Genomic DNA, 72,089 nt, shown 5'->3' on the forward strand with positions numbered 1-72,089 from the left:
CACAAAAGCAGCAGCTCTTGCCGAGCAAGGGGAACAACTACTTCAAGGTCTCAGAGCGAGTGACGTCACTGATTGAAACGCTATTAGCGCACACCCTGCTAACTAGCTAGCCATTTCACACCGGTTACACCCGACTTGAAAAAAACTAAATATACACAGTGAGATATTTGGCGCAATAGACCGGCATGCCTCTACATAGGAAAACAATGGGGAGAGCTCAGCATTCCAAAGGCAAAAAAGTATTTTAGGGCTAGCATTTGATGACAACCGAGCTAGCTGCCCAGGTGTACATAATAAGAAAGAGGAGATTCTTATGATTAAAATGGCGTCCGACTTGAAAAAAATCTAAATATACACATTGCGAGATATTTGGCCAAATAGACAGACATGTCTATATTTCTCCCATAGGAAACAATGGGAAAACCGCAGAGTTCCAATATTATTTTGTTGTTTACATTTTAACTATAAAACAACATGAGCAGGTCTCATTGTCAACAATAGCGAAGCAGGCATTGTGACATCGAACAATAAGCTGGGAATGGAACGGCGAGTTAGAAGACGAGTTGGTGCCACGATGCTCAATAGAACTAATAGGAGCTAGCAGGGTGTAAAATGCACTAAAATAAGGCATGTTTTTTCGCAAATACTTCAAAACAACGGCAAGCAGCTGGGAAATATGGTCATATTGTGAAACTGGGCTCCATGGCGGATGCAATGAAATAGTTTTTATCAGAAAAGAGCATTGTTAAAAATGTCATGTGTCCAGCTTACTATCTACACGGATTTCAGAGCACTCTCTGAGTGTACCAGAGCACAGAATAATTACTTTACGAGTGCTCAACACCTGTTGAATATGGCCGGTGTCAGTAAACGTCGAAAAAAAGCGTAGTAAATTTGTTTTCAGCAGCACATTTACAGTCACCAATGCTCTGGTTAACACGAAAACTGCCTTACCAGCTCTGCTAGGGCGAGTAAATTGGTCAGTGGTCTCATTTGTGTTTGGAAGTAGCTAGCCAACGTTAGCTTGGGTGCTTGACTGCCGCTCAAATCAACCTTACTCCTCGGCCAGAATGTCTAGTGTGCGCTCCAAGAGCGAAACGGTCTGAATTTACAAACTGAAAATCTGACAATGCTCTGAATTTATGAGCGTCACGTTGTCCAGCGCCATATTTTCTGTTCCATCCTAACGGAAACCCAGAAGGTTTTTCATTTTTCATGGAGTAGAAACAAAAGAGAGAGATGTCACTCTTGATAAATATGAGCAAAAAAGACTGTATAAAATAACTAATACTGAGCTATATTACAGTTGAAGTCAGAAGTTTACATACGCTTAGGTTGGAGTCATGAAAACTAGTTTTTCAACCACTCCACAAATGTCTTGTTAACAAACTATAATTTTGGCAAGTCAGTTAGGACATCTACTTAGTGCATGACACAAGTAATTGTTCCAACAATTGTTTACAGACAGATTATTTCACTTATAATTCACTGTATCACAATTCCAGTGGGTCAGAAGTTTACATCAGCATTTGCATAAATTGACTGTGCCTTTAAACAGCTTGGAAAATTCCAGAAAATTATGTCATGGCTTTAGAAGCTTCTGACAGGCTAATTGACATCATTTGACATCATCAAATTAATTAAGCATGTACCAGTCAAAGGTTTGGACACACCTACTCATTTCATTAATAAAATTAAGATAAAAAGTGTCTTTCAAAATGCAAATGTTGATTTAGTTATGGATCCATAACAAATTACTATGGGAATAAATATCACAGATTTACAGAAATATTGGAACAAACGTCTAATGAAGGCAAACAATTTAAAATCCTTAAATCCCGTAGCCTACTCCCGACAATCACATTGTACAGCGCCATATTTTCCATACCATCCTAACGGAAACCCTTAGGGTTTTGCTTTTCCTTGAATGGAAACACCATAATATGAATCAAATTAATTAAGCCAAATTTCTTAAAATCAATCACACATACTATGTTATTACAAAAAAGGTTTTGAATTCTCTGGTAATGCCAGTAGGTATGGGGTTATTTTCTGCATTTGCATCTTTCTTTCAAAGCAAAACCCACAACTGGGGTGTGTGCCCAAAGAGCTCTATTGTCATGTCATCTGACCATAGCATCGGTTCCAATAGTGTCAATGTCGTTTAGTAAACTCCAGGCATTTACATTTGTTGGAGCGCAGATGAAGGATATGTACAAAAATGTATGCACTCACTACTGTAAGTCACTCTAGAGAAGTGTGTCTGCTAAATTACATAAAATTAAGACAAAACAAATTGATATCAAGATCTGGAAAGATTACGTATGGAGGAATGGTCAAGATCCCTTCCAATGTGTTCTCCAATCTCATAAAACATTTCGGAAAATACTTGGCTCAGTTGGTAGAGCATTTGCAATGCCAGCATGGTGTGTGCAACGCTAGGGTTGTGGGTTCGATTCACACGGGGGCCAGTACAAAAAAAAAAATGCATGAGATGAAATGTATGCATTCACTACTGTAAGTCGCTCTGGATAAGAGCGTCTGCTAAATGACAAAAAAAATGTACATGTAAATGTATTGAATGGTAATGAAACAAGGTTGGCAATACTTAAAAAAAAAAAAACACATTACTTGCTAAACAAAATCTCTTTCACTGAGCAATTGTATTAGTATAAAATAATAATAAAAACATTAGCATACAATGTAGCTCAGTATTTGTAATACTAATTTATAAAATCATCTTCTTTGAGCACAGTCTTGCACAGTCATGAACGTATTTAATTATTGCCGCTGATATAACAATAGCACACGATTCATTTTAAAAGTTGGATATCATCTATACTGAACAAAAATAATAATGCAACATGTAAAGTGTTGGTCACATGTTTCATGAGCTGAAATAAAATACATTTTCCATATGCACAAAAATCTTATTTCTCTCAGGTTTTGTGCACAAAATTGTTTACATCCCTGTTATGAGGATTTCTCTTTTGCCAAGATAATTCATCCACCTGACAGGTGTGGCATTTTAAGAAGCTGATTAAACTGCATGACAACTACACAGGTGCACCTTGTGCTGGGGACAACAAAAGGCAACTCTAAAATGTGAAGTTTGGTGATACAACACAATGCCACAGATGTCTCAAGTTTGAGGGAGCGTGCGATTTGTATGCTGACTACAAGAATGTCCACCAGAACTGTTGCCTCATAATTTAATGTACATTTCTCGACCATAAGCTGCCTCCAACATCGTTTTAGAGAATTTGGCAGTATGTTCAACCAGCATCACAACCGCAGACCACGTGTAACCACGACCAGACCAGGATCTCCACGTCCGGCTTCTTCACCTGCGTTATCGTCTGAGACCAGCCATTCAGACAGCTAATGAAACTATCAAAGGATTTCTGCACAAACTGTCAGAAACAGTCTCAGGGAAGCTCATCTGCTTGCTCATCGTCCTTACCAGGGTCTTTACCTAACTGCAGTTTGGCATCGTAACTGACTTCAGTGGGCAAATGCTAACCTTCGATGGGCACTGGAACGCTGGTGATGTCTGCTCTTCACGGTTTAATCAACTGTACCGGGCAGATGGCAGACAGCATATATAGCGTTGTGTGGGTGAGCGGTTTGCTGATGTCAACATTGTGAGCAAAGTGCCCCATGGTGGCGGTATGGTTATATGGGCAGGCATAAGCCATGGACAATGAACACAATTGCATTTTATCGATGGCAATTTGAGTGCACAGAGATACAGTACCGTGATGAGATCCTGAGGCCCATTGTTGTGCCATTTATCCGCCGCCATCATCTCATGTTTCAGCATGATAATGCACGGCCTCATGTCGCAAGGATTTGTACACAATTCCTAGAAGATAAAAATTATTCCATGGCCTGCATACTCACCAGACATGTCACCCATTGAGCATGTTTGGGATGCTCTTGATCGAAGTGTACGACAGCGTGTTCCATTCACGCCAATATCCAGCAACTTCGCACAGCCATTGAAACGGATTGGAACAACATTCCACAGGCCACAATTAACAGCCTGATCAGCTCTATGCAAAAGATTGTGTCACGCTCTGAGGCAAATGGTGGTCACACCAGATACTGGCTGGTTTTCTGATCCACGCCCCTAACTTTTTTAAATGAATCTGTGACCTATAAACTATCAAAATAAAGAAAACCGCACACTCCATGTATAAACTCCCAGCATTTTAATGGGTATTTACCAATGTTTCGGCATCAATGTGCCTGGCACAGTGATGCCGAAGCGTTGGTAAATACCCATTAAATTTATTTTGATAGTTTATAGTTTATTCACCATTAGTCAGCACCTCCACACAAACAATTTTTTTCTGGGTGTGCCAGCTCATGTTTTTTAAGTTATCTGTGACAATTCTCCATACAGAATGTGGTTATGGACTGCCCTCTTCAATTCAAATAACACATTTTAAATTGGGTTATTTCGACTGATTTCCTTATATGAACTGTAACTGTAAATTGTTGCATGTTGCGTTCATATTTTTGTTCAGTGCAAAAGTCAACCATCCACACCAGTAAGTTCACTCACACACAAACACGAGTTGTTTCAAATGCTGCCTGCTTGCCTACATTTTGTCTTTATTCCAGCCTCTGAAGGATTTGTCCAAACATAGATAAAGGAGAAAACAAACGATGGTTGTTGGACAGAATGTGTCTGTTCCCTATAGTTGGGCACCATCATACAACACTTTGCCCTTGCTTCTCTCTGCACCGGATGTGTGCCCTGCAGCTTGAAACACCATTACAATGAAAAGGAGAAAGAGGTGAAGGACAGAATGAAAGAAGGTTGTGTACAGTCATGATGACTGCTATACAGAGTAGTGGAGGATCCTCAGAGGAGGAAGGGGAGGACCAAACTCCTCAGTGAATTAAAAAAAATACAAATAGTGAAACACTATAAAAGTGATCCTTTTTCGATAAAACTATGCTAAATATAATCACCTCACCAAATAATTGATTAAAACACACTGTTTTGAAATTAAGGTCTAGAGTAGCCTCAACAGCACTCTATAGGGTAGCAGCTAGTTTCCATCCTCTTCTGGATACATTGACTTCAATACAAAACCTAGGAGGCTCATCGTTCTCACCCCCTGCCATAAACTTACACAGTAAATACTCCAACCTATCAGAGCTCTTGTAGCATGAACTGACATGTTGTCCACCCAATCAAGGGATCAGAGAATTAATCTAGTACTAAAAGCATAGACTATTTTTGTCACTTTTACTTACTTAGCTAGTGAATGCAGCTAGCTAGTTTAGCTTACTGAAACACCTGACTCAAACAGAGAGGGATGCTGTGTTAGCTAGCTGGCTATGGCTATCCAACACCTGAACTCTTCCAAGTCACCGGGGCATGCCGGTGCAACTGCTAAACTGCTTGCTGACTGTACACTGTACTGCATGATTGTAGCGGGCAGAATAATGTGTTAGTTCTAGTAACTATGTTGACTATGACGTTAGCAAATATGATGACAATGATCTGGCTGTGTGTAGCGGTTAGCGGTTGTGATATGAAGGTTTGGCTTGGAAAGGTTTTTTCGGCTAGTCACAGACAGCTAATGTGTTGTGCACTGAACTCCACAAGCGAGAGGAGGAGATTGTGTAGTTGCAAGAAGGAATTATACAATGAGCAAAGTGATCATGCTTTGTATGTGGCTGCTATGAAAGTGAATTGCTTTCGCATGTGATCATGGGTGTATTAATTCCGCCGACTCTGTTGAAAAAAAATATTAGACTTAAAAACAAATGAAACGGGGATAAACATACCTGCATCTGTCCAATAGAAACTCTTGTTTGCAACTTTTGGACTAATGAGTACACTCTAGATTAGCTAGATGCAGGCAAGAGTGTGCACGGCAGTATTGAATGTGTTAGCCTCTGTCACCTTGATTACTCAAATTCTTCTCTCGACCTGTGCATCTACGTTGTAAACTTTCATTCATAGGCTAGCTTGTAGCAACCTATTGATGGTATAGGGAACATTTGAGTATCATGTAGTTGCCTAAACATATCGATGTTACATTGTACTGGGTGAATGGAATATGAATGACGTAATACAAATAAGGCCATGCTCATGCTCATAAATCAAATAATTGTCCTCCCTTATCTTAAACACGACTGACTGCTAATGATATAGAGAGATTATTAGCTGAAACACTGAGGTTTCATAGGAACATTGTACTTCTGCTTGTACTTCTCAAGGGGAAAGAGGAATGTCATGTTCCTTTTCCTTACTTTCTCAGCTTTCTGGGTTGTCTTTATTTCAGAGTAGTGAATATACACTCATACTTTCAACCTTAAACGTTCAGATTTTGAACGTGATTAAATAAGATAGGTGGAAATGACAGATGCCAGGGTGCTTTAAGATTTTAAAAACAATTTAAACTTTTGCAGTAACCTAAATTATCCTGAACATCGTTCATAGTCTTTTCCTGCAAATACACCAGCTGTACCATTGGGTTCTCACAATGCATATTAAATATCAAGTCTCTTTCTCTACGTTTCTCATCTGTGCCTCACTCTTTGGCTCAGGTGTGACACAGCACTTAAAGGGAGAAAAAAGGCATTAAAGACCACCCAAAGGCCAAGGTGAAACAAGATAACTTTGGTCCAGACAGTGTGTCACAAAAGAGGTTGAGAGGGAGTGTACAATCAAATAAAACTTTATTTGTCACATGCGCCGAATACAACAAGTGTAGACCTTACCGTGAAATGCTTACTTACAAGCCCTTAACCAACAGTGCAGTTCAAGAAGAGGTGAATTAAATTGTTCAGCAGTATTATGGCTTGGGGGTAGAAGCTGTTAAGGAGCCTTTTGGTCATAGACTCTGGTACCGCTTTCTGTGCGGTAGCAGAGAAAACCGTCTATGACTTGGCTGACTGGAGTCGCTGACAATTTTTTGAGCTTTCATCTGACATCGCCTATTATTTAGGTCCAGGATGGCAGGAAGCTTGGCCCCAGTGAAATACTGGGCCGTACGCACTACCCTCTGTGGCGCCTTACGGTCGGATGGCGAGCAGTTGCCATACCAGGCGGTTATGCAACTGGTCAGGATGCTCTCGATGGTGCAGCTATAACTTTTTGAGGATCTGGGGACCCATGCCAAATCTTTTCAGTCTCCTGAGGGGGAAAAGGTGTTGTCGTGCCCTCTTCACGACTGTCTTGGTGTGTTTGGACCATGATAGTTCGATGGTGATGTGGACACCAAGGAACTTGAAAATCTCGACCCGCTCCACTACAGCCCCGTCGATGTTAATGGGGGTCTGTTCAGCTCGCCTTTTCCTGTAGTCCACGATCAGCTCCTTTGTCTTGGTCATATTGAGGGAGAGGTTGTTGTCCTGGCACCACACTGCCAGGTATCTGACCTCCTCCCTATAGGCTGTCTGATCGTTGTCGATACTCTGATCTCCGCTGTGGAGCTTTGCAGCTCCTTCAGGGTTATCTTTGGTCTCCTTGCCTGGTCCATGGGTTTTGGTGAGCGGCCTTCTCTTGGCAGGTTTGTTGTGGTGCCACATTCGTGAACCGTGGCACGTTCAAAGTTTCAGATATTTTTTATAACCCAACCCTGATCTGTACTTCTCCACCATTTTGTTTGGAGAGCTCCTTGATCTTCTTGGTGGTGCCCCTTGCTTAGTGGTGTTGCAGACTCTGGGGCCTTTCAGAACAAGAGTATATGTACTGAGATCATGTGACACTTAAATAAAGTCCACCTGTATGAAATCTAACTAATTATGTGACTTCTGAAGGTAATTGGTTGCACCAGATCTTATTTAGGGGCTTCATAGCAAAGGGTGTGAATACATATGCACGCACCACTTTTCTGTTTTACATTTTTTAGAATTTTTTGAAATAAGTACTTTTTTTCATTTCACTTCACCAATTTGAACTATTTTGTGTATGTCCATTATATGAAATCAAAATAAATAAAATAAATAATAAATAAAAATCTATTTAAATTACAGGTTGTAATGAAACAAAAAACTGTATTACAGACTCGGTAAGGGAGAGGATTAAACACAGGGAGAGGAAGACACTTGCCAGTTGGTCTGTGCATGCTTTAATTACACATCCTGGTTATCCGTCTTTCCCCGTGGCTTTGTGAATGTTGACTTGTTTAAAGGTCTTGCTCACATCGGCTACCGAGAACGTTAACACTCAGTCGTCCAGAACAGCTGGTGCCACGTCGAACGAGCGTCAGAGCCGGTGTAGTATGATTCAATCTGAATCCTGTATTGACGCTTTACTTGTTTGATGGTTCATCTGAGGGCACAGCAGGATTTCTTCTAAGTGTCCAGATTAGTGTCATGCTCCTTGAAAGCGGCAGATCTAACCTTTAGCTCAATGTGGATGTTGCCTGTAATCCATGGCTTCTGGTTGGAATATGTATGTATGGTCACTGTGGGGACGATGTCGTTGATGCACTTATCGATGAAGCCGATGACTGAGGTGGTACACTCCTCAATGGCATTGGATGAATCCCAGAATATATTCCAGTCTGTGCTAGCAAAACAGTCCTGTAGCGTAGCATCCACGTCTTCTGGCCACTTCCGTGGCGAGTCACTGGTACTTCCTGCTTTAGTTTTTGCTTGTAAGCAGGAATCATTTTAATGAGGGAAATAAGTATTTGACCCCCTCTCAATCAGAAAGAGATGCTCAGACAGAAACATTCACACCTCTATTAATTTACAAAGGGATAGTCTAATATCTCGGCTAGGTGTGAAATATCCCACAATTTGTGCCACTGTTTAGACTACAGATAGATGATGCGGTCAGTCAGAGTTGTCCTATTGTGAAGTGTAACCAGCATCCTGGAGTCGCCTCTTCACTGTTGACGTTGAGACTGGTGTTTTGCGGGTACTATTTAATAAAGCTGCCAGTTGAGGACTTGTGAGGCGTCTGTTTCTCAAACTAGACACTCTAATGTACTTGTCCTCTTGCTCAGTTGTGCACTGGGGCCTCCCACTCCTCTTTCTATTCTGGTTAGAGCCAGTTTGCGCTGTTCTGTGAAGGGAGTGGTACACAGCGTTGTACGAGATCTTCAGTTTCTTGGCAATTTCTCGCATGGATAGCCTTCATTTCTCAGAACAAGAATAGACTAACGAGTTTCAGAAGAAAGGTCTTTGTTTCTGGCCATTTTGAGCTTGTAATTGAACCCACAAATGCTGATGCTCTAGATACTCAACTAGTCTAAGAAGGACAGTTTTATTGCTTCTTTAATCAGGACAACAGTTTTCAGCTGTGCTAACATAATTGCAAAAGTGTTTTCTAATGATCAATTAGCCTTTTAAAATGACAAACTTGGATTAGCTAACACAACGTGCCATTGGAACACAGGAGTGATGGTTGCTGATAATGGGCCTCTGTACACCTATGTAGAAATTCCATAAAAAATCTGCCGTTTCCAGCTACAATAGTCATTTACAACATTAACAATGTCTACACTGTATTTCTGATCAATTTTATGATATTTTAATGGACAAAAAATTTGCTTTTCTTTCATAAACAAGGAAATGTCTAAGTGACATTACATTTGTACGTCTTAAATGTTGTTTGGCAAGTAAAAGTCAGGCAAGTTTGCTGTTCGTTATATGTCAGTGACATAACTACTAGTTTGCCTGCCCCATAGCAAGCTGCTAGTTTAATACACACTGATTGGTGGAGTAATTTAATGAGCTAAATGTAAAAATTCTAGTTTACACAGGATAAAAAAGGAACAGAAATGAACGATATAAACTGGTACGTTTTTTTCTGCTCTCAAACCATTTTGTGGTCTTCAGAACAAAACATTAGTTACTAATCAGGGTTCCAACCCCTGATTAGTAGATCCTACTTTCGACAGATTTTCGAGTGCTAAGCATCAACCACATTTCAGAGCCAAATTACTGCCTAATTCGACATTATTTATTTATGCCCATGTACAGTCCTTTAGCCATGTCTCATTTCCCAAAGTAGATGATTTGTGTGGGCACGAGGGGTGTAGGAGGGTGTGAAGGGGGCTGATCGAAGTGAGAACAGATCTTAGTGGAAAAAGTATGATTTAATCTTGATTATGAGTTAATGCACCATATGCTCCTTGCAATTAAGCTGTCCATGGATAACCCTCTTCTAATTTGTTAAGAGTTCAATGTAGCATAAAATCTGGGGCAGGTCAGTCCCCTGTGTTTAATCTGATCTTCAGTAAAAAAAAAGAGGCTAGCCACGCAGGCTAATTAGCCAGCCGGATCATAGATGAGAGAGTGCATTCCATAGCACCTTCAACTTTCCAACCTGCTCCCTCCACATGCAGCAGCTTTTCAATAGACCAGCCGAGAACAAGGGAGAGGTGAGCCGTGTTAAGGAAAGAGTGAATTAAAGAGGGCAGAGGGTGAAAGAAAAATACGGAGAGAGTATGGTGGAGAGAGGTGTAAAATATTGACTCGTGGTAATGGGTAATGGTCCAAAGTAAAGTCACGGTCCACTTGTTAAGAGTTAAAAACTGCAACTAAGAGATAATAGAGGATTGCACTGCATGATATCAATCTGCATGTTGTATTTACTTGATATCAATATGCATGTTGTATATACTTTATATCCTTCCTTTTCTTTAAAAGCACTATTTTGAATTTAGATTACTGGGTACTGTCGGTTAGCACCACCTTCCTAGAAAACCATAACAGCAATCTTACCCAACACTCATAGGCTTTCTCCTCTCCTTGTTTGCTCCCGTGTTTAATTGCCTGCCAAATGTAATACATTTACTTCTATCAGCTCTATCTACCAGTGTGTGCTTGAAAGTCTATGCACTGTAGTTAGCTACTCTGTCATTTGAACCGACAGCATTGTAACAACCACATTTGAGTGTGAAAGTGTGGTACACATTGGCAGAAGTTTCTCTCACCTTTATAAAAAATCTGACTGTGATTTGGCATAAAATATTGAGCTCTCAGATAATATGTGGCTATAACAGGCTTTTTAAAGTGTCCAATGAGTTTGACATGAGGGGCTGAGTTCTCCTTAATCAAGGTTATGAGTAACATTTCGTAGAGTTTGAGGATCAAGCACCTCTCTCCACCACCGCTGCAACTTCTGCCTTGATTAAAATGACAGAATGGGGGAAATGTTGGATCTCAAAATCTATTTCCATTAAGATTCTATTTTGCACCTACAAGGCTTTGATTTGGGGAATGTTATGCCCTCCCCAACTATGACCTCACACTGACACAGATTAATCTAACACAGATGTATTTGTAGTATTTGTCTTCCCAATTAAATTCTCCAAAGATGTCATACGGTATAATCATCCATGAAACCAATTTCCCAATGAGTTAAAGACCCTGTCACAAAAAATATCCACCTGTATGATATGAACATTAACCTGTTGTTGGTGTGTACTCCCCACCATCATCAGTCTTCCTAAACTGGGAAAGGGTTAGCTATTGGGAATGAAAGTCATGTGAGACAAATAAATGGTGAAAGATGAAGGAGAGCTAGCTTAGGCCACACACCACTGGCCCATAAACTAAATCAAGAACCTACACTTAAAGCTGAAATATGTAACTTTTTGGGTGACCTGACCACATTCACGTAAAAATGTGAGGTCTGTCATTCTCATTGAAAGTAAGTCTCAGAAGCAATAGATCTGTTCTATGTGCGCTATTTCTATGCTTCCCATTCTTAAGTTTAGTTTTTGCGTCTTTTACTTTCGGTTTTGTAAACCATCTTCAAACAGCTAAAAGTGCAATATTTTTGGTTATTGTAAATATATTTCACAACCGGTTAGACGGTACTATGACTCTCTACACTATCCTATGCGTTGCTTGTTTTGTCAAATAAACTGAAATTAGTTGAATTATTATAATTTTAGCAACCAGGAAATTGCATAGAGATTTCTGCATATTGCACCTTTAACCTCTTATAGCGTACACCTCCAGGGGGAAATATCTGTTTTAGAGCAGACTCAATGATTTATCAATCCGGGAATTATATTACACCATAGCCGAAATTGTCACGGGTAGGGTGACCACATTTAAAATATCAAAATGCAGGACAAAGGGATGATTTTGAGGGACATTCGCGAGACAGTGAATACATTTATTTGGCAGCACCCCTCTCCCTATACTCTTTTTCCTTGAGCAAACTTACTCTCAATCTGTCGGTCTAAGAGTAAGTAGACCAATATGTGTGACTGTTTTACGATAATCTGGGAATACTTGGCCAAGGAAACATTTCTGGTTGGTCTCAGGGAATGTAAAACAATTAGGAAGGGAGAATTTGGAAACCCAATTGAGTAAAGTAGCAGCAAATGTGTTAAATTAGCATCTAATGAGCATGTAGAGCCTCACAAGTTTCTGTCTAATACGACTATTTACTTACTTTTGTAGCTCCATAGACAAACATTAGCAGTAGAATGGCCTGTGCTGAAGAGCTCAGTGACTTTCAATGTGGCACCGTCATAGGATGCCACCTTTCCAACAAGTCAGCTGTTCAAATTTCTGCCCTGCTAGAGCTGCCCCAGTCAACTGTAAGTGCTGTTATTGTGAAGGGAAACGTCTAGGAGCAACAGCGGCTCAGCCGCAAAGTGGTAGGCCACACAAGCTCACAGAACGGGACCGCCGAGTGCTGAAGCCTGTAAAAATTATCTGTCCTTGGTTGCAACATTCACTACAGAGTTCCAAACTGCTGCTGGAAGCAACGGCAGCACAAGAACTGTTCGTCGGGAGCTTCATGAAATGGGTTTCCATGGCCGAGCAGCCACACACAAGCCTAAGATCACCATGCACAGTGCCAAGCGTTGGCTGGAGTGGTGCAAAGCTCGCCGCCATTGGACTCTGGAGTAGTGGAAATGCGTTCTTTGGAGTGATGAATCACTCTTCACCATCTGGAAGTCTGACGGATGAATCTGGGTTTAGCGGATGCCAGGAGAACGCTACCTGCCCCAATGCATAGTTACAACTGTAAAGTTTGGTGGAAAAGGAATAATGGTCTGGGGCTATTTTTTATGGTTTGGGCTAGGCCCCTTAGTTCCAGTGAAGGGAAATTGTTAGTCTACAGAATATAATTCTGTGCTTCCAACTATGTGGCAACAGTTTGGGAAGGCCCTTTCTTGTTTCAGCATGACAATGCCCCCGTGCACAAAGCTAGGTCCATACAGAAATAATTTGTCGAGATCAGTGTGGAAGAATTTGACTGGCCTGTACAGAGCCCTGACCTAAACCTCATCGAACACCTTTGGGATGAATTGGAACACCGACTGCGAGCCAGGCCTAATTGCCTAACATCAGTGCACTTATGCTCTTGTGGCTGAATGGAAGCAAGTCCCCTTCCAACATCTAGTGGAAAGCCTTCCCAGAAGAGTGGAAGCTGTTATTGCAGCAAAGGGGGACCAACTCCATATTAATGTCCATGATTTTGAAATGAGATGTTCGACGAACAGGTGTCCACGTTCTTTTGGCCATGTAGTGTCTCTTCGGCCATGTAGTATATCTTCTTAAAATGAGCAACGTGGATGCAAACAGAGATCTGTATATGACGAGATACTCATGTCTTCACACTAACTATGGTAGCGAAGTTTGGCGACAAGTTTAGGTCCAAAATAATATTTTGGACAGATTTTGGCCAGAGTGAAACCTCTGGTTTCACCTCTTCCTCTCTGCTGCAAAAGGTACAGGTTGCAAAGACTGACTGAAATACGGGACAAATCAACCTTTGTTGAAGATTAGTGGTGATTGAATTTGTTGATAAAATGCGGGACATGATTGTATAGTCCCCCCCAATAATTTCTTTAAAATCAATAAAACATTTAATTTGGACGCACTGCACCTACTTTGCTCAGCCGTGCAGTCAACAGCCACCAGTGGTGGAAAAAGTACCCAATTGTCATACTTGAGTAAAAGTAAAGATACTGTACTAGAAAATTACTCAAGTAAAAGTGAAAGTCACCCAGTAAAACACTACTTGAGTCTAAATGTATTTTGTTTGAAATATACTTAAGTATCAAAAGTAAAAGTATTAATTATTTCAAATTCTTTATATTAAGCAAACCAGACAGCACAATTTAAAAAAATGTTTTATTTATTGATAGCCAGGGGCACACTCCAACCAGAGCCGGTCCTGACCTCCCTGGGTCCCCTTAGGCTAAGGGGCCTTTATACCTGACCCATGAGCCATGTAAACCATTTGCCATTGCCACACAGTCACACCTGACACCCCAGTGCTCCCACTACAATCCTCCCTTCTTTAAAACAGTTTGCTCCATCTGTCGGTCTAAGAGTAAGTAGACTAATACAGAACAGAATGAGGTATAAACAAATAATACTTATTGAATAGAATATTTTCTATAGAATCTTAAGATAAGTGAATATTAACGCTAACATAAATAAGAAATTGTATAAAATATAAAGTGTAGAAAATAATAAAATATAACACTGAGCTTTGGCTCTGCTGCCTGGTAATTTGTCCAGTCCTCACAATATTATACAATTAGCTTTGTCTATACAATGTAAACATAAGCCTATAGACTATGGCTACAGATATATGTCTCAAAATAGTAAAATAAAACCTATACAGCTGTGTGATTAACTTTGGTTCCCTCTACAGCCTGGGCCTTTTCAGCATCAGGATGGGCACCAGTCTATCTGGACTGTCTGTAAGAAATTGAGAAAGTATGTCAAATAGTTAAGCAGTCATTTACACAAATGCACTTCTGCCATTCAATCTTAAATGTTATTAAGTGTGTAAACATTTGAATGTTTGAATTAAAATCTTACCATCAAAATATTCCTTCTCTGCACTTTCTTGAGGCAAAATCATCAATGATGTCATCATTAGACATGTGTTTCCCCACGTCATGATTTATGCTCATGATGGCCAGACCACTCAAATGTTCCTGTGACATGGAAAACCTCAGGTAGCTTTTGATGAGCTTTCATTTTGAAAAGCTCCTCTCTGACGATGCTACTATTACTGGTAGGGTGACTGCAATTCTTAGGGCTATCCAAAGGTTAGGATAGAGTTCCTCCAAGTTTTTCTTACAGAGAAAGGAAAGCAGCTCAAAGGCAGTCATCTTATCTGATGGCAGATCAGGTCAATTCTGAATCCCGTGTGCTAGATCCATTCCACTGATGTCACAGTCAACTCTGAAGTTTAGAGTGTTTTCAACTTCCATGCAGTGAGCCTTTAAAGCCTTCACTAGACATCTGAGAGGCAGTGCCAAAGTTCAGCAGCACTCCATATTTGGTTTTCACCTGGTTGAATGTTTCAAATCTCTGATCCATGGATGTCACAGCAGAGTCGACCGCAATGTTGAAGTACTTCAAGGTTTTTCAGTGCATCCGTCACTGGTTCATCAGGAGCCTCACAGTTGAAATGCGTCTTGCTGTTTCTCAGTCTCTACACTTTCAGAACAACCTCCACATGAATTTCTTCACAAATGCTTTTGGCTGTTGTCTGGGCCTCAGAGAATCCAGTTTCCAGGTATGTAGGGAGGGAGGCCATTGCATTTGAGATTAAATTCACTGTGATATCCATCTGCATTAATGCAGATTGGAGGATCTTGTTCACCTTGTTTGTCATTGTCAGTATCTCACACCATAGGACACAGCAAATCAAGAAGCGGTAGGACCCAACTTCCTCTGCAAGTGCTTGTGCCTCCACTTTGGGCACAGGATCGTTGAGCGTCTGTCTGGCTTCCAGTAATGCCTCCCAAACCTCAGAAGCCTGATACCTGATTGCATTAACACTTTGGAGCCTACTCTCCCATTTTGTGTCACTCCATGACTTCACAGTTATCCTGTTAGGGATAGGGGGCAGTATTTGCACGGCCGGATAAAAAACGTACCCGATTTAATCTGGTTACTACTCCTGCCCAGTAACTAGAATATGCATATAATTATTGGCTTTGGATAGAAAACTGTTTGAATGGTGTCTGTGAGTATAACAGAACTCATATAGCAGGCAAAAACCTGAGAAGATTCCTTACAGGAAGTGGCCTGTCTGACAAGTTCTTGTTCTTCTTGGCTCTGTTTATTGAAAACTGAGGATCTTTGCTGTAACGTGACACTTCCTACGGCTCCCATAGGCTCTCAGAACCCGGGAAAAAGCTGAATGATGTAATTCCAGCCTCTGGCTGAAAAACATTAGCGCGTTTGGATAGTGGCCGGTCAGAGTACCATCAGACTGAGGCTCGTGCACAAGGGGATCCCATGTTTTTATTTTCTCTCTCTTTGTACGTAAACACGCTTTCCCGGTCGGAATATTATCGCTTTTATACGAGAAAAATTGCATAAAAATTGATTTTAAACAGCGGTTGACATGCTTCGAAGTATGGTAATGGAATATTTAGAATTTTTTTGTCACGAAATGCGTCGTGCGCGTCACCCTTCTTTACCATTCGGATAGTGTCTTGAACGCACGAACAAAACAGAGGATATTTGAACATAACTATGGATTATTTTGAACCAAACCAACATTTGTTATTGAAGTAGAAGTCCTGGGAGTGCATTCTGACGAAGAACAGCAAACGTAATAACATTTTTCTTATAGTAAATCTGACTTTGGTCAGAGCTAAACTTGGTGGGTGTCTAAATAGCTAGCCCTGTGATGCCGGGCTATCTACTCAGAATATTGCAAAATGTGCTTTCACCGAAAAGCTATTTTAAAATCGGACATAGCGAGTGCATAGAGGAGTTCTGTATCTATAATTCTTAAAATAATTGTTGTGTTTTTTGTGAACGTTTATCGTGAGTAATTTAGTAAATTCACCGGAAGTTTGCGGGGGGTATGCTAGTTCTGAACGTCACATGCTAATGTAAAAAGCTGGTTTTTGATATAAATATGAACTTGATTGAACAAAACATGCATGTATTGTATAACATAATGTCCTAGGGTTGTCATATGATGAAGATCATCAAAGGTTAGTGCTGCATTTAGCTGTGGTTTGGGTTTATGTGACATTATATGCTAGCTTGAAAAATGGGTGTCTGATTATTTCTGGCTGGGTACTCTGCTGACATAATCTAATGTTTTGCTTTTGTTGTAAAGCCTTTTTGAAATTGGACAGTGTGGTTAGATTAACGAGAGTCTTGTCTTTAAAATGGTGTAAAATAGTCATATGTTTGAGAAATTGAAGTAATAGCATTTCTAAGGTATTTGAATAACGCGCCACGGGATTCAACTGGCTGTTGAGTAGGTGGGACGATTTCGTCCCGCCGACCCTAGAGAGGTTATGGTCACGTGCTTTTTCAAAACACTCCATCTTTGTGTGCCAGCTGAAAAGAAGGTGAAGAGCTTTTGCACATGCCAAAAAAACTAAACTGCATCTTTTGAAGATTTGGCAGCATCTGCAATGACAAGGTTTAGAGTATGTGCTCCACATGGGACTAACACAGCTCTGTGATTTTTTTTTAACAGTCTGGCTTGTACTCCTTGGTGCTTGCCCTTCATGTTGGCCCCATTATCATAAGCTTGCCCTCTGCAATCTTCAATTGGAATCTTCAGCTCGTTCAGCTTATCTAAGATGACAGTGGACAGTTTCAAGCCTGTTGTAACCTCAACACTCACAAAGCCGAGGAAGTGCTCCTTGATCTCTGGCTTTCCCTTTAAAGACACGCTTCTCAGAATAATGGACATTTGCTCCTCGGGACTAATGTCAGGCATACAGTCCAAGATAATGGAGAAGTACTTTGTCTCTTACTTGAGTCACTATTGCTTCCAGAATCTTGTCACTCACAATCCTTATCAGCTCATTCTGTGTGCACTTCCCAAGGTAATGAACATGTGTCTCTCCATCTTTTACTTTGCTGAGATGATAACGGAGTCATGACGGAGTCAAATTTTGCCATTAATTCAACCTTTTTTAGGAAGTTTCCATTATCTGGTTGGAAGAGTTTGTCTGATGAACCCCTGAATGTTAGGTTTCTTTCAGCCAGAGACTGGGTGATACTTTTTAAACGTGTAAGGACATACTGCCATCTCTTTCTTTCAGCCTCCAAAATTGTAATTTGAATCTCGTCAAGAGGCTGTCCCTGACTTAGACGCAGATCAAGTTCTCTCCACTTAATCATGCTATTTGTTTGATCTGGACAACTATAAGGTGTTTCAGAATGGCGTTGATGTTTGACCAGTCATTCACGCCTTCCTTTATTATTTTGTAGTCTTTTATAGAAAAGAACTTACAACAAAAACAATACACAGCGTTGTTTTTGATTGAGTATGAAAGCCAGCTCCTGGTAATATTTTCCCCATTTTACAACTGTCTCTGTCATAAGGCTGAATGGAAACCTCTTCTGGACTTATCGTTAGGGTAAGAAAAATCCAGTCCTGGTTTGAATGGACCAACTCAGTCCTCATAAAGTCTGTTAAGACTGGGGGCCAATCTGCTGGGTCATTTGGTGGAGCAGCAACTGTTCTATTAGGGTCTGAGCTGCTTGTATCTGATTCTGGCTGTACACCTCTGGTTGTGCTAGTATTGACTGAGGCTGCCTGTACTTCACCTGGGTCTGTGTTAGTACTTGATGAAGCTGCCGGTACTGGGTCTGTGTTAGTATTTGCTGAAGCCGGCTGTACTGGGTCTGTGTTAGTACTGGCTGATGATCCAGCATCTCTTCCACTGAGAAACTTAAGCAGAGCACCTGTAAATTATAGATAACAATACTCTTATTAATTTTATCAGCTGTGTCGGGCCCATTCAAATTGGCTCCACCAGATTTCCTTTATACATTTTCAAATATAAAATATTATTTATACTTTGGCTTGGCTGAATACTTGATGGTTATTATTTACTGAGAGATGTGCATCCATATTGCCCAGTATGCCCAGCTAATCAACATTTGAAATTCAATATATAAATCAATAGTCAATGTCAATCCATTGCTTTCCATCTTGCATTAGTCCAGAGTTGTAACCAAACCATGACTGAGAGATAATAATTGTCTTGTTTTAAAATGATGTGCGCCTATGAGGAGTGCCCTCACACCCATATATTGTCTGGACTGGTCCTCACCGAGGTTGCTGCTGAAAAGCGCGAGTTTAATTTCGTGCACACGCATATGAACGCATGTTCACGCATGACGCGTTTATCTTTTCCGAGCTGCAGTTTACAAACACCGTTGCCCGTTGGCGTTTATCAAACGTAATAAATTGTTGTATTTCACTCTCACTTTTGTCAGGCACAATGTCACAGAACACAGCCCTGGAAGTGGCTGGCAAGCAAGCAAGACACAGACAGACCAAGAGAGGCACTGCCCAGCTAGGTTAGCAAGACAGACAGACTAGAGAGAGATGCACTGCAAGCTAGCACATCAACTTAAAGTTACTGTTATTTGCTGACATCAAACTTGGAGAGGAGAGAACACAAGTTTACCTGATTGCTGTTCCCGCAAGTCCCTCTCATTGTGTTTTTTCTCTCTTTTTGTGATCAGAAGTATAGTTCCGCTTCTTCCTCTCTCTCAAGTTGTAAACATTGACACCCGCTTTGACATGAGGGGGAGGTGGGGCCCTTGCGAAATTTGCAGGGCCCTACGCAACTTGCGTTGTGAGCATATAGGGCCGCCCGGCTCTGAACAACACTCAGACATAATTTATAAACGAAGCATGTGTGTTTATTGAGTCTGCGAGATCAAAGGCAGTAGGGTTGACCAGGGATCTTCTCTTGATAAGTGGATGAATTGGACAATTTTCTTGTCCTGCTAAGAATTTAAAATGTAACGAGTACTTTTGGGTGTCAAAGGAACATGTATGGAGTAAAAAGTACGTTATTTTCTTTCGGAATGTTGTGAGTACAAGTAAAAGTTGTCAAAAATAAAACTAGTAAAGTAAACTACAGATACCCCACAAAAAACTTTCAAGTGTTAAGTATTACTTTAAAGTATTTTTTCTTATGTACTTTACACCACTGACATCCATACTGTCTATTCGCACCCCTCCTCCACTAATGTCAGTGTACCGATCAGCCTCAGCCAAGCCAGCACTTGCTCGCAGTCAGGGCAGCCTCATTCAATTTCAGATACACATGTATCTCTGGAATAGAATGCACCCCTCTGGTGTTGTGCCCCTCCCTCTCCCCTCCTTGAAAGAAAAGCTTTTGCAAACAAGCCTTCCACCTGTTCTCACAACTTGACTCCAGCGAGCAACAAGCATAAACACAAAGTTCTGAATCAGAAGGTAAGATTAGGTTAAGATAGATAATCGATGTATGATTTATTGTTGCAAAAAAATTTAACTTTCTCTTATTGCATTAATCTGGCCCCCAAAAAACAAGCTAGTTAAAGTAGATTATAACTGATATATTTTGCAGAATTTCTCAATGATGTGTATATGTGACTTTTTTTCGGAAACTAGGCCTATGTCTCAAGTCACAACTTCACAGGAGAACCATTTGAGCGAAAGAAAAAAAATGCCTTCTGGAACATGTGAACTTTCATGTGCATTAATAACAAACTTGTATGCCATCTGTAAATAAGAATACAGTTGTTAAATTATGAGCCTTGTTGGTTAACCCACAGAGAAAGGGAGCAATGAGTGGGATGGACATGCTGAGAGAGGAGTTTGGATTGGTCTTCCATATAGAAGACTTCTTGTCTATTTGAGCTGGTCAGTCTGTGTTGGTAATCCTGTCGAACGTGTTTAAAAAAAATATTGTGGCGCTGCATAAGTGTTGCTCTCCACTTTCTGGAAGATTGATTTTTGAAATCAGTGGAATTAGAGTAAGATAGCTAAAGAGATGGAAAAAACACTTGTCTCCGGATTACATCATCAAACTAAGGGCAACCGTGGCATGGCATCCGTGACAGGGAGATGCGTCCATCATGCATAATGATGTATACGGATAAGATAGTCTAGCTAGCTACATTTTCAGATATTACACATTTCTAATTTTGACAGAAAGTGGTTTAATTTCAAGCTAAAGTGTACTGTTAGCTAGCTAGCTAACGTTAATTGACTGTCTCCCTAACTAACGTTACATGTATGACATTATTATTTGTATCCCAGAACCGGTTGCTTTGCAAGTTAGAGCTTAACGTTAGCTTGCTAACATTGAACCTGGTTGTTTAGCACCCAGCAGATTCATGCAGGGTAGTAACAACATGATTTGGCACTATCGTCATTGTTGTTTAGCTGGCTGGCTCATTAGCTAAAGTTACGTGACTTGTGTGATCTTACTCGTGTGATCTTAAAGTGTACTGTTAGTTAGCTAGCTAAAGTTAGCTGGCTGGCTCCCTAACTAACGTAACGTGTATGACGTTATTATTCATATCCCAGAGCCGTTTGCTTTGCTAGTTAGAGCCTAATGTTAGCTAGCTAACATTGAACCTGGTTGGTTAGCTCCCCGCATATTCATGTAGGGTAGTAACGACATGATTTGGCACTATGCTCATTGTTGTTTAACTAGCTAACGTTAGCTGGCTGGCTCGTTAGCTAACGTTACGTGACGTGCATGATCTTACACATTGTTTACCTAGCTAGGTTCATTGTTTACCTAGATTGGAGATTATATTGTTTTCAAATAACTGAAAGTGAGCGGTTGTAATCAGAACAAATGGGAAAAGTCTATTGTCCTGCCCATCCTAGAAACATTGTTTGCAGAATTCACAGCCTGCTACATTTGTTTTCGTAACCTTTTTTTAGAGGGGCCAATTGTGCATCTCCTCATGGGTCTCCCGGTCGCGGCCGGCACAGGTATTGAGCCATTATCTGTAGCAACGCAGTTTGTACTGAGATGCAGTGTCTTAGACCACTGCGCCACTCAGGAGGCCCATCCACAATGTTTTTAGAATGCTGATCAATTGCCTTGCACGAAGTATGAAAATAATAAAATACTACTTAAACAGGACTCTTAAAGAATTTCAGGTTGCGAGTGCATACAAATTCCAACAGTTGGATATCCTAACTCTGGCTGTATTCCAAAAGGAATTACAAATCACTTTGCAAACTAACATAATGTGTTGCTCACTGTTGCCCCTATTGTCCAGTTTCCACGTCATCTTCTGACTTCCTCAGACATGGATGGACGTCGAATACTGACTTGTATCACGGGTGACCTGGCTGCCCCTAAATATTTTGTATTTCCTATTCACCCTCTGAATGGCACACATACACAATCAATGTCTCAATTGTCTCAAGGCCTTCTATAACCTGTCTCCTACCATTCGTCTACACTGACTGAAGTAGATTTAACATCTATGGGCTAGGTCGGACGCTTGCGTCCCACCTACGTAACAGCCACTGGCAGCCTGTGGCGCGATTTTCAAAACCTTAAAAATCCTATTACTTCAATTTCTCAAACATATGACTATTTTACAGCTATTTAAAGACAAGACTCTCGTTAATCTAACCACACTGTCCGATTTCAAAAAGGCTTTACAACGAAAGCAAAACATTAGATTATGTCAGCAGAGTACCAAGCCAGAAATAATCAGACACCCATTTTTCAAGCCAGCATATAATGTCACCAAAACCCAGAAGACAGCTAAATGCAGCACTCACCTTTGATGATCTTCATCAGATGACAACCCTAGGACATTATGTTATACAATACATGCATGTTTTGTTCAATCAAGTTCATATTTATATCAAAAACCAGCTTTTTACATTAGCATGTGACGTTCAGAACTAGCATACCCCCCGCAAACTTCCGGGGAATTCGCTAACATTTTACTAAATTACTCACGATAAACGTTCACAAAAAGCATAACAATTATTTTAAGAATTATAGATACAGACCTCCTCTATGCACTCGATATGTCCGATTTTAAAATAGCTTTTTGGTGAAAGCACATTTTGCAATATTCTAAGTACATAGCCCAGGCATCACGGGCTCGCTATTTAGACACCCGGCAAGTTTAGCACTCACCATAATCATATTTACTATTATAAAAGTTTGATTACCTTTTGTTGTCTTTGTCAGAATGCACACCCAGGACTGCTACTTCAATAACAAATGTTGGTTTGGTCCAAAATAATCCATCGTTATATCCGAATAGCGGCATTTTGTTCGTGCGTTCCAGACACTATCCGAAATAGTAAAGAAGTGTCGCGTGCATGGCGCAATTCGTGACAATAAAATTCTAAATATTCCATTACCGTACTTCGAAGCATGTCAACCGCTGTTTAAAATCAATTTTTACGCCATTTTTCTCGTAGAAAAGCGATAATATTCCGACAGGGAATCTCCTTTTCGGCAAACAGAAGAAAAAATCCCAAAGGCGGGGGCGGTCGGGTCACGCGCATAAGCCCAGTGTCCCTTGATCGGCCACTTGAGAAAGGCGATAATGTGTTTCAGCCTGGGGCTGGAATGACGACATTCTGTTTTTTCCCGGGCTCTGAGCGCCTATGGACGACGTGGGAAGTGTCTCGTTAGAGCAGAGATCCTTAGTAAATGATAGAGATGGAAAAGAAGTTCAAGAAATGGTCAGACAGGCCACTTCCTGTAAAGGAATCTCTCAGGTTTTGACCTGCCATTTGAGTTCTGTTATACTCACAGACACCATTCAAACAGTTTTAGAAAATTTAGGGTGTTTTCTATCCATATGTAATAAGTATATGCATATTCTAGTTACTGGGTAGGAGTGGTAACCAGATTAAATCGGGTATGTTTTTTATCCAGCCGTGTCAATACTGCCCCCTAGCCCTAACAGGTTTTAACAAGTGACAATAAGGCATCATAGCTTTCACCTGGATTCACCTGGTTAGTCTATGTCATGGAAAGAGCAGGTGTTCTTAATGTTTTCTATGCTCAGTATAGACAACGTCCCAAACGCCATAGCACGTGGACAGCGTAGCCTTTTTGTCTTCTACTGAAACCAATACCAAACCAATCAGGTGGCTGTTCAACAAAACAAAGCTTCGGACTTCAGTGATTATGTGCTTCTGGTAAAGTGATACAGGCATAGGCACACTGCTTTCAAGTACACTGCTTAGCGATTTCGCCGCATCCTCGGAGCTCCAGTATCAAACATAGCATCACTAGTTTATTTCTGAGAGTGTAGCAAACACTAGCCAGTGTTAAAATAACTCTAAATGTGTTAGATTTAACACTTTAAAAAGTGTTCACCACGACCCCTATTACAAATCAACATGATCAAACCATCTGTTACTAACAGACAGACACACACCTGTTCTGCTGACACAGACAAAGGGAAGAATTTCAGTATAAAGGGAGAGAGAGTGCTGACTTCAAGTACGTCGAAGAGTACGTCGAAGAGTGGGAGGCGTTGTAAGGTGTTTACTGTGTTTGTCTGCCAAAATCAATCTATACATCAAAACCATTGCTGATGTTTCACTCTCCTTTTCATTGTTTTATCTATTCATCTCTTGTTTATCTCTAAGAGACCTTTGGCTTACACTGCCAGAAAAAAAGAAAAAAATGCTGACAAACAATTGTCGTACCAATTCAGTGCAGCAATTTCTTTATTTGTTTTGAACAAAAATTGCTGGCGAGAGCAGAGTTCCAAAGTACAGCTGCAGCAGTGCGTCTTGACCTCTGTGTCATTTGAAGTATTTAGGTTTTGACATGGGATGAACCAATCCACAACAGGACAACAGTATTAGGGGGTCTGTTCAGGAACATGCAACATTACAGAATGTTCAGATATACTGTACATTTACTGTGCAGAAAATATAGGATTTTCTGTTCTGTAGAAAAGGCAATAATTCCAGCTCTATACGTTGTATGTCTATCTGGAACATTATGATTGTTTCACCTTACTGAATACACCACCTTTCAATTGTCTCAGGAAGGTCAGGGAAGGCAGGGAGTGAGCATCATTAACCCTGGTCGGTCTGTCTTTTGTTTTCTCCTCCCAGTATATCTAAGCAGGCACAACTCCAGTGCATCAGCAAATAAACACTGGCTTATGTCAGTGTTTGACAAATGGCAATAACAGCTCACCTTTTATTTCATTGAAGTCTGACTTGAGTCACAAATTTGATGACTTGACTTGATATAAAGTAACTTGAGACTTGACATGGGTGCCTCAAGACTTTGACTTGAGACTGATGACTGGAAATTATCTGGCCATGCTTTGTAACATTTTGTCACTTATTTTGTGGCACAGAGTCTCCATGGATTACTCACACAGACAGAGACAGTAGCCACAACACTGTCCACGCAAAAAGCCTTATGAAGCAAAATTTGAAATTGTGTTTTTTACATTGGATAAAAGTAAAGACTCAGAAGCTAGTAAATGGTATATCATACACTACAGTTGAGAAACAATGGGAAAGTAATGCTGCTTTGAAATTTGATAAACTTGTAACCCCACTTTTGAGAAAATGGCCCTTGAAAGTGTTGGGGGCACCTACTGGAGAGCTTTTCTTATTCTACACCCATTCAGCATCGTTCACAGCCTCTAAGCCTTAGCCTCACCCATCCCTTTAAGGATTCACATATGAGACCATGTGCTAAACAGTGAGTACGGTAGTGTAGAACCAAAGATTTCAAGACAAAAGGCTGGTTTATACTATGTCTATTGACATGTCTGTTTACAGTTGTCACAGTGACATCATGAACATTATTTTGTCATCAAACTTGTCATTGTCGTTATGAAAAGTATAACCCCAAAAAACGACAGGCTGCATGACATCAGCAGCCTGGTGGTCCAAAGTAGCATAAATGGTGTATTTTAACACAAATAAACCAATCCGTTTGAAAATGAATTTAGTACATGTCAATTTAGCAAACCAGGCAACTAAAAACAACTTTGTAAATAAAGTTTTGGTTCGTTTCTAGCTTGTTAGCTGGCTAGCTAGTTCAATTAATTACAATATCATATAACTGACAATGTCTTAACCTTAGCTAACCTGTATTAATTAATACAGGAAAATAAACTCACAACAAGATCATTATTTCCAAGTTAATGGCGAGCTAATTACGGAAAATAATAATAATCCCAACTCATAATGTTACTACACTGCATCAATCTACAGGTACCTATAAAGCTAACAAACTAGGTAGGTGCAATGTTATCTAGCTAGCTAACATTAGCCTATAACTAGCAATGCAAATGGCTCTGAGATACGAAAAATATTACCATACAGATCATAACGTTAGCTAGCTAGCCAACAGTACACATTCACTTGCAATGAAATAAACTTTATGACAAAATTAGAAAAGTATCATATCTGAAAATGTAGGTGGCTAGACTCTCTTACCCATATACATTGATAAATGCTTCTCCCTCTCTGTCACGCTTGCAATGCTTGCCCGTAGTTTGTAGATGTAATCTGGCGACAGGTGTTTTATACAACAGCCTTCTGTGTTCTCTTTTTGACTCCGTCTGTATTTGCAATCAAACGCCTGAATTTGTTGTTCAAATTAATTATTACTTTGGAAAATACGTACCATAGCCACTCTACTTGCACTCACCAAAAACTCCTGCCAGTGGAGAGCGCTTCATTCTCTTGTTGATATGTTTGCTGTTGATTTCATACTTTAAATATATACTTTAACCACTTGGCTCCCCCCAGGACCAGACAATTACCCAATTGGCAATTACAACAAATAGACTGGTTCTACAATGTAAAAGTTAGACTTAATGTAACAACGACTCCTAATAGGAGGGGTGTGTGTAGGAATCAGGAGCAGGAGAGCAGATAAGTTCCAGTGTAACACAACGTTTAATCAGGCGGTCCAGAAGGCACAATACAAACACATGGGAATAACCGCACAAACGTAGTCGCCACCCACAGGGAATAAATTGCGCACACGGAGGAGAAACCTCGACTCCACAAACAAAAGTGCAATAGCACACTGTAAACATATACCGAGTAAATAAACGAAATCCCCTGGTGCAGGCACGCACCCCTTACAAGCAAATACACAACAAATAATCCCGCACAAAGCCTAGCCTGCAGCGGGGTGTATATAAACCCACCGAAATCAACTAACCTGAACACAGGTGTAAAAAAACAGACAGACACAAACAAAAAGGAAAATGGGATCGGTGGCAGCTAGTAGGTCGGCGACGACGACCGCTGAGCCCCGCCGAACAGGGAGAGGAGCCACCTTCGGTGGAAGTCGTGACACTTAATGATTATTCATGATATTTCATCACCATTCATACAAGGAACAATCACTGTCTTGTACTGAATCCGAAGCGTGGTGTGCAGGCCGCTATGCTTACCAGGGCACGCTCATTCCTGTTACGCACAATGACAGAGGTATTATGGACCCAGACACACAGAACACCGGGAAATATGATCAATTGAAATAATACATTAAATTAAATAAACAGAACATCTACCTAATAAGCCTTGCAAACCTTCATGTGCACAATAAACATTGTGCCCACTCAGATGTAAGAAATGTTATATGTACCTGTTAGACAGATTCAATTTGGTATGTACAGTACCAGTACAAAGTTTGGAAACAAAGTTTGTAAATGTATTATTTAATTCCAAGTTTTTTCTTTATTTGTACTATTTTCTACATTGTAGAATAATAGTGAAGACCTCAAAAATATGAAATAACACATATGGAATCATGTAGTAACCAAAAAAAGTGTTCAAAATATATTTTGGATTTTAGATTCTTCAAAGTAGCCACCCTTTTCCTTGATGACAGCTTTGCACACTCTTGGTATTCTCTCAACCAGCTTCATGAGGTAGTCATCTGTAATGCATTTAAATTAACAGGTTTGCCTTTCCTTCTTAATGCGTTTGAGCCAGTCAGTTGTGTTGTGACAAGGTAGGGGTGGTATAAGATAGTCCTATTTGGTAAAAGACCAATCCCATATTATGGCAAGAACAGCTCAAATAAGCAAAGAGGAACGACAGTCCATAATTACTTTAAGACATAAAGGTCAGTCAATCTGGAACATTTCAAGAACTTTGAAGAGCAGTTGCAAAAACAATCAAGCTCTACAGTATGATGAGACTGGCTCTCATGAGGACCATGTAACGCCCTGGCCATAGAGAGGGGTTTTTTGTTCTTTATTTTGGTTAGGCCAGGGTGTTACATTGGGTGGGCGTTCTATGCTCATTTTCTATGTTGTCTGTTTCATTGATTTTGGCCGTGTGGCTTCCAATCAGGCACAGCTGTTGGTTGTTGCTGATTGGGAGTCACACATAAGTGCCTGTTTTTCCGTTGGGGTTTTGTGGGTAATTGTTTCTGTTAGATTATTTCCTAACAGGACTGTTTTGCTGTCGTGTTTTTGTTCAGTTTTGTATAGTGTTCTTACGTTAATTAAAATCATGATGAACACTAACTCCGCTGCGCCTTGGTCTACTCTCTCTCCCGACAGCCATTACAGAATTACCCACCAAAAATGGACCAAGCAGCGGAGGAAGGAGCAGCGCAAGGAGAAGAACCAGGAGAGGAGCTATCTGGAATCGTGGACTTGGGAGGAAATCCTGGACGGTAAAGGACCATGGGCTCAAGCTGGGGATTATCGTTGCCCACAGTGGGAGATCGAGGCGGCGAGAGCTGAGAGGCGCTGGTATGAGGAAAGGGAGCGCAGCAGACACGAGAGGCAGCCCCAAAACATTTTTTTGGGGGGGCACACGGGGAGATTGGTGGAGTCAGGCGGTAGACCTGAGCCAACTCCCCGTGCTTACAGGAGGCAGCGCAGTACTGGTCAGACACCGTGTTATGCGGTAAAGCGCACGGTGTCCCCAGTACGCGTTCATAGCCCGGTGCGCTATAGGCCAGCCCCCCGCAAGTGCCATCTGAGTGCAGGCATCGAGCCAGGACGGGTTGTACCAGCTCAGCGCGTCTGGTCTCCGGTGCGCCTTTTCGGTCCAGGTTATCCTGCACTGTCTCTGCGCACTGTGTCTCCAGAGCGCTGGGAGGGCCCAGTTCGCCCAATGCCTGTGCTCCGCCCGTGCCGGGCCAAAGTGGGCATTCAGCCTGGAGTGTGGGTAAGGAGCCTACGTACCAGAACTCCAGTGCTCCCCCACAGCCCGGTTTATCCTGTGCCTCCTCCTCGGACCAGGCCTCCAGTGGGTCTCCCCATCCTGGTTAAGCCTGTGCCTCCTCCACGGACCAGGCCTCCAGTGGGTCTCCCCATCCTGGTCTCTCCTGTGCCGCCTCCACGGACCAGGCCTCCAGTCGGTCCCCCCATCCTGGTCAGTCCTGTGCCTCCTCCTAGGACCAGGCCTCCAGTGGGTCTCGCCAGTCCGGAGCCGCCAGAGCCGCCCGCCAGTCCGGAGCCGCCAGAGCCGCCCGCCAGTCCGGAGCCGCCATCGCCGCCCGCCAGTCCTCCGGCGCGGCCAGGGGCGCTACCTAAGTGGGCAACGCCGAGGGTGGAGCGGAGGCCACGTCCCGCACCTGAGCTGCCGCCGTAAGAAGGCCCACCCAGACCCTCCCCTTCAGAGTCAGGTTTTGCGGCCGGAGTCCGCACCTTGGGGGGGGGGGTTTACTGTAACGCCCTGGCCATAGAGAGGGTTTTTTTATTTTGGTTAGGCCAGGGTGTTACATTGGGTGGGTGTTCTATGCTCATTTTCTATGTTGTCTGTTTCATTGATTTTGGCCGTGTGGCTTCCAATCAGGCACAGCTGTTGTTGGTTGTTGCTGCTGATTGGGAGTCACACTTAAGTGCCTGTTTTTCCGTTGGGGTTTTGTGGGTAATTGTTTCTGTAAGATTATTTCCTAACAGGACTGTTTTGCTGTCGTGTTTTTGTTCAGTTTTGTATAGTGTTCTTACGTTAACCTGTTATGGCTAGGGGGCAGTATTTTCACGGCCGGATAAAAAAATGTACCCAATATAATCTGATTATTACTCCTGCCCAGAAACTAGAATATGCATATAATTATTAGCTTTGGATAGAAAACACTCCAACGTTTCTAAAAGTGTTTGAATGGTGTCTGTGAGTATAACAGAACTCATTTGGCAGGCCAAAACCTGAGAAGATTCCAAACAGGAAGTACCCTGTCTGACCATTTCTTGGCCTTCTTGATAATCTCTATCCAATACAGGGGATCTCTGCTGTTACGTGACACTTCCTACGGCTCCCATGGGCTCTCAGAAGGCGGCAAAAAGCTGAATGATATCGAGGCAGCCCCTGGCTGAAAAACATTAGTGCGTTTGGATAGTGGCCAGTCACAGTACTATGAGACTCAGGCTCGTGCACGAGGGGATCCCATGCTTTTATTTTCTCTCTCTTTTGTACGTAAACACGCTTTCCTGGTCGGAATATTATCTATTTTTTACGAGAAAAATGGCATAAAAATTGATTGTAAACAGCGGTTGACATGCTTCGAAGTACGGTAATGGAATATTTAGACATTTTTTGTCACAAAATGCGTCGTGCGCATGACCCTTATTTACACTTCGGATAGTGTCTTGAACGCACGAACAAAACGCCGCTATTTGGATATAACTATGGATATAACTATGGATTAAACCAACATTTGTTATTGAAGTAGCAGTCCTGGGAGTGCATTCTGACGAAGAACACCAAAGGTAATCAAACTTTTCTAATAGTAAATCGGAGTTTGGTCAGGGCTAAACTTGGTGGGTGTCTAAACAGCTAGCCGTGATGGCTGCGCTATCTACTCAGAATATTGCAAAATGTGCTTTCACCGAAAAGCTATTTTAAAATCGGACACCTCGATTGCACAAAGGAGTTCTGTATCTATAATTCTTAAAATAATTGTTGTGTTTTTTGTGAACGTTTATCGTGAGTAATTTAGTAAATTCACCGGAGGTTTGCGGGGGGTATGCTAGTTCTGAACGTCACATGCTAATGTAAAAAGCTGTTTTTTGATATAAATATGAACTTGATTGAACAAAACATGCATGTATTGTATAACATAATGTCCTAGGTGTGTCATCTGATGAAGATCATCAAAGGTTAGTGCTGCATTTAGCTGTGGTTTTGTTTTTTGTGACATTATATGCTACCTTGAAAAATGGGTGTCTGATTATTTCTGGCTGGGTACTCTGCTGACATAATCTAATGTTTTTATTTCGCTGTAAAGCCTTTTTGAAATCAGACAGTGTGGTTAGATAAAGGAGAGTCTTATCTTTAAAATGCTGTAAAATAGTCATATGTTTGAAAAATTGAATTTTTTGTATTTTTGAGGAATTTGTAATTCGCGCCACACCTATCATTGGATATTGGAGCAGGTGTTCCGCTAGCGGAACGTCTAGATGTAAGAGGTTAACCTCTCTAGGGTCTGCGGGACGAAATCGTCCCATCTACTCAACAGCCAGTTGAATCCCGTGGCGCGTTATTCAAATACATTAGAAATGCTATTACTTCAATTTCTCAAACATATGACTATTTTACACCATTTTAAAGACAAGAGTCTCGTTAATTTAACCACACTGTCCGATTTCAAAAAGGCTTTACAACGAAAGCAAAACATTAGATTATGTCAGCAGAGTACCCAGCCAGAAATAATCAGACACCCATTTTTCAAGCTAGCATATAATGTCACAAAAAACAAAACCACAGCTAAATGCAGCACTAACCTTTGATGATCTTCATCAGATGACACTCCTAGGACATTATGTTATACAATACATGCATGTTTTGTTCAATCAAGTTCATATTTATATCAAAAAACAGCTTTTCACATTAGCATGTGACGTTCAGAACTAGCATTCCCACCGAACACTTCCGGTGAATTTACTAAATTACTCACGATAAACGTTCACAAAAAATATAACAATTATTTTAAGAATTATAGATACAGAACTCCTTTATGCAAACGAGGTGTCCGATTTTAAAATAGCTTTTTGGTGAAAGCACATTTTGCAATATTCTGAGTAGATAGCCCGGCCATCATGGCTAGCTATTTTGACACCCACCAAGTTTGGTACTCACCAAACTCAGATTTACTATAAGAAAAATTGGATTACCTTTGCTGTTCTTCGTCAGAATGCACTCCCAGGACTTCTACTTCAATAACAAATGTTGGTTTGGTTCCAAATAATCCATAGTTATATCCAAATAGCGGCATTTTGTTCGTGCGTTCAAGACACTATCCGAAGGGTAGTGTACCGTACTTCGAAGCATGTCAAACGGGACGGACATCCAGCGAAAAATCCTATCCCCATTAGCATAACAAAATTTAATTTTTATTTTTTTTCAAATATAGTACTATGTTATATCGTTTTATAGATACACCTCTCCTGAATCGAACCACGTTGTCCGATTTCAAAAAGGCTTTACAGCAAAAGCAAAACTTTACATTATGTTAGAGGAGTATATCGTAAAAGTAGCCACAGCTATTTTCCGACCAACCACATGCATCACAAATAACCAAAAAACAGCTAAATGCAGCAGTAACCTTTGACAATCTTCATCAGATGACACCCTTAGGACATCATGTTACACAATACATGCATTCTTTTGTTCGATAAAGTTCATATTTATATATAAAAACAGCATTTTACATCGGCGCGTAATGTTGACTAACTATTTTCCCTCAAATGCATCCGGTGAAACAGCGCTACAATTTACTAAATTACTATTCGAAAACATTTTTAAAATGTAATATTGTCATTCTAAGATTTATAGATGAATATCTCTTGAAAGCACCTGTAATGCCAGATTTAACCTCTTGGGGCTATGTGGGACGCTAGCGTGGTGCACCCTATCAACAGCAGGTGCATTTCAAGAGCGGCAAATTTGAAACCAAATAAATGTCAAAATTCAAATTTTTCAAACATACAACTATCTTACACCCTTTGAAAGATAAACATCTCCTTAATCTAACCACGTTGTCCGATTTCAAAAAGGTTTTACGGCGAAAGCATAAAGTTAGATTATGTTAGGAGAGTACATTGACAATAGCTGTGTGTAATGTTTTGTCAATTCAAAGACAGGCGTCACCAAAACCATAAAACCAGCTAAAATGATGCACTAACCTTTGACAATCTCCATCAGATGACACTCCTAGGACATTATGTTAGACAATGCATGCATTTTTTGTTCTATCAAGTTCATATTTATATACAAAAACAGCGTTTTACTATGGCGTTGATGTTCAGGAAATCGTTTCCCTTCAATAACCGGCAGTCAAGTCAGCACCACAAATTAAATAATTAAAATTAGAAAACATTGGTAAAATATTATATTGTCATTTAAAGAATTATAGATTTACATCTCTTGAACGCAATCGACTTGCCAGATTTAAAAATAACCTTACTGGGAAATCACACTTTGCAATAATCTGAGCACTGCGCCCAGAAAAATACGCTTTGCGATACAGACAAACGGCCATGTTGGAGAGATCTAAAATCGAAAATATGTAAATAATCCATTACCTTTGATTCTCTTCATCAGATGTCACTTCCAGGAATCCCAGGTCCATAACGAATGTAGTTTTGTTCAAAAAAGCTCATCATTCATGTCCAAAAAGCTCCGTGTTGTTAGCACATGATCTAAGCCCGCCGGACTTCACTTCATGAACGAGGGGAAAAAATATATTTACGTTCGTTCAAACATGTCAAACGTTGTATAGCATAAATCATTAGTGCCTTTTTTAACCAGAACATGAATAATATTCAAGGTGGACGAATGCATTCTCTTTTAAAACGTATTGGAACGAGGGTACCCAACATGACCTCGCGCCAGAGTCTAATCGGCCATCACCGTTCCAAGGCTCTTGTTCGGTCAGATCTCATAGTAGAAGACTCAAAACACTTTGTAAAGGCTGGTGACATCTAGTGGAAGCAATAGGAAGTGCCAAAACATTAATCAGCCCCTGTGTGTTTCAATGGCATAGGCTTAAAGGTAATTCAACACATCAGGTATCCACTTCCTGTCAGAAAATGTCTCAGGGTTTTGCCTGCCTAATGAGTTCTGTTATACTCACAGACACCATTCAAACAGTTTTAGAAACTGTAGGGTGTTTTCTATCCATATATAATAAGTATATGCATATTCTAGTTACTGGGTAGGATTAGTAACCAGATTAAATCGGGTACGTTTTTTTTATCCAGCCGTGAAAATACTGCCCCCTAGCCCCAACAGGTTAAAAATAACTTTACTGGGTAATCACACTTTGCGATAAAAGGGGATGCGATACTCAGAAAAATAGGCTACCGTTACAGGTCAGCGCCATCTTGGAACAATCGCATATCAAATCTAGTCTTGTATACTATTGTCAATAATCCCTTACCTTTGATTAACTTCATCAGAAAACACTTCTAGGAATCCCAGGTCCACAACAAATGTATTTTCGTTCGAAAAAGTTAATCCTTTATGTTCCAATAGCTTGTTCTTGTTAGCGCGTTCTGAAGGCTGCAGCAAAAGTTCCGCGTGCGCGGGACTCCACTTTCGAAATTTTTTTTTTTTAATTTATTTATGTTCGTTCAAACATGTCAAACGTTGTATAACATAAATCTTTAGGGCCTTTTTCAACCAGAGCTCCAATAAGATTCAAGGGGGACGATTGCATTGTGTTTCAAAACGTTTCGAAAGGGGAGGGTAGCCAGGGGCGCCGGCGTCATAATGGTGATGGCCCTCTCCGTGTGACCACGTTCCACTGCGTCTCATTCGTTCAGTTTTCACAGTAGAAGGCTCAAATCACTTTGTAAAGACTGGGGAAATCTAGTGGAAGCAATAGGAAGTGCTCAATGAACCATTGCTCACTGTGTGAATAACAGGCAAAGTGATGAAGTTGAGTCCGCAATTCAGAATTCCACTTCCTGTTACGATCTGTCTCGGGGTTTTGACTGCCATATGAGTTCTGTTATACTCACAGACACCATTCAAACAGTTTTAGAAACTTTAGGGTGTTTTCTATCCACAAGTATTAATTATATGCATATCCTAGCTTCTGAGTTTGAGTAGCAGGCCGTTTAAAATGGGCACAAATCTTTTTCAAAAATCGCTGTAGCGCCCCCTATCCTAGGGGAACGACAAGAGGTTAAGTGTTTTGTCCAGTAGGTTTCCTTAAGGAGAAATGTTGCCCCTACTGCTATATCAAAGATAATAAATTAACAAAAGCACTATAGGAGTAGGAGGAGGATCTGATACTGTGAACCATCAGATCCTCCTCTCCGAGTTGGGTATCTCCGGCGCGGCTCACTCTTGGATTGCGTCCTACCTGACAGGTCGCTCCTACCAGGTGGCGTGGCGAGAATCCGTCTCCGCACCACGTGCTCTCACCACTGGTGTCCCCCAGGGCTCAGTTCAAGGCCCTCTCCTATTTTCGCTATACACCAAGTCACTTGGCTCTGTCATATCCTCACATGGTCTCTCCTATCATTGCTACGCAGACGACAAACAATTAATCTTCTTCTTTCCCCCTTCTGATAACCAGGTGGCGAATCGCATCTCTGCATGTCTGGCGGACATATCAGTGTGGATGACAGATCACCACCTCAAGCTGAACCTCGGCAAGACGGAGCTGCTCTTCCTCCCGGGGAAGGACTGCCCTTTCCATGATCTCGCCATCACGGTGGACAACTCCATTGTGTCCTCCTCCCAGAGTGCTAAGAGCCTCGGCGTGACCCTGGACAACACCCTGTTGTTCTCCGCTAACATCAAGGCGGTGACCCGATCCTGTAGGTTCATGCTCTACAACATTCGGAGAGTACGACCCTGCCTTACACAGGAAGCGGTGCAGGTCCTAATCCAGGCACTTGTCATCTCCCGTCTGGATTACTGCAACTCCTGTTGGCGGGGCTCCCTACCTGTGCCATTAACCTGTCGGGGAACCTGGGACGCTTGCGTCCCACGCCAGTCAACAGCCAGTGGAATCGCGTCGCGAGGAATACAAATACCTCATAAATGCTATAACTTCAATTTCTCAAACATATGACTATTTTACACCATTTTATAAATACACCTCTCCTGAATTGAACCACGTTGTCCGATTTCAAAAAGGCTTTACCGCAAAAGCAAAACATTAGATTATGTTTGGAGAGTACCCAGCCAAAAATAATCACACTGCCATTTTCAAAGGAACTAGGATGCATCAATAATAGCCAAAACCCAGCTAAATGCAGCACTAACCTTTGACAATCTTCATCAGATGACACTCCTAGGACATCATGTTACACAATACATAAAGTTCATATTTATATATAAAAACAGCATTTTACATCGGCGAGTGACGTTCAGAAAATATTTTCCCTGAAATGCTTCCGGTGATCAGCGCTACAATTTACAAAACTACTATTCGAAAACATTATTAAAATTTAATATTGTCATTCAAAGAATTATAGATTAACATCTCGTGAATGCAACCGCATTGCCAGATAAAAAAATAACTTTACTGGGAAATCACACTTTGCAATAAACGAGGTGCTATGCTCAGAAAAATAGGCTAGGCGATACAGGTTACCGCCATCTTGGAACCATCTAAAATCAAATATACTATTGTAAATATTCCCTTACCTTTGATTATCTTCATCAGAAGGCACTTCCAGGAATCCCAGGTCCACAACAAATGTAGTTTTGTTCGAAAAAGTTAATAATTTATGTCCCAATAGCTCCTTCTTGTTAGCGCGTTCCGAAGGCTACTCATAATGTACGAGGCGCGCGGGACTTGTCGTCACGAATGTGCAAAAAATATATATTTACATTCGTTCAAACATGTCAAACGATGTATAACATAAATCTTTAGGGCCTTTTCAATCAGAGATTCAATAATATTCAAGGCGGACGATTGCATTGTCTTACTAAACGTTTCGGAATGAAAGGGTACCCATGGGCGCCCGCATCATAGTAGTAATGGCCCTCCGCCTATGACCAACTTTGCAGGCCTCTCGTTCGGTCAGTTTCTACCGGAGAAGACTCAAACCACTTTGTAAAGACTGTTGACATCTATCCTAACTCACGGTGTGTTTCATAGGCAAAGTGTTGAAGGTGAGTCCACAAATCAGATTTCCACTTCCTGCATGGAATCTTCTCAGGTTTTGGCCTGCCATATGAGTTCTGTTATACTCACAGACACCATTCAAACAGTTTTAGAAACTTTAGAGTGTTTTCTATCCAAATCTACTAATTATATGCATATTCTAGTTACTGGGCAGGAGTAGTAACCAGATTAAATTGGGTACATTTTTTTATCCGGCCGTGCAAATACTGCCCCCTAGCCCCAATTAAACCCCTACAACTCTTCCAGAACGCCGCAGCCCGTCTGGTGTTCAACCTTCCCAAGTTCTCTCACGTCACCCCGCTCCTCCGCACACTCCACTGGCTTCCAGTTGAAGCTCGCATCTGCTACAAGACCATGGTGCTTGCCTACGGAGCTGTGAGGGCAACGGCACCTCCGTACCTTCAGGCTCTGATCAGGCCCTACAGCCAAACAAGGGCACTGCGTTCATCCACCTCTGGCCTGCTGGCCCCCCTACCTCTGCGGAAGCACAGTTCCCGCTCAGCCCAGTCAAAACTGTTCGCTGCTCTGGCACCCCAATGGTGGAACAAGCTCCCTCACGACGCCAGGACAGCGGCGTCAATCACCACCTTCCGGAGAAACCTGAAACCCCACCTCTTTAAGGAATACCTGGGATAGGATAAAGTAATCCTTCTAACCACCCCCCCCCCCCCACAAAAAAGATATAGATGTACTATTGTAAAGTGGTTGTTCCACTGGATATCATAAGGTGAATGCACCAATTTGTAAGTCGCTCTGGATAAGAGCGTCTGCTAAATGATGTAAATGTAAATGTAAATATTGCATTCATGTCCGCAAAAACACTACAGTAAATATTATAGTATATTAGTCCACAAAAACAATAGAGTGCTGCTTTTTTTACTACAGTTTTTATATTATAGTAAATTGTAAATATTACAGTCATGTCTGCAACACTACCGTAAATACTACAGTGTTCACTGTAGTGTTTTTACTGACTATAGTACGCAAAAACACCACAGTGAATACTATAGAATTTATACCTATAGTATTTTTTCATGTGAGCTCATACCACTGTTTTCTGGTAATCTGTATTTGCCTTCCACAGTGGAAAAAAATGCTATCCATTGAGTGTCCTTATTTTCCTTGCCATTAAAGCTGAAATCAGAGCATGCGAAATAAAGGTCCATTGACTAAGAGGAGCCTTTGAAATCCATTTGCCCCTCTGTCTCTCTCGATCTGGGTTTGGGCTAAAAGGAAACCAATCATTTTGTTATCATCTACAATGACTTCCTGATCCATTCCTCCCTCTTTACCTCCCTCCATCCATCCCTCTCTTTCGCCCAGCTGAAAACTCTGCAGTTCCCCCTCCAGTCATTAATAACAGGCCTGGTCAAAAGCAAGTGAAGCTCCAGTCAACACTTGTTTCGCTCCTTTTTAACTGTTATTATAATAATCAGGCAAAGGGAAACATTAGCATTCAAAATATATATATTTGTTAATTTAGTCATAATTTATTTTATTACGTTATTTGAGAAGAGAGTGATATTGATGGCCTCTTGCGTAATGTGTCCAGTTGTAACGTGTGTCGTGTGTGGAGGACCAAGACGCAACAGGGAAGTGTATACTCATCTTCTTTTTTAATATTGAAGAAGGAGAAACAAATGAAACACGTATACAATTAACGGAAATGACACTAACAGTTCTGTAAGGTGATAAGCACAAAACAGAATACAACTACCCACAATCCACAATACAAACAAACCCCTAATTATAGGACTTTTAATCAGAAGCAACGAGGAGCCGCTGCTTCCAATTGAAGGTCATGAGCAAAACTGCACATAGAAACAGAGTGACTAGAATAAACATAGAAAATGCCCTAACATAGAACATATACCGAAACTCTAGACCACTCTAATCAAACACCCCTTGTCTATACACATAGACTAACAATCCCCGAAACATATAAACAAAATACCCCCTGCCACGTCCTGACCATACTAAACACTAACAAATAACACCTTTACAGGTCAGAACGTGACAGTACCCCCCTAACCGTCACCAACGATGCCTCTGCAACGCTCCCCCTTCCCGCATACTCGTCCCTACGGAGGTGGCTCTGGAGCGGAACGTATCCCTCGCTCCGCCACTTGCTCACCCCTCTTCTTGGCAGACTCTGGGGCGAGGTCCCTCTTTGTCGACCTCGGACTTGGGATCCTCGCTACGGGCGACTCTGGTTGCACTGGACTGTCGTGTGACTCTGGCCGTGGACTGTGGGCCACTTCTCTCTCGGGCATAGGTGCTGGACACTCGGGCTGAGGCACTGTTGTCGGGCACTCTGACTGAGACGCTGTTGTCTGCCACTCTGGGTTAGGCGCTGTCGCTGGGCACTCTGGGCGAGACGCTGTCGCTGTGCCATCTGGGCGAGGCGCGTGCACTGAAGGCCTGGTACGTGGGGCTGGCGTAGGGGACGCCGGACTAGGCCCACGTACCTCAGGGCTAGTGCTAGGGGCAAGAGTAGGACGAGTTAGGCTGGGCTGCCGCACTGGGAGCCTGGTGCGTGGTGCTGGCTTCGGGGGAGTCAGACTAGACACACGCACCTGTAGGCTTGTGCGGGGAGCAGGGATAGGTCGAGCTGGACTAGGCTGCCGCTCGGGAAGCCTGGTGCGCTGTGCTGGCTTCGGAGGTGCCAGACTGGATACACGCACCTGTAGGCTTGTGCGGGGAGCAAGAATAGGTCAAGCTGGACTGAGCTGCCGCTCCGGAAGCCTGGTGCACGGTGCTGGCTTCGGAGGAGCCAGACTGGAGACACCAACCTGTAGGCTTGTGCGGGGAGCCGGAATAGGTCGAGCTGGACTAGGCTGCCGCTCGGGAAGCCTGGTGCGCGGTGCTGACTTCGGAGGAGCCAGACTGGATACACGCACCTGTGGGCTTCTACGAGGAGCAGGAGTAGGATACACCGGGTCTTGGGTGAGTACTGGAAGTCTCGAGCTCACCTCCTGCACAACCCGTCCTGGCTGGATGGCAGTAGTAGCCCTGTACGTTCGGGGTGCTGGTACAGGGCGGACTGGGCTATGCAGGGGCCTGATGGTCGCCGTGCGTAGAGGAGGTGTCCTGTAGCCTGGACTTCGGAGGCGTACCGGTGGCCACACATATTGGGCTGGCATCCTCCTTCCAGACTGGATGCCCACTCTAGCACGGCCTTTGCTTGGGGCTGAGATCACACGCACCGGACTGTACGTGCGCATGGGCGATATCTTGCGTACCTCTTCGTACCTCGGCGCTCTCCACTCCATGTGCTCCCCATAATAAGCACGAGGTGTTGACTTCAGGGGCATCCTTTGCCCAGCCACCCACCCCATGTGCCCCCCCCAAAAAAAAATAATATTGGGGCTGCCTCTCAGGCTTCCTTGCTAGTCGTGTGCCAACGTACTTCTCCCGGTCCTCACCGTTCCTTCGCCACGGACCTTCTCCCGCCAGGATTTCCTCCCATGACCACGATTCCCTGTAATCCTCCTGCTTCCTTGGCTGCTCCCTCTTCTGTTGCTTGGTCCGGGTCTGGTGGGTAGTTCTGTAACGCGTGTCATGTGTGGAGGACCAAGACGCAACAGGGAAGTGTATACTCATCTTCTTTTTTTCAATATTGAAGAAGGAGAAACAAATGAAACACGTATCCAATTAACGGAAACGACACTAACAGTTCTGTCAGGTGATAAGCACAAAACAGAATACAACTACCCACAATCCACAATACAAACAAACCCCTAATTATAGGACCTTCAATCAGAAGCAACGAGAAGCCGCTGCTTCCAATTGAAGGTCAAGAACAAAACTGCACATAGAAGCAGAGTGACTAGAATAAACAGAAAATGCCCTAACATAGAACATATACCAAAACTCTAGACCACTCTAATCAAACACCCCTTGTCTATACACATAGAGTAACAATCCCCGAAACATATAAACAAAATACCCCCTGCCACGTCCTGACCATACTAAACACTAACAAATAACACCTTTACAGGTCAGAACGTGACACCAGTCCTATCTCTTGCCGTCGTCTTCTACCCAAATCCTTGAAATCTTTCAATATATTTTAGGTGTAAGGAATACTTACATGGTGCTTAACCTTATTACTTATCCAGATTGGCTATAACAAGCTAGTATTTCACGCAGCCTTGTCTAATGGTGCACTTAGGTTATAGCAATAATTACATTCCCAACTCAGGTCCTATAACAAAGTATCTCATTCAAATGAAATATGGATTTACTTAATAGCCTAGAATGCCAAGGGAATAAGGCATGTTAGACCTTGCTGTTTAACAGCACTAAAATGTTAGTTTTTTCTGTAGATGTTTCTTTGCCAGTATATGTTTCTTACTGTAGGTGGCACAACTTTCCTCTCCTTTTTTCCGATTTGTCTTTTCACGTCAATGAAATTAGTATTTCACTGAGTCCCTGGCATCTCGGGCTCTCAGATATGCCACAATCTCTTGATTTTCCTTTCCCTTAGAAGAGGAAACAAAATTATTAGTTCGGATCCGAGGTTAATCGACTCGCATCGTAATTTCCTAATTTACTGTTTTGAGCTGTTCTTAGAACCGCAATTTTTTTTGTTCGATTTTTTTTCAGAGGAAATAGAAAATAGAAAAGAAGAAAATATTATATGAAACTCAGTCAGGAGATGATAAGGGAAATTAATCAATCTAAATGAGAGAGGGAAGTAATTGCAAAGGTGTATGAAACTAAATTAAACATGAAAGATTTAACACAATGTTATATTTTAGCAGATTAGGTATAGAAGGTGTGAAGCTTTTTGGAGAATTACTTAAATTCCATTTCAAAACACATGCTATATAAAAATGTGAATATAAAAAGACTGCTTGAATGTGATGTATTTAAGCCTCTACCCCATTGACTGTATAGAGACTCAACAGTGCTCGCTCTCTCTCTGCTCTTGCACAGGTCACAACCAACTGTCACAGCATCGACAAAGTTCATGTGTGATCTGTAGCGAGCTCAACCTCCTTTCTCCCTCTCTGAGATCCTATCTTTGACATAACATAGACAAGCATGCCCCCGTAGACTGAGCTGGGCGCTGCTACACCATTCGTGAACCAAACCTGCCAGTGGACCGGAGATGCCAGGGTGGCCGTGGTTGACCCATTATGGTTTTGCTCCTGTCACGAAAAACTGACAGTATCCCCTGTTCGGGGGGCCATGACAACCAAACCTGTGCCATGCCATCACCCTTGCCCTCGTCTGTGGGACATGGGGCTCTGTCTTTGCTCTGAGTTGTCTGTTTGACGCTTCCCCCGCTGTTCTGAAGGACCAAATAGGAACGCGCCTCTACAAGGCAGACGTCACACTGTCAACACAGTGTATCCAACAGGAGACACCAAAGGTGTTTTTGAATCATTATCATATTTCCTATCTGATGCCTCTTCACCTCTCGCCTTTTCATCATTGTGGAATACAATGAAATGGATACTATTTCACCTTTGCGGAATACGTTTGAGAGGGTGAGTGGAACACGTGGGTGGTTAGAGAGTTCAAAGTTCATGGTGGAGTCGTACAAGAGCCTGTGCCCCTGCCTCCTCACTGACAGGGTTAGGTGGAAAAATGCTACAGAGGTCACGTAGCAATAGATGCACTGAGACCTAAAGTGTTGGTCTTCATCTTTGGCTTCAGTGTGGGATATCTGTCAGAATCTGTGACTGTGAAGATTCCTATTACCATTAAACCACAAAACCAGTGTGCCATCATCTCTCCATCCCTACTAAAATCAAGTCCCTGTTGATGTACTGTACACTGACACCTCGGCCAAATCACTCTTTTTCAGGGCTAGTCTGTCTGCTTGAATGCAAGGGAAAAGAAGCAGTATGTTCTGTCAGATATTACTTTATGACAGAAATCCAGACAAATGTGTGTGTGTGTGTGTGTGTGTGTGTGTGTGTGTGTGTGTGTGTGTGTGTGTGTGTGTGTGTGTGTGTGTGTGTGTGTGTGTGTGTGTGTGTGTGTGTGTGTGTGTGTGTGTGTGTGTGTGTGTGTGTGTGTGTGTGTGCGTGTGTATGTGTGTGCGCGCGTGCATGTATGAGGGGTGGGAAAAATACTGTACAGGAAAAAGTACCACAGTTGAAAAATGTTCTCACCTCTTGGAGCTGCTGCGGTGTCAGATTCTTCACCCCGGGACTTCGGAGCACTTAACTCCGCTCTGTCGTGATTCCTCCAATTACGGGTGACAGCATCCCATCGGCGTAGGAGGTGGATCACCCCTGGAAGTGCCAGGCAGAATACGAAGCGACCACAACATTAATAATTCAATGGAGGTGCATTCATATTCCGCAGCTAACCACCACACATTGGGCCCCATTAGAGAGATCTAAGGCAACGGCGGCTCGGTGCTCGATACCTCCCGACTTTGTTTTATTACAAAGTGACGCCAATGAATGCTTTTAGTTCATTATCTGTGTTTGAGGATAGAGGATGGGCTACTAAACTAAACTCTGTGAAAGTATTCCAGGTTTTCAGAGCTCCGAGCCAGTCATCAAGGTTTGAAGTGTTTTGTTTAGCTATTTTTCATCCCGGTTGACGTAGTTGTTGTCGTGGTTGGTGTTTTCGTGATTATTACTAGTCACATGTTCTATAAGCATTATTGTAGGTGTTCTTAAAGTCTTTATAACAGCTATGTAACACATTATAACAGTTGTTATGAGTAATGGCATAAGATGTTATAAAACTAGTTTTAATGGGTGTTATAGATGACTGTTCATCCTGTTGTCAAATGCTCTAATTATCTTAATACCACAGGATGAGATGAGAGTATCATAAAACCATTCAGGATCTCCAAGAAACATGGGCAAATGGGAGTACAGATGTAGGATCTTTTTTATTTAGACATTTATTTTTGCAACAAACTTAACAATAAACAGCTCTGGGGCACAACAGCATTTGTGACAGCTGTGAAAAAAAGTAAATAGTGTAGTTAGTCAGGTAGCTAGTGGGTTGAGCCACTGACGTTATCGTCCTGTTCGGTCTTGCGCCCTCTTGGGCTTGTGTGGTGGGGGAGATCGTCATTGGCTATACTCTGCCTTGTCTCAGCGTAGTAAGTTGGTGGTCTGTTGATATTCCTCTGGTAGTTAGGGGGCTGTGCTTTTGCGAAGTGGGTGGGGTTATATCTTGCCTGGTTGGTCCTGTCCAGAGGTATCGTCGGACGGGGTGTCCCCCAACACACCCCTATCTCAGTCTCTAGTATCATGCTGCAATAGTCTATGTGCCAGGGGGCTAGGGTCAGTCTGTTATATCTGGTGTCCTGTGTGAATTTAAGTATGCTCCCTCTAATTCTCTCTCTCCCTTCCTTCCTTCCCGGAGGACCTGAGACCTAGGATCATGCATCTAGGCATGTTATTTAAGAACAAATTCTTATTTACAATGATGGCCTACACCGGACGACGCTGGGCCAATTGAGCGCCGCCCAATCACGGCCAGTTGTGATACAGCCTGGATTCGAACCAGGGTGTCTGTAGTGACACCTCTAGCACTGAGATGCAGTGCCTTAGACTGCTGCTCCACTCAGGAGCCCACATTTATTGAGAGCCCTGCTCTACACAGTCCAAAAAAAGGGTTTTACAGTAATTTGAAAGTATTGCCACTAGCTAGCTAACCATTCATTGACCCGTAGGGCCATGGCATGAGCACAAGCAGCCCCACTGTGCCCCCATCGATGCATAGCTAGGTAGAGCGAACCTGTGATATGCTTAACACCCTGGCCGTCCTGAAATCTAAGCTAGATGCCCTCAATCTCACACAGATAATCATGGAACCCACCAGGTACAACCCTAAATCCATAAACAAGGGCACCCTAATAGATGTCATCCTAACCAACCTGCCCTCTAAATACACCTCCGCTGTCTTCAACCAGGATCTCAGCGATAACAAACTCATTGCCTGCGTCCGTAATGGGTCCGCGGTTAAACGACCACCACTCATCACTGTCAAACGCTCCCTAAAACACTTCAGCGAGCAGGTGTTTCTAATCGACCTGGCCCGGGTATCCTGGAAGGATATTGACCTCATTCCGTCAGTAGAGGATGCCTGGTTATTCTTTAAATGGCTTTCCTCACCATCTTAAATAAGCATGCCCTATTCAAAAAATATAGAACTAAGAACAGTTAACCTGTTGGGGGTAGGGGGCAGTATTTACACGGCCGGATAAAAAACGTACCCGATTTAATCTGGTTATTACTACTGCCCAGAAACTAGAATATGCATATAATTATTGGCTTTGGATAGAAAACACCCTAAAGTTTCTAAAACTGTTTGAATGGTGTCTGTGAGTATAACAGAACTCATATGGCAGGCAAAAACCTGAGAAGATTCTGTACAGGAAGTGCCCTCTCTGACCATTCCTTGAGCTTCTTGACTCTGTTTATTGAAGACTGAGGATCTTTGCTGTAGGCTCTCAGAAGGCGGGAAAAAGCTGAATGATGTAATTCCAGCCACTGGCTGAAAAACATTAGCGCTTTTGGCAAGTGCTCTATCAGAGGACAATGGGCTGAGGCGCGTGCACGAGTCGACCCCATGTTTTATTTTCTTTCGTCTTTGAACCTAAACACGCTTTCCCGGTCGGAATATTATCGTTTTTTTACAAGAAAAATGGCATAAAAATTGATTTTATACAGCGGTTGACATGCTTCGAAGTATGGTAATGGAATATTTAGATTTTTTTTGTCACGAAATGCGTTGTGCGCGTCACCCTTCTTTACCATTCGGATAGTGTCTTGAACGCACGAACAAAACAGAGGATATTTGGATATAACTATGGATTATTTTGAACCAAACCAACATTTGTTATTGAAGTAGAAGTCCTGGGAGTGCATTCTGACGAAGACAGCAAAGGTAATAACATTTTTCTTATAGTAAATCTGATATTGGTGAGTGCTAAACTTGGTGGGTGTCTAAATAGCTAGCCCTGTGATGCCGGGCTATCTACTGAGAATATTGCAAAATGTGCTTTCACCGAAAAGCTATTTTAAAATCGGTCACCGCGATTGCATAAAGGAGTTCTGTATCTATAATTCTTAAAATAATTGTTATGTTTTTTGTGAACGTTTATTGTGAGTAATTTAGTAAATTCACCGGAAGTTTGCGGGGGGTATGCTAGTTCTGAACGTCACATGCTAATGTAAAAAGCTGGTTTTTGATATAAATATGAACTTGATTGAACAAAACATGCATGTATTGTAGAACATAATGTCCTAGGGTTGTCATCTGATGAAGATCATCAAAGGTTAGTGCTGCATTTAGCTGTGGTTTGGGTTTATGTGACATTATATGCTAGCTTGAAAAATGGGTGTCTGATTATTTCTGGCTGGGTACTCTGCTGACATAATCTAATGTTTTGCTTTCGTTGTAAAGCCTTTTTGAAATCGGACAGTGTGGTTAGATTAACGAGAGTCTTGTCTTTAAAATGGTGTAAAATAGTCATATGTTTGAGAAATTGAAGTAATAGCATTTCTAAGGTATTTGAATAACGCGCCACGGGATTCAACTGGCTGTTGAGTAGGTGTAATCCCGTGGCGCGGGATTACGCAAGCGTCCCACCTAGCCCATAGAGGTTAATATATTCATTAATATATTTAGTATAGTTTAATCTAAAAAGGATCACTTTTTTATATTTAACAATTTATAAAAATGTAATTCACTGATTAGAATTAGAATGGCCTCCACTAAGTCAGAGGGACAATGATCTTATATGAACAACATGTTGACAAGATGGGTTATGACAGGAGTCAACTTAGGTGATAGAGTGAGATCATTGGAGTGGACACTGCATGGCGAGACAAACCTGAATAGAGTGAGAACAGGTGTCTTCATACCTACAAGTACAAAGCAGACACAAGTATCCACTTATCCTTGCACTGATTTGAGTTAAGTACCTTGTACAAGCCTTCACAGCCCCTGGTCACAAGTACATTCCCCTAACTATTAGTTCCCACTCTTTACAAAGATATCACCAAGAAACACCTACTTCTTCTGTCATGTCAGACCTGAGAAAGAGAATAGATGAGCACACTGGTGTCACGGAAGTACGAGATTAGTGGGGAAAAGCCCTGTTTTGCCGTGAACAAACAGAATAAGTAATTTAGTCTTCCCAGTTTCATCTCGATGGGAAGTTGGAGTGGATTTTATGAAATATCTCGCTTGGTAAGAGATAAAAACCCACCTTGGTCGCATTGGCGAAAATCTGATATCAACTTTGGAGGGGACAATTACATGAAATTTTCTCAAGAGCAATTCCTGAGGGGGACACCAAAAGTAGTGCTGTAACACATAGCCTACATTGTAATATGGTAAATGTATATTGAGGAACCAAAGAAATAAGGTGTTTGCCGTACTCCTAACTACCGGTACCCAAAACTACACAACTAATCACAACAACAATACCATTGCCTTTAACAAATCTTAGTTCAGTCACCAGTTTAAGTTGAGAGTGGGGGTATCATGGCATTTTCCAATTATGTTCCTATTTTACAAGTCAAAAAAATTGAGAACCTTTCATAATGTTGACAAACAAAGACTCAACAAACTTATCTGAGACTCCCTGTCTCTGCCAGTCTGTCCCTGCATATCTGTCCCCAACTCTGCTGTCTGTGTGCCATCTGTTGCCTGCTCTGCCTAATGACATCATTGTGAAACATTTCCATTAGAATTTCATTTCTTTCTTATGAACATTTTATCAACTAGTCTTTGAGATATTAGGCTACTAGGGTTCTTACTATGCGTTTTGGTGTACTGAAAAATACTCTGATGTCCGTCTTTTATTTTTCTGCCATTTTTCTACCTGGCTGGCTGGCTGGCTGGCTACACACACAGTGTGTAGGTTATTTACAGTAGGAGATGGGCTTCTATCATCTTCAATCATTCTATTTGGGCTTCGATCTAAAAGGTAGCTAGCAAATGTGAAACGGATTAAAATGACAAGAGTTGACAGCTGTATGAGTTCACCATTTACACAACATATGCTGCAACCTTTTGTAATTTTAATAGTTTGTTTCATATTGGCTGGCTTCCAACAATAGCTGAATTTGCAAAGCTAGCGAGCACCAATTCAGTTTCAGTGGTGTTTGCTATAATCTTTTCTACCCGGGTTAAAAAAAGGTGAAATAAAATAAATTAATAAAAGTTCACTTGCGACAATTTAGCTTTTGCAACGAGACCATTAAATATATTTAAGACAATGGTAGAAGAGAGTGTAGTTCTGTTCAGTTTGGATTTCAGTTTATCGCTAACCTTATCACAGGGACTTTGAAGCACTAACTTACATCATCTGCATGCTGATTCCATCTTTGACGACGCCACATAAATGGAATAGGTACTAGCTAGCTTAATAGTTCATATTTGCGCGCTAGCTCTGCATATTCAGCTAGTGTGTGTGCGCGATTGACTGGATTAACCTCACGTCAGTTACGTTCATTGAGTGCCTTTCAGACAGTAGATACGACCTCTCTGTTACCTAGCAAGCTAAGGAACTGGCAGTGGATCAAACCATTGTGAGGCAAAGGGTGGGGTGGTTGCAATCTTTTGAAACTTAAAAACGCGCTATTAAGTGTCTATAATCAGCACAATTGCTTTCATTGCGTATTATTAATATTATTTAAATTACATAGTTATGTTTCAGTGATATATTGGGGGGGGGACAAATCATATTTTTCCCAGGATGGGGGGATCGTGTCCCCCCCGTCCCCCCCCGGGATTTCCGCCGCTGCTTGGTCGATAAAAGGAGAGTTCGATGAAGAGCGAGGTAGAGGGAAAGAAAAAAGAGAGAGACAGAGGGTGAGAAAGCGAGTGAGGGAGAGACCAGCTGCTGAATTTGTGATTTTACAAACGCACTGCTCCTCTATACAATAATAGTTTTTCTTCAGAGCAGGGCATCATCACCTGCTCAATTATGCATGTACATATTTGTACAGTTTGACATGTTTTATTCCAGGCTAGCAACGCAAGCATCCCCACCAACAAGTGAGGCCACTTAACTGACATGGATTGCCTGTACTGCTGTAATCATATAACAACAGGTGGCAACACTTTTCATTAAGTTGCCCTTAATACTAACTACACAGTAATAACTGTAGTAACATAGTAGTTACATAGGTATTACTATGTAATTACATGGTAATAGGGATGTAGCGGTATCAGTTATTACACAATTGGAACAAGGACTATAATAATACATCCACATTCTAAAGGTTGTTCCACATGGGTAATTACTGATGTTATTATAGATTTTCTTAACTATGTAACTAATGTTTTGTAATTGCATGTTTGAAAGTCACCCATGAATTACCATGTTAACCTCTTGACGGTCGCCTAGGATAGGGGGCGCCACAGCGCATTTTGAAAAAAAATTGTGCCCATTTTAAACAGCCTACTACTCAAACTCAGAAGCTAGGATATGCATATAATTAATACTTGTGGATAGAAAACACCCTAAAGTTTCTAAAACTGTTTGAATGGTGTCTGTGAGTATAACAGAACTCATATGGCAGTCAAAACCCCGAGACAGATCGAAACAGGAAGTGGAATTCTGAATTGCGGACTCAACTTCATCACGTTGCCTAGTAATCACACCGTGAGCTATGGTTCATTGAGCACTTCCTATTGCTTCCACTAGATGTCCCCAGTCTTTAAAAAAGTGATTTGAGTCTCCTACTGTGAAAACTGACAGAATGACACGCTGTGGAACGTGGTCACACGGAGAGGGCCATCACCATTATAAAGACAATGCAATCGTCCCCCTTGAATCTTATTGGTGCTCTGGTTGAAAAAGGCCCTAAAGACTTATGTTATACAACGTTTGACATGTTTGAACGAACCTAAATAAGAAAAAAATGCATTTTGTTGAAAGAATAGTCCCGTGGCCACGGAGCTTTTGGTGCAGCCTTCAGAACGCGCTAACATCAACAAGCTAATGGAACATAAAGGATGAACTTTTTCGAATGAAAATACATTTGTTGTGGACCTGGGATTCCTGGAAGTGCCTAAGGATGAAGATAATCAAAGGTAAGGGATTATTGACAATAGTATACAAGACTAGATTTGATATGCGATTGTTCCAAGATGGCGCTGACTTGTATTGCTAGCCTATTGTTCTGAGTATCGCATCCCCTTTTATCGCAAAGTGTGATTACCCAGTAAAGTTATTTTTAAATCTGGCATTACAGGTGCTTTCAAGAGATATTCATCTATAAATCTTAGAATGACAATATTACATTTTAAAAATGTTTTCGAATAGTAATTTAGTAAATTGTAGCGCTGTTTCATCGGATGCATTTGAGGGAAAATAGTTAGTCAACGTTACGCACCGATGTAAAATGCTGTTTTTATATATAAATATGAACTTTATCGAACAAAAGAATGCATGTATTGTGTAACATGATGTCCTAGGTGTGTCATCTGATGAAGATTGTCAAAGGTTAGTGCTGCATTTAGCTGTTTTTTGGTTATTTGTGATGCATGTGGTTGGTCGGAAAATGGCTATGTGGCTACTTTTACGATATACTCCTCTAACATAATCTAATGTTTTGCTTTTGCTGTAAAGCCTTTTTGAAATCGGACAACGTGGTTCGATTCAGGAGAGGTGTATCTATAAAACGATATAATTTGAAAAAAAAATGGAAAAAAAAAGTATTACATTTTGTTATGCTAATGGCGATAGGATTTTTCGCTGGATGTCCGTTCCGCATACGGGACGGAGGCCGCACAGGGGTTAATAACTAAAATGTGACCTTTTTATATGTAACTAAACAGTGCCACTACAGGTAATACCAGGGTTGATACCGTCTTGATCCAATTATGTAAATAGGCACAACCTGTCATTATCTACTGGTTATTTTCGATTAGTTTATGTGTTATTACCTGGCTCAAATGGTATACCGAATAAAGTGTAATGTAAGAACAATTTAGAACAATGTAAGGAGCAAGCGACTTAATATAAAGTAAAAACCCAGTGGGGTATAACCTTTATAAGTACTATGTAGCTACAATGTAACAACCTTTGCAGACAGTAGGCTAACCAGGATAAATTAGGAGACAGGAGAACATTATTTATAAACGTTTTTTTGTTACATTGTACTTACAATATCAAAAAATGTAACAGCCAACTATGTAACTACTTACAAGTCTTGACCTGTTGGGGGTAGGGGGCAGTATTTACACGGCCGGATAAAAAACGTACCCGATTTAATCTGGTTATTACTACTGCCCAGAAACTAGAATATGCATATAATTATTGGCTTTGGATAGAAAACACCCTAAAGTTTCTAAAACTGTTTGAATGGTGTCTGTGAGTATAACAGAACTCATATGGCAGGCAAAAACCTGAGAAGATTCTGTACAGGAAGTGCCCTCTCTGACCATTCCTTGAGCTTCTTGACTCTGTTTATTGAAGACTGAGGATCTTTGCTGTAACGTGACACTTCCTACAGCTCCCGTAGGCTCTCAGAAGGCGGGAAAAAGCTGAATGATGTAATTCCAGCCACTGGCTGAAAAACATTGGCGGTTTTGGCAAGTGCTCTATCAGAGGACAATGGGCTGAGGCGCGTGCACAAGTCGACCCCATGTTTTATTTTCTTTCGTCTTTGAACCTAAACACGCTTTCCCGGTCGGAATATTATCGCTTTTTGACGAGAAAAATGGCATAAAAATTGATTTTAAACAGCGGTTGACATGCTTCGAAGTACGGTAATGGAATATTTAGAAATGTTTTGTCACGAAATGTGTCGTGCGCGTCACCCTTCTTTACCATCCGGATAGTGTCTTGAACTCACTAACAAAACAGAGGATATTTGGATATAACTATGGATTATTTTGAACCAAACCAACATTTGTTATTGAAGTAGAAGTCCTGGGAGTGCATTCTGACGAAGACAGCAAAGGTAATAACATTTTTCTTATAGTAAATCTGATTTTGGTGAGTGCTAAACTTGGTGGGTGTCTAAATAGCTAGCCCTGTGATGCCGATCTACTGAGAATATTGCAAAATGTGCTTTCACCGAAAAGCTATTTTAAAATCGGACATAGCGAGTGCATAGAGGAGTTCTGTATCTATAATTCTTAAAATAATTGTTATGTTTTTTTGTGAACGTTTATCGTGAGTAATTTAGTAAATTCACCCGAAGTTTGCGGGGGGTATGCTAGTTCTGAACGTCACATGCTAATGTAAAAAGCTGGTTTTTGATATAAATATAAACTTGATTGAACAAAACATGCATGTATTGTATAACATAATGTCCTAGGGTTGTCATCTGATGAAGATCATCAAAGGTTAGTGCTGCATTTAGCTGTGGTTTGGGTTTATGTGACATTATATGCTAGCTTGAAAAATGGGTGTCTGATTATTTCTGGCTGGGTACTCTGCTGACATAATCTAATGTTTTGCTTTCATTGTAAAGCCTTTTTTAAATCGGACAGTGTGGTTAGATTAACGAGAGTCTTGTCTTTTAGAAACTTTAGAGCATTTTCTATCCAAATCTACTAATTATATGCATATTCTAGTTACTGGGCAGGAGTAGTAAACCAGATTAAATCAGGGTACATTTTTTATCCGGCCGTGCAAATACTGCCCCCTAGCCCCAACAGGTTAAATCGGGTACGTTTTTTATCCAGCCGTGCAAATACTGCCCCCTATCCCCAACAGGTTAACGGAAACCAAATGTCTGAGAGACTTCGTTCGATGACTTCCCGAAAGATATGGCCCCGATGCACGGCCCGCCGCCGTCCGCGAATTATAAAAACATTTGCGGACGTCTAGTAAGGGACTGTACATTTGCAATATGGAGTTTCTCATCGATCATACGGCAAATGCCAAAATGTTCCCTTCATGTATGGAAAAGCAGTTCCATTTAACCTCTATGGGCTAGGCGGGACGAATTCGTCCCACCTACGTAACAGCCACTTGAAGCCTGTGGCGCGATTTTCAAAACCTTAAAAATCCTATTACTTCAATTTCTCAAACATATGACTATTTTACAGCTATTTAAAGACAAGACTCTCGTTAATCTAACCACACTGTCCGATTTCAAAAAGGCTTTACAACGAAAACAAAACATTAGATTATGTCAGCAGAGTACCAAGCCAGAAATAATCAGACACCCATTTTTCAAGCTAGCATATAATGTCACATAAACCCAGAAGACAGCTAAATGCAGTACTAACCTTTGATGATCTTCATCAGATGACAACCCTAGGACATTATGTTATACAATACATGCATGTTTTGTTCAATCAAGTTCATATTTATATCAAAAACCAGCTTTTTACATTAGCATGTGACGTTCAGAACTAGCATACCCCCCGCAAACTTCCGGAGGAATTCGCTAACATTTTACTAAATTACTCACGATAAACGTTCACAAAAAGCATAACAATCATTTTAAGAATTATAGATACAGAACTCCTCTATGCACTCGATATGTCCGATTTTAAAATAGCTTTTGGTGAAAGCACATTTTGCAATATTCTAAGTACATAGCCCAGGCATCACGGGCTAGCTATTTAGACACCCGGCAAGTTTAGCACTCACCATAATCATATTTACTATTATAAAAGTTTGATTACCTTTTGTTGTCTTCGTCAGAATGCACTCCCAGGACTGCTACTTCAATAACAAATGTTGGTTTGGTCCAAAATAATCCATCGTTATATCCGAATAGCGGCGTTTTGTTCGTGCGTCCCAGACACTATCTGAAATGGTAAATCAGGGTCGCGCGCATGGCGCAATTCGTGACAAAAAAAATCTAAATATTCCATTACCGTACTTCGAGGCATGTCAACCGCTGTTTAAAATAAATTTTTATGCCATTTTTCTCGTAAAAAAGCGATAATATTCCGACCGGGAATGTCCATTTAGCTAAACTGAGGAAAGTAAACAAAGCTTTCGGTTGACGCGGGCATGCGCCTGAGTCTCACAGTACTGTAACCAGCCACTACCCAAACGCGCTACTTTGTTTCAGCCAGAGCCTGCAAAGCCACGATTCAGCTTTTTGCCGCCTTCTGAGACCCTATGGCAGCCGTAGGAAGTGTCACGGGACAGCTAAGATCCTCACTCTTCAATAAACAGAGACAAGAAGAACGACACCTTGTCAGACAGGCCACTTCCTGCCTGAAACCTTGTCAGGTTTTTGCCTGCCAAATGAGTTCTGTTATACTCACAGACACCATTCAAACAGTTTTAGAAACTTTAGGGTGTTTTCTATCCATATGTAATAAGTATATGCATATTCTAGTTACTGGGTAGGAGTGGTAACCAGATTAAATCGGGTACGTTTTTTATCCAGCCGTGTCAATACTGCCCCCTATCCTAAACAGGTTAAAGTGTATGTGAATACGAATGTATTGTGTGTGCAAAGTCACCTTTATAATTCGGCATTCCTCCTGTAGCTAACAAGCTACCTAGCTAGCTAATTTCGCCAGGTAGGCCAGTTGAGAACAAGTTCTTAATTACAACTGCGACCTGACCAAGATGGAGCAAAGCAGTGTGACACAAACACAGAGTTACACATGGGATAAACAAACGTACAGTCAATAACAGAATAGAAAAGTCTATATACAGTGTGTGCAAATGTAGTAAGATTAGGGAGGTAAGGCAATAAATAGGCCATAGAGACGAAATAATTACAATTTAGCAATTAAACACTGGAGTGAGAGATGTGCAGAAGATGAATGTGCAAGCAGAGATACTGGGGTGCAAAGTAGCAAAAAAAACAACAACAAGGGGATGGGGTAGTTGGGTGGGCTATTTACAGATGGGCTATGTACAGGTGCAATGATCGGTAAGCTGCTCTGACAGCTGATGCTTAAAGTTAGTAAGGGAGATATAAGTCTCCAGCTTCAGTGATTGTTGCAATTCGTTCCAGTCATTATCAGCAAAAAACTGGAAGTAATGGCGGCCAAAAGAGGAGTTGGCTTTAGGTCTGACCAGTGAAATATACCTGCTGGAGTGCTTTCTACGGATGGGTGCTGCTAATGTGACCAGTGAGCTAGGATAAGGTGAGCTTTACCTAGCAAAGACTTATAGATGACCTGGAGCCAGTGGGTTTGGCGACGAATATAAAGCGAGGGCCAGCCAATGAGAGCATACAGGTCGCAGTGGTGGGTGTATATGGGGCTTTGGTGACAAAACGGATGGCACTGTGATAGACTACATCCAATTTGCTGAGTAGAGTGTTGGAGGGTATTTTGTAAATGACAGCCGGCTTGCCAGGCTCTCACGCTCATGCTGGTTCGTTGGGCTCCCATGCCCCAACCGGCTTGCCCAGTGCCCATTTCTTGGCCGGTTCGCCCATTTGGGACGTCATGTGGCGCCCCAAGAGGGGGGGTACTGTCATATCTGCTCCCGCTCTTCCCTCCCCTGGCGCTTGAGGGCGCCAGGCTGCCCTGCATCACGCACTCCTGTCATCAATTACGCACACCTGCCTTCCCTCGTCACCCGCATCAGCGATATTGGATTCACCTGGACTCACTCACTCATCTGTTTATTTCCTCCCATATATTTGTCAGTTCCCTGCTTTGTTCCGGGGTGATGCATTGATTGTTTTTTGTCTTTGTTTTCTTGTATGCTGACGATGTTCCTGTCTCGTGCCATGTCCGTTCCTTATTAAATGTTTGACTCCCCGTACCTGCTTCGCCTCTCCAGCGTCATACCATGTGACAGCTTTTCATCCTCTTACATATTGTGGATTCAGAGCTATCTATTTAATAGAAATCAGAGGGTTTCTTTAACACTTTTTTGGTTACTACATTATTCCATATGTGTTATTTCATAGTTGTGATGTCTTCACTATTATCCTGTTGCATCTAGGCGTTCCGCTAGCGGAACGTCTAGCCAATATCCAATGGAACAGCGTGGCGCGAAATACAAAAACCTTAAAAATCCAATAATTTCAATTTCTCATACATACAACTATTTTCCACCATTTTATAGATACACTTGTCCTTGATGTAACCACATTGTCTGATTTCAAAAAGGCTTTACAGCGATAGCAAATCATTAGATTATGTTAGGAGAGTACATAGACCAAAATAATCACACAGCCATTTTCCAAGCAAGCATATATGTCACAAAAACCCAAAACACAGCTAAATGAAGCACTACCCTTTGATGATCTTCATCAGATGACACTCGTAGGACATTATGTTATACAATACATGTATGTTTTGTTCAATCAAGTTCATATTTATATCCAAAAACAGCTTTTTACATTGCTTGTGATGTTCAGAACATGTATTCCCACCAAAAACTTCCAGTGAATTTACAAAATTACTCATCATAAATGTTGACAAAATACATAACAATTATTTTAAGAATTATAGATACAGAACTCCTTTATGCAATCGCTATGTCAGATTTTAAAATAGCTTTTCGGCGAAAGCACATTTTTCAAAATTCTAAGTACATAGCTCAGCCATCATGGCAAGCTATTTTGACACCCGCCAAGTTCGCGCGAGCACATTTCGAGACAAAAAAGTCAGCATGTTCCATTACCGTACTTAGAAGCATGTCAAACGCTGTTTAAAATCAATTTTTATGGTATTTTTCTCATAAAATAGCGATAATATTCCAACCGGACAATAGTGTATTCATTCAAGGAGGAAAAGAAAAAACAGTGTTCTCGTGTGAACGCGCATATCCAATCTCTTTGTCCCCAGGCAGACCACTGAGAAACTGAGCTACTATACTCTGCCCAGAGACAGGTGAAGGCTCAATCCACTTTCTGAAGGCTTTAGATAGCCATTGGAAGTCTTAGAAAGTGCAACGTAACCCCACAGATACTGTAGTTTCGATAGAGAATCAAAAGAAGAACTTCAATTCTCAGACAGTCCACTTCCTGCTTGAAATTTTCTCAGGTTTTTTCCTGCCATATGAGTTCTGTTAAGCTTCAGAGTGTTTTCTATCCAAATCTACTAATAATATGCATATTCTCGTTTCTGGGCAAGAGTAGTAACCAGTTTAAATCGGGTAAATTTTTTTCATCCGGCTGTGAAAATACTGCCTCCTATCCTTATTCTACAATGTAGAAAATAGTAACAATAAAGAAAAACCCTGGAATGAGTAGGTGTGTCCAAACTTTTGACTGGTAGTGTATGTAAATGTTTAATACATTTGCTAAATAATTGAGGGTTTTCAAATGCTCTCAAACACAATACATAGTGTCTGTGCAGCAGCCTGAATGTCCGACGTCCTTAGTGTTAGTACGTTTTACTCACTAAAATGGTTAGCTATTGTTTTAGTCTAAAATGGGGAATTTAATTTGTATGGTTTGAATTTGAATCTTTGTCAAATCCATTAAACAAAGGTCAAACTGAAAAATGTACTGTCTCCTAATTTCTCCTCGTTAGCCTATTGTCTGCAAAGGTTGCTAAATTGTAATTACATAATTAAAAATGTTACTTCACTTTACATTAAATTGCCTGTTCCTGGGTAGGTACATGATAATTCAGCAATAATGTCTGAGAATCCGGGAATTATCGTGTGACAACTCCCGACAAAGGCTGTTCTGAGACCAAAAGGATACAGCTCTTGAAGGGAGTTTTCAAATGATAATTCCCAGGTTCCCCACGCATTATTGCTGAATTATCATATACAGTTGAAGTCGGAAGGTTACACATACACTTAGGTTGGAGTCATTAAAACTCGTTTTTCAACCACTCCACAAATTTCTTGTTATTAACAAACTATAGTTTTGGCAAGTCGGTTAGGACATCTACTTTGTGCATGACACAAGTCATTTTTCCAACAATTGTTTACAGACAGATTATTTCACTTATAATTCACTGTATCACAATTCCAGTGGGTCAGAAGTTTACATACATTAAATTGACTGTGCCTTTAAACAGCTTGGAAAATTCCAGAAAATGATGTCATGGCTTTAGAAGCTTCTGATAGGCTAACTGACATCATTTGAGTCAATTGGAGGTGTACGTGTGGATGTATTTCAAGGCCTACCTTCAAACTTTGCTTGACATCATGTGAAAATAAAAAGAAATCAGCCAAGACCTCCACAAGTCTGGTTCGTCCTTGGGAGCAATTACCAAATGCCTGAAGGTACCACGTTCATCTGTACAAACAATAGTACGCAAGTATAAACACCATGGGACCACTCAGGAAGGAGACATGTTCTGTCTCCTAGAGATGAACGTACTTTGGTGTGAAAAGTGCAAATCAATCCCAGAACAACAGTAAAGGACCTTGTGAAGATGCTGGAGGAAACATGTACAAAGGTATCTATATCCACAGTAAAAACAAGTCCTATATCGACATAACCTGAAAGGCCGCTCAGCAAGGAAGAAGCCACTGCTCCAAAACCGCCATAAAAAAAGCTAGACTACGGTTTGCAACTGCACATGGGGACAAAGATTGCACTTTTTGGAGAAATGTCCTCTGGTCTGATGAAACAAAAATAGATCTATTTGGCCATAATGACCATCGTTATGTTTGAAGGAAAAAGGGGGATGCTTGCAAGCTGAAGAACACCATCAGAACCATGAAGCACGGGGGTGGCAGCATCATGTTGTGGGGGTGCTTTGCTGCAGGAGGGACTGGTGCACTTCTCAAAATAGATGGCATCTTGAAGAAGGAAAATTATGTGGATATATGAAATGTTTGTAGGCTTATGTAGCCAAATTTGATCTATGATCGTATGCTATCCATTTATGTTTTTGTATGCTGTTTTAATATATGAGAATTTACCAATGATATTATCAGGCCACACCCGGCCATGATTACAGACACCTGTTTGTGTCCTTTGACACTATATAAACTAGTCATCCCGCAGTGTTTGTCATTATACCCTGATGAAGACAGCTTGTCTGTTGAAACGTTGGATATTAGGTTATTAAATTATTGCATCTGAGCTCCTAGAGTGTGCGGCTCTCATTTAATTTTCCAATTGTGTAATAACCAATACCACTACAACCCTATTACAATGTAATACCATGTAAAACTATGTTGTTACTACAATTTTACTGTAGAGTAACATAGTAATATGGGCAACGTAATGTAGTGTTACCCAACAGGCTACTAATCGAATGCTATGTTACGTTCCGACTATTCCCCATGACTTCATGCTCAGTTCGGCATGTTGCAGCTGTTGACGTCAAAGACCACGTATCTTTGAAATCCCATTTGGCAATTTATTTATCTATTTTGAGTTGGGGGCTTTACGATTGTAGCTAGTTTAATTGATTATACAAGTCTGATTCTCTTCTGTTGTGCTCGTGGCATTACTAATTTGTAATATACACAAGATAAGACGGTCTGATTAGCATATTGTGATCTTGCGATCAATGTTGTGATCTGATGTTAATATGTTTCCCCCGGTTACCTCTGCCTCTCATCCCAAACAGCACAATGATGAATTCCCATATGATGTGCTAGTCAGAATTGAATCTCGGACACTCCGTGATTAGAAGTTTAGAGCAAATGTTTTTGGAGGAAATTGCTCGGAAAAAACTGACTTACGCAGAATTGCAGAAGCTAGCTGGATTTATTCACAAATGTCCCCTGATATCTTTGTGTCCTCAGTAAGTTGTAATGAATTTGTGAGGTGAAAGAATGGGATTTCTACTTCACAGTAAAGCCTGGAAAATTATTAACATGTTGAGTCATAATGGTGTGTGTGCTTATGTTTATATGCACTCGTCTGTGTGGTGTGATAAACGTGGTAAGGGTGTCAATGAAAGCTGTTTTACAGTCGATTCCGACCTGCGAAGAGTACCATAGTTAGGTGTTGAGGTACGGTAGCAATGCTATCAGGCTGTCACTGGGCAAGTGTGAGCATGATGAGAACACACTGACCTTTCCACACTAAACCCTCACCACCGACAGACAGAAAGAGAGGGAGAGAAAAAGGGAGAAAAATTGCATGGATGAAAAATACCCCCGATTTTGGTATTTGGTATTTTATTAGGATCCCCATTAGCAGTTGCAAAAGCAGCAGCTACTATTCCTAGGATCTACAACAGAACATGAAACATGACATAATACAGAACATTAATAGACAAAAACAGCTCAAGAACAGAACTACATAAATCTAAAAATATTTTAAAGATGATAAATTCTGTATCAATAGTGCCTCACCCAAGACCGACATAGATTCATAATAACATGATTTATTCAAAGGTGCAAGCTGCAAATCGACCAACATTTACATTTTGAAAGGATAGAGATTGCTTTCAAACGTGACTTTTTTTGGGGGGGGGGTTTCTCTTTCAATGGGTTTGTCATTGTGTGATATCACTTCAGCATACTGTATGTTTGGGTATTTCTTGAATGTCCTTGGGTGTCATTGCGAAACAGTGACATCAAATGCTTCCCTTTCCTTCTGTCTCAAAACACTTTGTGGTGCAAAACATCAGATCAGGGTGATTTTCAAAGAAAGTCCAAAAAAGGTGGTCTAGGGAGACCTGTGCATTTTCCTGCGCCAAAGTTGCACTTATCTTACTTGCTTCCATTCAGCCACGAGCTGACTGCCAGATGGTGAAGCATGATTAATCACTCCAGAGAACGCATATCCACTGCTCCAGAGTCCAATGGCTGAGAGCTTTACACCACTCCAGCCGACATTTGGCATTGCGCATGGTGATCTTGGGCTTCTGTGCGGCTGCTCGGACATGGAAACCCATTCCATGAAGCTCCCAACAAACAGTTATTGTGCTGACATTGCTTCCAGAGGCAATTTGGAACTCGACAGTGAGTGTTGCAACCGAGGACAGATGATTTTTAGCCCGTTCTGGAGCTTGTGGCCTACCACTTCACGGCTGAGCCAATGTTGCTCTTAGACATTTCCACTTCACAATAACAGCACTTATTGTTGAAACGGGCATCTCTAGCAGGTCAGAAATTTAACAAACTGACTTGTTGGAAAGGTGGCATCCTATGACAGTGCCATGTTGAAATTCACTGAGTTCTTCAGTGAGACCATTCTACTGCCAATGTTTGGCTATGGAGATGTCATGCCTGTGTGCTCAATTTTATACACCTGTCAACAACGGGTGTGACTTAAATAGCCAAATCCACTAATTTGAAGGAGTGACCACATACTTTTGAATATATAGTGTACTTCTAAAAGTTGGCAACACGTTAAAATAAACAACACCATGGGGTCTCGAATGCACCCCTGCCAGGAGTGAATACCAATGTGACCACTTAAGGTTGGAGAAGGAGTGCTGCGAATAAAAAAGAAAATGTCTGAATAAATTAAAAGACTAATAAATCAGTTTAATTATATCACTCCATTACCCCACTTCCCCATTTACTTCCCATGCTGAGGACTGTTTATCAAACTCAGTGATGGAGTTGATACGTTCCTCAGACAGCCTCCGCCCCTTCTACATTATCTTTATTTTTATTTAAACTTTATGTTATCAGGCAGATCAAATTACAAATTATTATTTACAACAACTGCCGGGTAAGGGCAAAAAGCCGCCTGTGGGGCAGGTGCATGGGTTAAAAAATAACATTTAGATCACAAGCTGATCAAAAAGAAGCAAACTGTTAATTCCGTGACCCAAAGATGAAGGGTCTGGGTGGATATACAGAGCACTGAGAACCTGAGTTGAAATGGTATTTGTTTTCTTTCAGATACATTAGCTGTGTTAGTGTGCTTAATTGGCACAATACGGAATAATTCCTAAAGTGCTAAAGTCGCCCATCTGCACTGCAGGCAGGCTCAATCAAACACGTATTTGAACTAAAATAAATACTACTGGAACCCATGTAGAGAGAGAGGGTAAGAAAGAGTAGTTCTGAACCAGGGTACTGAGTGGGAGGGATTGGGTAAAGAGAGAGAGAGGGGTAGGGAGGGAGGGAATAAGAGTGGTGGATTGTAGGGTATTGAGTGTTACGCGGAGTTGAACAGGGGAACCCAAGAGCAGACTCAGACGAGGAGACTGGGATGAAGTAACCAAGATATTTATTGAAACACAGGGGGAGATGGAGTGCAGTTCAGGGGAAGCTCAGATGGGTTGCTGGAAACCAGTTGCGGAGGCTGAGGCTGGAGCAAGAGGGGATGAGACAGGGTAAGCATGTCCGGAAGGGAATCCAAGGGAGTAGTAGAGTGGGGAATCCAGGACAGAGTAGCAGGATGACGAGACGTGGGACTGGAGACAGGTACCAGAGTCAGAGCGGGCAGAACTGTAGCGGAGAGGAAAACAGCATCAGGCAAGGAAAACAGGCACAACAGGATCTGAATAGTAACAAACGGCTAGAAACGTAGACTGACTGAGCAGAGATTATGATCTGGCAGCATGGAAGTGGCAGGGCTGAGGATTTGTAGAGGTCTTGATTATGGAACAGGTTGCAGCTGGTGGGGATCTGCTCTGACTCCAGCACACCTGTCTCCACCCACACAATCACACACAGAGAGAGAGGGAGAGGGAGAAAGTACTGGGGGAGTGGCAGCAGTTCAAGGAGACACAGGATGAGCAGTAGAGGGCGTTGCAGGAGCAGATGTGACATGAGAATTGAACGGATGGCGAGAGAGCACGCTAAACAGAGCATGCTAAACAGCCTTTAAAAAATAAAATAAAGGGAGCTTTCAGTACAAAGCAAGGCAAGCAGCTGCTGAGAGGGAGCAGTCATCAGGGAAATCACCACTTTTAAGTTCATCTCCTCCAGTTAAACATGTGCCCCCTCTCTGCCGCTCGCTCGCTGGCCCGCCTGCTGTTTATCTGCAATCCACCTCAGGAGCGCTTTTGATGAAACAATCATAAATGCGAACACACACATATTATTCACTTGTAAACACACACACACTTCAGGAATATCCATTGTTCCCAACGAAACAATACACATTCATGCATGGTCACACACACACACACACACACACACACATGCACACGCACACACAGGGGATGGATTCTCCTTATACTGTTGTTGAGGTTAGTCAGGGTCATGAGTGACTTTAGGCTAGTGTAAATGATAATACAATAGACTGCTCCTGTGAGAATCTAACAAAAATTGAATTATTATTATATTTCCCCATATGTTAGCCCTGCATAATATCACTGTTTGAAAGAAAAAAGTACATAAACTCTAGCTAGTTCAATTAATGCACAGAACTCATTTATTTATTATCAACCACAAGTCTACCATGACGTACTACAGTACTCATTAGCCACAGAGCCACTGAGGACTCTTGCTTGTGCAACAATGGCAACAAGAGGGATTGGTGATCATGATAAGAAGAAAACACACCCAACATGTTCTTGTCATTGCAGTCCTCACAGTGGTTTTGTGATGTAGCCCCTTCATTTGCATAGGTTAATTTTAAACAGCACCTCAAATTAAGCTTGAAAGGATAATTACTTAACCTCTTATGGCTAGGGGGCAGTATTTTCACGGCTGGATAAAAAACGTCCCCGATTTAATCTGGTTACTAATCCTACCCAGTAACTAGAATATGCATATACTTATTATATATGGATAGAAAACACCCTAAAGTTTCTAAAACTGTTTGAATGGTGTCTGTGAGTATAACAGAACTCAAATGGCAGGTCAAAACCTGAGAGATTCCTTTACAGGAAGTGGCCTGTCTGACCATTTCTGGAACTTCTTTGCCATCTCTATCTTTTACAAAGGATCTCTGCTCTAACGTGACACTTCCTACGTCGTCCATAGGCGCTCAGAGCCCGGGAAAAACCTGAATGTCGTCATCCCAGCCCCAGGCTGAAACACATTATCGCCTTTCTCAAGTGGCCGATCAAGGGACTGTGGGCTTAGGCGCGTGACCTGGCCTCCCCCGTCTTTGTGATTTTTTCCTCTGTTTGCCGAAAAGGAGATTCCCGGTCGGAATATTATCGCTTTTCTACGAGAAAAATGGCATAAAAATTGATTTTAAACAGCGGTTGACATGCTTCGAAGTACGGTAATGGAATATTTAGAATTTTTTTGTCACGAATTGCGCCATGCGCACGACCCTTCTTTACCATTCGGATAGTGTCTGGGACGCACGAACAAAACGTCGCTATTCGGATATAACGATGGATTATTTTGGACCAACCCAACATTTGTTATTGAAGTGGCAGTCCTGGGAGTGCATTCTGACGAAGACAACAAAAGGTAATCAAACTTTTATAATAGTAAATCTGATATTGGTGAGTGCTAAACTTGCCGGATGTCTAAATAGCTAGCCCGTGATGGATGGGCTATGTACTTAGAATATTGCAAAATGTGCTTTCACCAAAAAGCTATTTTAAAATCGGACATATCGAGTGCATAGAGGAGTTCTGTATCTATAATTCTTAAAATAGTTGTTATGCTTTTTGTGAACGTTTATCGTGAGTAATTTAGTAAATTGTTAGCAAATTCCTCTGGAAGTTTGCGGGGGGTATGCTAGTTCTGAACGTCACATGCTAATGTAAAAAGCTGTTTTTTGATATAAATATGAACTTGATTGAACAAAACATGCATGTATTGTATAACATAATGTCCTAGGTGTGTCATCTGATGAAGATCATCAAAGGTTAGTGCTGCATTTAGCTGTCTTCTGGGTTTTTGTGACATTATATGCTAGCTTGAAAAATGGGTGTCTGATTATTTCTGGCTTGGTACTCTGCTGACATAATCTAATGTTTTGCTTTCGCTGTAAAGCCTTTTTGAAAACGGACAGTGTGGTTAGATAAAGGAGAGTCTTGTCTTTAAAATGCTGTGAAATAGTCATATGTTTGAAAAATTGAAGTTTTTGTATTTTTGAGGAATTTGTAATTCGCGCCACGCCTATCATTGGATATTGGAGCAGGTTTTCCGCTAGCGGAACGTCTAGATGTAAGAGGTTAATCTCCACTCCCCCCTTCCCCCACTCACTCACACTCACAGTTTTTTTAATTTTGTTCCAGGTTACGTAAATGTCTTCCACCCTTCCTGTCATCCCGTGATCTGTATTGTATGCATAGACCAACATGAATCTCTCTCACTCTCTCTCCCGCTCTCTCTTAGTTCATTTAATTCACTCCCACCCATGTGCCTCATGGTAGCTATGAAGGAGAGAAAACGAATTAACAACAGACTTTCACCATGCTTATAAGGAATGGCACTCAACATGCTCGGGCTATGACACAAACGCCTGAAAAGAAATTCTAGTAAGAAGATTGTGGGAGCTGTTTTCTAAGACTTCAGTGCTGCTTTTGATGTCATTGATCATAACATATGCTTGAAATAACTTTGCCTTATTATGGATTGAGAGTTACCTTTCTAGTAGAACACAGAGGGTTTTCGTTGATGGAAGCCACTCATGCAAATTCAGTTGAGTGTGGTGTACCGCAGGGCAGCCAGCTAGGGCCATTATTGTTTTTTGTCATAACAAATGACATTCCACTGACCTTAAATAAAGCCTGTGTGTCTATGTATGCTGATGACTCAACTGTATACATATACACTGCAACAGTAAAATACATAACTGAGACACTTAACATTAAGCTCCAGTCAGTTTTAGAATGGGTAACTAGCAATAGGCTGGTGCTAAATATCTCAAAACCGAAAAGCATAATTTTTTGGGACAAATCTCTCGCTCAATGCTAAACCTCGTTTAGATTTATTACTGAATAATGTGGCTACCGAGCAAGTTGAGGAGATTAAATTGCTGGGTGTAACCATAAATAAACTCAGCAAAAAAAGAAACGTCATCACACTGTCAACTGCGTTTATTTACAGCAAACTTAACCTGTTAGGGCTAGGGGGCAGCATTTGCACGTCTGGATAAAAAGATGTACCCGATTTAATCTGGTTACTAATCCTACCCAGTAACTAGAATATGCATATACTTATTATATATGGATAGAAAACACTCTAAAGTTTCTAAAACTGTTTGAATGGTGTCTGTGAGTATAACAGAACTCATTTGGCAGGCAAAACCCTGAGACATTTTCTGACAGGAAGTGGATACCTGATGTGTTGTATTACCTTTAAACCTATCCCATTGAAAAACACAGGGGCTGAGGAATATTTTGGCACTTCCTATTGCTTCCACTAGATGTCACCAGCCTTTACAAAGTGTTTTGAGTCTTCTGGAGGGAGATCTGACCGAACAAGAGCCATGGAACGATGATGGCCCATTAGACACCTGGCGCGCGAGTTCATGTTGGGTACCCTCGTTCCAATACGTTATAAAAGAGTATGCATTCGTCCACCTTGAATATTATTCATGTTCTGGTTAAAAAAGGCCCTAATGATTTATGCTATACAACGTTTGACATGTTTGAACGAACGTAAATATATTTTTTCCCCTCGTTCATGACGAGAAGTCCGGCTGGCTTAGATCATGTGCTAACAAGACGGAGATTTTTGGACATAAATGATGAGCTTTTTTGAACAAAACTACATTCGTTATGGACCTGTGATACCTGGAAGTGACATCTGATGAAGAGAATCAAAGGTAATGGATTATTTACATAGTATTTTCGATTTTAGATCTCCCCAACATGACGTCTAGTCTGTATCGCAACGCGTATTTTTCTGGGCGCAGTGCTCAGATTATTGCAAAGTGTGATTTCCCAGTAAGGTTATTTTTAAATCTGGCAAGTTGATTGCGTTCAAGAGATGTAAATCTATAATTCTTTAAATGACAATATAATATTTTACCAATGTTTTCTAATTTTAATTATTTAATTTGTGACGCTGACTTGACTGCCGGTTATTGGAGGGAAACGATTTCCTCAACATCAATGCCATAGTAAAACGCTGTTTTTGGATATAAATATGAACTTGATAGAACTAAAAATGCATGCATTGTCTAACATAATGTCCTAGGAGTGTCATCTGATGGAGATTGTAAAAGGTTAGTGCATCATTTTAGCTGGTTTTATGGTTTTGGTGACCCTGTCTTTGACTTGACAAAACATTACACACAACTCTTGTAAATGTACTGTCCTAACATACTCTAAATTTATGCTTTCGCCGTAAAACCTTTTTGAAATCGTAAAACGTGGTTAGATTAAGGAGATGTTTATCTTTCAAAGGGTGTAAAATAGTTGTATGTTTGAAAAATTTGAATTTTGACATTTATTTGGATTCAAATTTGCCGCTCTTGAAATGCACCTGCTGTTGATGGAGTGCACCACGGGTGGCACGCTAGCGTCCCACCTAGCCCATAGAGGTTAACATGTGTAAATATTTGTATGAACATAATGGAATAATGTGTCCCTGAACAAAGGGGGGGGTCAAAATCAAAAGTAACAGTCAGTATCTGGTGTGGCCACCAGCTGCATTAAGTACTGCAGTGCATCTCCTCCTCATGGACTGCACCAGATTTGCCAGTTCTTGCTCTGAGATGTTACCCCACTCTTCCACCAAGGCACCTGCAAGTTCCCGGACATTTCTGGGGGGAATGGCCCTAGCCCTGACCCTCCGATCCAACAGGTCCAAGAAGTGCTCAATGGGATTGAGATACGGGCTCTTCGCTGGCCATGGCAGAACACTGACGTTCCTGTCTTGCAGGAAATAATCCCCAGAACGAGCAGTATGGCTGGTGGCATTGTCATGCTGAGGGTCATGTCAGGATGAGCCTGCAGGAAGGGTAACACATGAGGGAGGAGGATGTCTTCCCTGTAACGCACAGCATTGAGATTGCCTGCAATGACAACAAGCTCAGTCCGATGATGCTGTGACACACCGCCCCAGACCATGACAGACCCTCCACCTCCAAATCGATCCCGCTCCAGAGTACAGGCCTCGGTGTAACGCTCATTCCTTCGATGATAAACGCAAATCCGACCATCACCCGTGGTGAGACAAAACCGCGACTCGTCAGTGATGAGCACTTTTTGCCAGTCCTGTCTGGTCCAGCGACTGGTCAAGCGACGGTGGGTTTGTGCCCATAGGCGACATTGTTGCTGGTGATATCTAGTGAGGACCTGCCTTACAACAGGCCTACAAGCCCTCAGTCCAGCCTCTCTCAGCCTATTGTGGACAGTCTGAGCACTGATGGAGGGATTGTGCATTCCTGGTGTAATTCGCACAGTTGTTGTTGACGTCCTGTACCTGTCCCACAGGTGTGATGTTCGGACGTACCGATCCTGTGTAGGTATTGTTACACGTGGTCTGCCACTGCGAGGACTATCAGCTGTCTGTCCTCTCTTCCTGTAGCGCTGTCTTAGGCGTCTCACAGTACGGACATTGAAATGTATTGCCCTGGCCACATCTGCAGTCCTCATGCCTCCTTGCAGCATGCCTAAGGCACGTTCACACAGGTGAGCAGGGACACTGGGCATCTTTCTTTTTTGTGTTTTTCAGAGTCAGTAGAAAGGCTTCCTTAGTGTCCTAAGTTTTCATAACTGTGACCTTAATTGCCTACCGTCTGTAAGCTGTTAGTGTCTTAACGACCGTTCCACAGGTGCATGTTCATTAATTGTTTATGGTTCATTGAACAAGCGTGGGAAACAGTGTTTAAACCTTATAAAATGAAGATCTGTGAAGTTATTTGGATTTTACAAAGTATCTTTGAAAGACAGGGTCCTGAAAAAGGGCAGTTTCTTTTTTTTGCTGAGTTTAGTAAGCTTTCATTGTCAAAACATATAGACTCAATGGTTGCTAAAAGTACAAGTACAAAGCAAAAGTACCAGTACAAAGCAACACATATTGCCCTTAGATGTACAGTGCCTTGCAAAAGTATTCATCCCCCTTGGCGTTTTTTTCTATTTTGTTGAATTAAAGGCTATTATGGAGCAAATCAAGGAGTTAGCTCAGAGGCTGCCTGCCACCTCTGAAAAACCCCAATCACCCAGTCATTTTTCCCTATCTGTGGTGAGTTTGTACAACATATCCCGGGCTCCCTGAGAACTCTGCTTACCTCCTCCGGAGCGATATTCGGGGAATCCTGGTACATGCCGGGGTTTTCTTTCTCAGTGCTTGCTTATTTTTGAGCTACAGCCATCTTCGGTTACTTCGGTATATTATTACGCTAGTGTCGGGAAGGGTGCTCTCCTGGGCTACGGCAGTTTGGGAGCAACAATCTGCTATTTGTAGTCATTTTGAGGAATTCATGGCAGAGGTGAGAAAGGTATTTGAGTCTCCGGTATCTGGGAGAAAGGAGGCCAGTAAACTGCTTGACTTACTTCAAAACTCCCGCCGTGTGGCAGACTATGCGGTTGATTTTCGCACGTTGGCCGCCGAGAGTGCCTCAAATCCGGAGTCTCTTTTCGATAATTTTCTGCATGGATTATCTGAGGAGGTAAAGGATGAGCTAGCTGCTCAAGAATTGCCGGTGGACCTCGCTCTAACCATTAAAATCGCTGGACGCCTAAGGGAACGCAGGAGTGAGAGGAGGTCTGGTCTCTGGCACACTCGTGCACCCGCTATGGCTCGTTCACCTTCTTGGGAATCCGTACGTATCCGAAGGCAGCTTTTCTGAGAGGATTTGAAGCCAACCGAGCACTTTCGTGAATCTACGACGGGTGAATTGGATACTCCTGAGCCTATGCAGTTGGGAAGAGCTAGGTTATCAGTTGGGGAACGCTCACGGAGGATGAATAGTAACTGTTGTCTGTACTGTGGAGGGGCAGGACATTTTACAGCTACCTGCCCTATTAGGAAACCCTTGTCTCTAGTGGGTACCAGGGCTATGGTGAATCAGACTGGGAGTTCCCTAATTCCCATCACCAGCACACCCTTTTTTGCTCTTGTGCTGTGGGGAGACAAATCTAAGTCTCTCCGAGTGCTCATTGACTCTGGGGCTGATGAGAGTTTTATGGATGCCACTATTGCTTCGGAGCTTGGTATTCCCACACAGCCTGTCTCTGTTCCCATGGATGCTTGAGCACTGGACGGCCGCTCTATAGAGCAAGTCACCCATAGTACTGTGCCCGTTCAATTAAGGGTTTCTGATAACCACAGTGAGACCATACAGTTCTTCCTCATTGCATCTCCCCATGTTCCGGTTGTTTTGACATTTGCCTGGCTCCAAAAGCACAATCCTGTAATTGACTGGACCACAAGCTCCATCCTGGGTTGGAGCCCATTTTGCCATTCCCACTGCCTTCAAGCAGCACAGCCTTCCCCAAGTCGTCTTCCTCAGGATGTTAGCAAGACTGTGGATGTCTCTGCTATTCCCACTGAATACCATGGCCTCCTGTAAGTGTTCAGTAAGGCACGTGCTACTTCCCTTCCCCTGCACCGTCCTTATGATTGTGTCATTGATCTTCTCCCAGGCACAACACCACCTCAGGGTCGGTTGTATTCTCTGTTCGGACCAGAGACCAAAGCTATGGAGGAGTACATAGAGGAGTCTCTGGCCACTGGGGCCGTCGTCCATCTGCATCTTCAGCTGGCGAAGGGTTTTTCTTTGTGGAGAAGAAGGACAAGACCCTGTGTCCATGCATTGACTACCGCGGACATAACGACATTACTGTTATAAATTGTTACCCCCTACCTCTCCTCGGCCTTTGAACCTCTCCAGGGGGCCACCATGTTTTCCAAGTTGGACCTTCGGAATGCCTACTACCTGGTTCGGATACACAAGGGGGATGAGTGGAAGACAGCCTTCAACACAGCCAGTGGACATTATGAGTACCAGGTCATGCCATTTTGGCTCACCAACTGTCCCCACTGTCCAGAGCTTTGGTAAATCATGTACTCCGGGACATGCTAAACCGTTTTGTGTTCGTTTACCTTGACGAAATCAAATTTTTTTCCCGATCTGCCCAAGAACATGTACTTCATGTCAGACAGGTCCTTCAGTGCCTCCTGGAGAACAAATTGTTTGTGAAAGCCGAGAAGTGTGAGTTCCACCGCTCTACTATCACTTTTCTGGGGTATGTAATTGCTGAGGGCAATGTAAGTTTGGATCCTGGAAAGCTGAAAGCAGTGGTGGATTGGCCTCAACCAACGTCCAGGGTGCAGTTGCAACGGTTTCTTGATTTTGTTAACTTCTACCGCTGTTTCATTCGGGATTACAGCACCCTGGCGGCCCCCCTCTCGGCACTCACCTCTCCCAACATACCGTTCAAATGGTCTCCAGCTGTCATCAAAGCCTTTGTGGACCTGAAGCATCAGTTCACACAGCACCCATCCTCATCCATCCAGACCCCTCGCGCCAATTTGTGGTGGAAGTTGATGCTTTGGATGTTGGAGGGGGGCCATCCTGTCCCAGCGGTCTGCCCAGGACAAAAGCTTAATCTCTGTGCCTTCCTGTCCCATCGTCTCAATCCTGCAGAGAGGACCTACAATGTAGGCAACCGAGAACTCCTGGCGGTTAAGATGGCGTTGGAAGAGTGGAGGCACTGGCTGGAAGGAGCAGAACAGCCGTTCTTGATTTGGACTGACCATCAAAACTTGGAATATCTCCGTACAGCCAAGCGCCTCAACTCCAGGCAGGTCTGGTGGGCCCTCATGTTAACCTGTTTGGGATAGGGGGCAGTATTTTTACGGCCGGATAAAAAACGTACCCAATTTAATCTGGTTACTACTCCTGCCCAGAAACTAGAATATGCATATAATTAGAAGATTTGGATAGAAAACACTCTAAAGTTTCTAAAACTGTTTGAATGGTGTCGGTGAGTATAACAGAACTCATATGGCAGGCCAAAACCTGAGAAGATTCTATACAGGAAGTGCCCTGTCTGACAATTTGTTCTCCTTCTAGGGCATTTCTATCAAAAATACAGCATCTCTGCTGTAACGTGACATTTTCTAAGGCTTTCATTGGCTCTCAGAAGGCACCAGAAAGTGGAATGAGAGCTCTCCAGTCTCTGGGCGTAAAACAGCAGGAGTTTTTGTGAGTGGTCCTGCTGAGAACAATGACACTGGAGCGCGCATGCACGAGACGACTCCATTTTTTTCTTTCAGTGTTTGAACGAATACAACGTCGCCCGGTTGGAATATTATTGCTATTTTATGAGAAAAATAGCATAACATTTATTTTAAACAGCATTTGACATGCTTCGAAGTACGGTAATGGAATATTTTATTTTTTTTTGCCACGAAATGCACCGGCGCGTCACCCTTCGGATAGTGACTTGAACGCACGAACAAAACGAAGCTATTTGGATATAACTATGGATTATTTCGAACCAAAACAACATTTGTTGTTGAAGTAGAAGTCCTGGGAGTGCATTCTGACGAAGAACAGCAAAGGTAATCCAATTCTTCTTATAGTAAATCTGAGTTTGGTGAGGGCCAAACTTGGTGGGTGTCAAATTAGCTAGCCATGATGGCCGGGCTATGTACTCAGAATATTGCAAAATGTGCTTTCACCGAAAAGCTATTTTAAAATCGGACACCGCGATTGCATAAAGGAGTTCTGTATCTATAATTCTTTAAAAAAATTG

General features: G+C 41.8%; 1 protein-coding gene across 1 annotated transcript; it reads right to left on the minus strand.

Moving 5' to 3' along the window:
* Positions 1 to 38,878: 38,878 nt before the first annotated feature.
* Positions 38,879 to 47,009, minus strand: LOC106577700 (vegetative cell wall protein gp1-like). Its single transcript, XM_014156034.1, has 6 exons — positions 46,999 to 47,009; positions 46,804 to 46,822; positions 42,007 to 42,141; positions 40,223 to 40,344; positions 39,590 to 39,707; positions 38,879 to 39,481 (listed from the first exon to the last, which is right to left on the minus strand). Exons 1-6 carry the CDS (start codon positions 47,007 to 47,009, stop codon positions 38,879 to 38,881), a joined length of 1,008 nt encoding a protein of 335 aa, XP_014011509.1.
* Between the last annotated feature and the right edge of the window lie 25,080 nt (positions 47,010 to 72,089).

The sequence above is a fragment of the Salmo salar genome, chromosome ssa18 (genome assembly GCF_905237065.1).
Source record: "Salmo salar chromosome ssa18, Ssal_v3.1, whole genome shotgun sequence".
In the NCBI taxonomy this organism is placed as follows: Eukaryota; Metazoa; Chordata; class Actinopteri; order Salmoniformes; family Salmonidae; genus Salmo; species Salmo salar.

What these genes read in the sequence shown, in the direction of transcription:
- LOC106577700 (XM_014156034.1), bottom strand. An exon ending in AGGGTGATGGCATGGCACAG is followed by an intron (nt 40,345 to 42,006) that starts GTTTGGTTGTCA and finishes CACGCGTTACAG; the next exon opens with AACTACCCACCAGACCCGGA. An exon ending in AGGTCCGTGGCGAAGGAACG is followed by an intron (nt 39,708 to 40,222) that starts GTGAGGACCGGG and finishes TGCTCCTCGTAG; the next exon opens with AAGCCCACAGGTGCGTGTAT.